The sequence below is a fragment of the Mytilus trossulus genome, chromosome 12 (assembly GCF_036588685.1).
Source record: "Mytilus trossulus isolate FHL-02 chromosome 12, PNRI_Mtr1.1.1.hap1, whole genome shotgun sequence".
Taxonomy (NCBI): Eukaryota; Metazoa; Mollusca; class Bivalvia; order Mytilida; family Mytilidae; genus Mytilus; species Mytilus trossulus.
In genome coordinates, this window is record NC_086384.1 from 34,124,826 (window position 1) to 34,196,914 (window position 72,089).

Genomic DNA, 72,089 nt, shown 5'->3' on the forward strand with positions numbered 1-72,089 from the left:
AGTGATATATGTACACATACATATATGTAATTATATACATGTAAGACTAAAGAACATATATAAGACTAAAACTGGCATTCAGCCTTTACTACATCTTCATTCCCAAATATAAAAAAGAAGATGAGGTATGATTGCCAATGAGACAACTATCCACAAAAGACCAAAATGACACAAACATTAACAATTATAGGTCACCCTACGGCCTTCAACAATGAGCAAAACCCAAACCACATATATAGTCAGCTATAAAAGGCCCCGATAAGACAATGTAAAACAATTCAAGCTAGAAAACTAACGGCCTTATATATGTAAAAAAAAATATGTAACACATAAACAAACGACAACCACTGAATTACAGGCTTCTTACTTGGGACAGGCACATACATAAATAATGTGGCGGGGTTAAACATGTTAGCGGGATCCCAACCGTCCCCCAAAGTCATTTTCAAATTGGACTTCATGATAAAATAAGATTCTATATCTACTTCCAATGAAAATGAAATATCCCTCTAATAGACTAGCATTTAAATCACTGTTTTCTAAACTGGTAGCTAGGTCACCATAGATCTTAAATATTTCAAATGCATGTACATTTAATAATAGAAATTCTCCAAAATTCACTATATTTTCCCTTTTTTGTCTTCTGTTTGATATACCATTTTTTGAGTCTATATATTGTCTATATATATATTGTCCTTTATATTGAGGTCATTTTTCGCAAAATGAACCCACTTAATCTGAACTTTAAATGCAAAAGACCCCTAAATGGCTAACAGATATTGCTATAAAGAATTATAGTCCATGATTTATATACATGTGATTTAAGAATTCATGAAATTTACACTGATGCACAATACTTTTTTATGAGACCTGTTTTAACTAATTAAGGACGACACCAAAAGTTCAATGAAGGATAAAAAACTTAATTCACATAGTTTTTTCACTGACCCCCTACCCCCTTCTTAACTTAATTTGGGAAAAACTGATTGACCCATATGGATATGTATAAAAATCAATGTCAGATAACCAAATTTTGCAGCAGTTCAACCCCCAAACTATTTGAATTAAGTTTTTTATCTTACACTGATCTTTTGATTTTTAATTTTCATATATGTTCTAAAAGAAATGCACTACAAATTAATTGTGTTCTCAAACCAAATAGCAATAAGGTGTTTAGGAAAACATGACCTAAAAAGTTAACATCCTTCATATAAGACAAAAAACGTGGGAACTCATACTGAATGGTCAAATGTGTTCAATATGAAAATTGCAGTTAAGATGGTAAAATCACAAATAGGCCATTAATGTAAATGGACTAAAAGTATGACTTTTGCGCAAATTTAAAGGGAAATGACGGGGAAGGGGCAAATTAGTGTTCAAGGGGAGCAAATGCTGTTTAAATTAGTATGTGGTTTTAAATACAGAGGGAAAGTGGAGTTATCTTTTTAGACTTAAGTTAAATATAACTTATGCAGACTTACCTTCTAATTCTATGAAGAAAAAAAAAACAACTCAGAACTATTACTAATTCACTTGGACGATACTGATATGCAGACCTAAAAACAAAAAGAAATATATCATAAAATAGTGATTGAAAGATTCATAACACTTTGAAAGGATAATTCAGACACGTGTTACACGGGGAGCATGTTTGTTTACAAATAATAATGTCACGTGATCGAGCACTGACCTCGCATGTTGCATCGCCCTTACAATTCACTAATACATAACCATTTTCATGCAAACATGCAACGTGAATGTGATTGGTTATCAAATAATACAAAAATAATGCATGAACCGTTGAAGAAGAAATTATTTCATCAAATAGATGCGATTTTCACTTTCGACACGAATAGGTCGAGTTGACATTTCTGTCATCGGAGATAGTATTGAGATAAATGGGATATACAGATCTTTGATATATGCAAAAGTCTGGTAATATGTTAATGAAAAAGTGTGTATAAATTTTCGTAAACGAAGTTACCTGTATACTTCACCAAGAATTACATTTGAGCGCTAAGATCTGTATGTGTGATTTGGCTTATGTAACATCGTCAGTCGGAACTACTCGGCTATTCACTTCGTGCAACCAGAAAGGCCGAGTAGTTCCGACTGGTAACAAAGTACAACATGATTAATGGATTTTTTTGCGTTGCTATTAAACCATTGAGGCCACGTGATTGAGGCCATATATTTTTATTGCGGGTTCCACATATTTAAATCGAAATTGTAGAAAAAATGGAATGTTGTGAGCAGAATCAAAACAGAAATGATGAACACTGCAACATTTCCAGCAAAATATAAATAGGATGGAGGATCTGTGTATTCACATTATTTGTAAAACTCTCCTTATTCTTGTGAAGCGTGTGCTTTACATCGAGGCTTATTATGCTAAGCAACGACGCCACAGTACTTCAACCAATCAAACAATGTTTATTTGGGGCAATCGATCTATTTTTACTCAGATTTTGTAATGTTTTAATCGAAATTATAGAAAAATTGAATATTGTTAGTACATATAAAATAGAAAAAGATAAATACTTTTGGCTAGAGATAATTTGGATGGGGGTTCTGTGTATTCACATTATTTGCACAACTCTCCTTACTGATGCCATATTTTGGAATTTCCGTGACCTAAATGGTTCGCGAAAATTAATATTTTTATATATAGTAATAGTAAAAAGTTCCGTTTACATATGATTTGCACACCCTATTGTATACTCTGCTGTTAATTGAATGCGGCTATTCAATTGATACATGTAAGTATATGGAGCTACCTAAAATTTCCAAGAGGGGAATGCTTATGTAAATAATGCTGTATACACTTGATGTATTAGCAGTACACGTCATATTACTCAGCAACTATGCTGAGGGTTATTTTATTAACCTTTTTAAGAGTAGAAGTATAAATCATATTACATTCGCGGATAATCCAGTATTTTTAGTCTTGAATCAAAAACTCACCTGTCTTCGAAAAAAAGATGTTTTTCTCTATATGCGATTAAATCAAGACCAATCTCTTCTTGTATCTTGATATTTATTTTTAATCTTACTTTCTATGAACTTGCGTTTATCTCCACAATAAAATCTGCTGTCCATTTTCAAAAGACAGAATGTTTGGCAGTGTAAGTTGAAGATGTTCATTTGTACACGGAAAGAAGACAACATAATGTTCAACTATAGTATATGCATTTAAATTTTTAATGCAACTAAGAAATTGACATAGTTGTATTATATGGGAATGTTTAAAAATGCTGCAATTGTTTGCACATGTCCTAAGTCAGGATTTTGATGTATAGTATACGTAGTCGTTTGTTGATGTGGTTCATAGGTTTTTCTCGTTTCTCGATTTTTATATGGATTTGACAGTTGGTTGTCCTGGTTGGATGATTTTACACGGCTAGTATTTTTGGGACCCTTTATAGCTTGCTGTTTGGTGCGAGCCAAGGCTTCGTGTTAAAGAGAGTACTTTGACCTATAATAGTTCACTTTTATAAATTGTGACCTGGATGGAGAATTGTCTCAATGGCACTCATACCACATTTTCTTATATTTGTGTATTATCTATATGTATAATCCCATTGTAATGACTGTCCTCACGATAAGGCAATGTTGGCATATGTTGTGCATGTGTTTCAACACACTAGCGAATTGTCTGCAGTTCTAATTGTTTCATATTTCTTTATAAGTGATGAATTGAATGAGTGTGGATTGGTATTGCGAATAATTTATTGAGATTATGTATGCACAGCATGACGCGATTAACCTGTCAACGCATCTGTACACTTTAGATTGAGTGCAACCATTTCCTTTTTTTCTTTTTTATTTGTCTACTTAAATTTAACATTGTTAAAATACTTGTATACTTTTTCTATCATTTTTTGTTCATGATAATAAATGAGTTTAAGGTTTCTAATGTTGAAAAAATCATAGTTTTACAAAATGTCCATTCTTTCACATCAATGATATTTTGAATTTGTATACATTAAAAACTGTGCATTGAGAAATGACAAACTAAAATTATGTCATGTTTAAAACCCTGACCTTTTATCGGTATGTACATGTAACATCATTAAATGTTTTGATATAAATGTTATTCAACGTATTTACCTGTTCAGAGCAGTATGTCTTTGTTTTTCTTACCTTTAACTATTTATTGTCGATTCGCCTTTCTTTTTTTCAAAAATGTTAAGACGTTCGATATTTTTGCTTTATGGTTACCTACATCATTTGCATAACTTAATTTTTAAATGAATTTTATTAATTTTGATAGAACGTTATCCCAATTACAAATGCACAAAATAGAAAGAAAGCAAGCAAGCTAATCAAAGTCTTGCTATACATGCATTAGGAAATAAGCTGTAAATAAGAATGTTAACCCATTATTTCACAAGAGATTCTTAGAAAATCACTTTTTTTTTAATTGTTCGTAGGAAGATTATAGACTTTGTTCATTAACATTCTACATCAAAAATAGCACATGCTTTTATCAAGAATTGACTCCACGTCTACACTTTAATTTTGCTGTCTATGAAATGCAGTTCTATGAGACTGCCATACACATGAGACATTTAGCTAGCTATAAAAAAACAATTTTTATCTACCATGTTCTACCAAAAAAATGCTTGTTCCAAGTGAAAATCTAATTGTTATTTTTCTTTACTTTACTTTATTTTACTTTTTATGGTTTCATTGAGTTAGAATATTCGACTGACGTTAAAAAAAAACATGTTTAATTTTAAATAAAAGCCTTCTTAAGGAAATGTGTGTATTTATTTCAGCTCTCTAGTAACAGGGTGAACTTTAAAAAAAACATAGTTTTGTTATATTTGGGGTGTTCTAGATACACAATGACTACGTGTTAAAGAAATAATCACATTGTGTCCGTTTTGCTTTATCAATAGAGTTCGAAACACTTTATATATAAGTCTATCCCTTTTAACATATTTATGCAGAGCCTACAATGATTAAAAGAAGTATCGTATTACATTTATTTTCTAAAAATCGTTTCCGAAAATAAAGATTTTCAGAAAATTGATGTGATACCATACTTCTTTTAATCCTTGTTGTTAGGTTTACATAATTTGAAATGGACGTTCTTAAATCATTGCTGTTATTAGACTCGCTTCAATATGGGTAAGATACTGTAGACATAAAACTGAATCTTATTATATATGAACTTAGAGAGGTTAAACTATGAAACCAGGTTTTATCCCCAATTGTCTACATAAGAAAATGCCTGTACCAAATCAGGAATATGACAGCTGTTATCCTTTTCTGTTGTGTGTTTGAGGTTTTGATTTAGCACTTTAATTACAAACTCTCCGTTTTTTTCCACTGAGTTCAATATTTTTGTTATTTGACTTTATATTGGTTTGCCTGTTTAACTATTAACAATCGTTCACTATACAGACTCGAATATACAGATTGTTTCTTTTTTTTGTGTTAATGTATGAACCATTTGTAAACGACCAAGAACATTTTATTGTAAGACTTTAGTGTACATGTTATAATTATCTTCCAGTTTATGTGATATGGTGCTTGTATAATTAATATGTAAAAAATTGTATATATATCCTATAAGCTGTACTTGCTTTTGGAATAAAGTATTATTATCATTATTTTGACAAAATATTTCTCAATTGAATATGGAAAAAGGAATAGTGCGGTATTTAGAAATATGTTGGATCGGACAGGATATAATAATAAATATGCAAAATACCTCAAACTACCCACCCTTCACTCTGCAAATATATACTTAATTATGTATGTATAAGTGGTGTTTTTTTTTTCTTTATCATTATTAGGTATTACTAGTATACAACAGTGACATTAGCTTCGGTTTCAACAGTCTAATTGAATTATAAATAAATAGTTTAAATTAAAGTTTATTCATTTGTTTGTTCATGAATAATAATTCGTTATTAGCAATCGAACAAGTTCAATATTACCAAAATAGCCCAAAAACTTGGCTGATACATTTTTTAAATGAAAGATACACCATTTTGACACACAAGCATACGATCTATAATGTGACCTCTATTCGGATGATAGTACATGTGCTCAGAATATTAATCAGATATCTGAAATGGAATATGTATCTGTTGATATTCACAATAATTAGAGTATCCCATTGCCATCTGAAATCTTTCGGATGTCATGTCAATATTTGGGTACAATGGTTGTGTGTAAAATAAAATTGCATGCATTGGTTTTTTTTCCAATAAAAACTATAAAATTGTGATATGCGTTTTTTTCATGTTTCAAGTCGAATTTGAGAGTTATAATCGTTGCAGTATATATGATACTAGCAAGTATCTTATGCTTAAGATAAGTTATTATAATGAAATCAACGAATATGAATTAATGTGTATTAAACATACTAATGGATCACTACACTTATTTTATGCAATGCATACCACAAAAAATAACTGCAGTTTCTTTTTCAGGAACAGGGATTTCTAAAACAAAACGCAAGGATGGATTTAGTGAGGCGCAAGGAACTGAACAATCGACGACAGATGATAATAATCATACCGCGAACCTAACTAATCCTATCAATCAGACGCCAAGTAAGCTTGTCTAGCAACTGATCTATTATCTTCCTCATTTTCGTTTTGATTTCATCAGATGCACATGTATCAACGTTGAATTTACGTCTAAGCAACAACGTTGATTCAAAGTAGGGTTAACTTCAGTCATTCTCGACTAAAAAAAATCATTGACTAAATTGGTGGGTACAGATGTATTTGATGAACAGATGGGACAAGGGAAGTCAACGTAACACATAGTGTACTCTGGAAAATTTGTTCATTCATATTGCATGATGTTAATGAAAACATTTCTGTTGTTCTGAAAACATTCATGCGTCATAAATTTTGGTAACGAGTTTAGTTCGTAATAAATAATGATCAGGGTAAATGTAAATCCGGTTCACTCCGGGATAAAAGTTGTTGAATATTCACAAATGTCTTCCAGATTTATTGCAGTGAAACAGAATCATTTACGCTTAGCATCTTTAAATTTGTGTATGGACAATTACTCATATGACATGATTGTTTCTTATATATCTCATTCATCATTATTCTAATCTCTATTCAAGCATGCTACTGTCACAATTAAAATCAAAAGTGCATACCCTGAAATGTCTCGCCTTCTTTACTAACCATTGATGTTATGCTGATTGTCTTTAATATAAAATTTGATTACAAGTAACACATAAACTTAACATGATAAAAAAAAAAAGGGTCAATGTCAGATAAACCAAACGAAAAATACATGTACACCTTACAATCATTCAATATACCAATCATGGATGACCTATAGTTTCTAAGAAACAGTCTTAACCGAAGAAGAAAAACTAAACATTGACAACTGAACGATGAATATGAGGTCAAGGTCAAATGATACCTGCCAGAAAGACATACACACCTTATAATCCTTACTTACAATTAACATGATTAATAAAGTTGTTCTAGTGATTATAGTTAAAGAAAAACAGACCAAAACATGAAAAGAGATCAAGGTCAAATTAACCTGCTACACTGACATGTACATCATAAACTATTTCCATACACCAAATATAGAAGACATATTGTATATAGTATTAGAAACAAACAGTAAAACTCAAAAACTTAACTTTGACCATTGGACCATGAAAATGAGGTCATCAGAGATGGCACTTTCCAGTTGGACATATACACCCTACAATCATTCCTTATACCAACTATAGTAGACATATTACTTATAGTATCTGATATATGGAATTGACAACTAAAACTTAACCTTAACCTTGGGAAAATGAAAACTGTCTGACGGACATGAGAACCTTGTGAGGTATGACCATACTAAAAATAATATCATATTACTCATAATAAGAAAAGAATAAACATTACAAAAAATCTTAAGTTTTTTTTTCAAGTAGTCAATGAACCATGAAAATGGGGCCACGGACAATGGACATATGACAGACGGAAACTTCGTAACGTAAGGCATTAATATACAAAGTATGAAGCAGCCAGGTCTTCTAGCTTTAAAAATATAAACCTTTTTCAGAAGTTAGCTCCATAGGCTCGACAAAAACCAATGTTATCAAATCACGGTAAAGTGTATTTTTTGCTTTTTACTTGCAGAAATCCAAACTTCAGTTGACGAAACAGAAAGCAGGCCCAAACAACAACGTAGAAAAAAGAAAAAAGGTGTTTTGAACGCCATAGCAAAAAAATCAAGTGGAACGGATACCTACAACATTGAAGGTGTCAACGCAAACGACATTTTTGACTTTGTTATCACAACCTTTGAAAATGGCTGCACATTCGAAGATTTTTTATTACAATGTAACCTTTTCCCCTCTTCTGCTGATATTCCAAGGTGGTTTGAAAAGCATTGGATGCATTTTCATATTTTCAAACATGGTGAAAAGATAGAATACATATTACCATATGTAAAGACCGCTGACATTTGTTATAGTTATAATAATCCTCATGTTCCTGGTAAATGTAATAATGTCAACTGTAACTTCTTACACGTTTGTCGTCGGTTTGTCAGAAACATATATTGCAATTTTAAAGGTTGCAGTCTAGCTCATGATTTTACAAATCAGCACAATAGTCGACTCATAGTACGATTTGGGTTAGAGAATTTTAGCGAAAACCAAATTAAAAGGGTCCTTAATAATCATTTTCCATCCATCTGTCGGGACTATAATTTTCATGAAAAATGCAAAGTTGGTAAGAAAAAATGTGTCAAATTACATTTGTGTGGTGCATATAAATTCGGAAAATGTGAAGAATCATGCAAATACAAACGAACTCATAAACTAAATAACGATCACAACAAATGGGTTCTCAGAGCATTTGAAATGATGAGCTGGCCAGACAAAAAGATATTGCAACACATCTACGTTCCACCTAAAAGAGTTCCTAGTTATCAGAATAATGATAAAGGTGACTTGGACCATAACAAAACCTTTGAAGACGACGACGTCGACGATGTATACAAAAGTAGCGATTTTATTGACATGGATGAGACTTTGGCTCCACCTAAGGCTGACAGTAGTGATGACAACTCGGATGTAGACGAGTCGGATAAACTTTCTATTTGATGACTATTTTGTGAATTTATTGATGTTATATCTTTGTAGACAGAAAAAATATTAGTTATTTCTTATAATTTAATTCTAAATTCTATTTTGAGCTGGAGTAAATCATGACATAAATAGTTATCAAAGGTACCAGGATTATAATTTAATACGCCAGACGCGCGTTTCGTCTACATAAAGACTCATCAGTGACGCTCAGATCAAAACAGTTAAAATGCCAAACAAATACAAAGTTGAAGAGCATTGAGGACCCAAAAATTCCTAAAAGTTGTGCCAAATACGGTTAAGGTGATCTACTCCTGGGCGTAAGAAAATCCTTAGTTTTTCGAAAAATTAAAAGTTTTGTAAACAGAAAATTTATAGAAATGACCATATAATTGATATTCATGTCAACACCGAAGTGCTGACTACTGGGCTGGTGATACCCTCGGGGACGAAACGTCCACCAGCAGTGGCATCGACCCAGTGGTGTAAATAGTTATCAAAGGTACCAGGATTATAATTTAATACGCCAGACGCGCGTTTCGTCTACATAAAGACTCATCAGTGACGCTCAGATCAAAACAGTTAAAGTGCCAAACAAATACAAAGTTGAAAAGCATTGAGGACCCAAAAATTCCTAAAAGTTGTGCCAAATACGGTTAAGGTAATCTACTCCTGGGCGTAAGAAAATCCTTAGTTTTTCGAAAAATTAAAAGTTTTGTAAACAGAAAATTGATAGAAATGACCATATATTTGATATTCATGTCAACACCGAAGTGCTGACTACTGGGCTGGTGATACCCTCGGGGACGAAACGTCCACCAGCAGTGGCATCGACCCAGTGGTGTAAATAGTTATCAAAGGTACCAGGATTATTATTTAATACGCCAGACGCGCGTTTCGTCTACATAAAGACTCATCAGTGACGCTCAGATCAAAACAGTTAAAATGCCAAACAAATACAAAGTTGAAGAGCATTGAGGACCCAAAAATTCCTAAAAGTTGTGCCAAATACGGTTAAGGTAATCTACTCCTGGGCGTAAGAAAATCCTTAGTTTTTCGAAAAATTAAAAGTTTTGTAAACAGAAAATTTATAGAAATGACCATATAATTGATATTCATGTCAACACCGAAGTGCTGACTACTGGGCTGGTGATACCCTCGGGGACGAAACGTCCACCAGCAGTGGCATCGACCCAGTGGTGTAAATAGTTATCAAAGGTACCAGGATTATAATTTAATACGCCAGACGCGCGTTTCGTCTACATAAAGACTCATCAGTGACGCTCAGATCAAAACAGTTAAAGTGCCAAACAAATACAAAGTTGAAGAGCATTGAGGACCCAAAAATTCCTAAAAGTTGTGCCAAATACGGTTAAGGTAATCTACTCCTGGGCGTAAGAAAATCCTTAGTTTTTCGAAAAATTAAAAGTTTTGTAAACAGAAAATTGATAGAAATGACCATATAATTGATATTCATGTCAACACCGAAGTGCTGACTACTGGGCTGGTGATACCCTCGGGGACGAAACGTCCACCAGCAGTGGCATCGACCCAGTGGTGTAAATAGTTATCAAAGGTACCAGGATTATAATTTAATACGCCAGACGCGCGTTTCGTCTACATAAAGACTCATCAGTGACGCTCAGATCAAAACAGTTAAAATGCCAAACAAATACAAAGTTGAAGAGCATTGAGGACCCAAAAATTCCTAAAAGTTGTGCCAAATACGGTTAAGGTAATCTACTCCTGGGCGTAAGAAAATCCTTAGTTTTTCGAAAAATTAAAAGTTTTGTAAACAGAAAATTTATAGAAATGACCATATAATTGATATTCATGTCAACACCGAAGTGCTGACTACTGGGCTGGTGATACCCTCGGGGACGAAACGTCCTAAAGTGTTGATGGTCACATAACACAAATATGTATATGAGTTGATAGACAAAACAGCATCAGCCAATCATAATACACCTAACATTCAAAATTAAATTATTGTGAAGATTTTTTGCTGTCATAGTATACAAATCCTTGCTGTCATCGAACACATTTGTTTGTTATGTTATCTATTTCAGCTCATTATTTTCTAGTAGTTCGTTGACTGTTGCAGTGCTTATGTATCATTGTTTCTTCAAATATTCACTTTTGAGCGTTCCTGATAAAGTTAGATCTAGAAAGTGGTTCGTACTTCTGATATTGATAACGTGTTATCATTGATTTTTCATATTGGGTTTATCATATAGATATCAGAAGATGCGGTATGAATGCAAACGAGACACCTCTCCATCCAAGTCACAAGTTGTAAAAGTAAACTAATATGGATAAAAGTACCACGTTGGATCTTGACCATCTTTTTATTCACTTTTTGATTTCCTTAGTTTTTGAACGTCATGATTTTATCAAATGGTTATAAATTCACTGTGTTTAAACCACACCGGCACAATTTGCACGGACTCGATGGTATCTAACATCCGGCACAATGACGGAACACCAATAGACAAAAGAAAGGTAGGTTTCTCCTTATTTTTTTTATTTTTTTTATGATATCGAAGAATATATATACATATACAACTATTTTCTATTGTGAGATGCAATATTTTCTACAACCGTTCTATATTAACGGAGAAATAAATCATAATGCATGTCAAAATGCCGAATTGAGTGAACCTTGCCTCGAAATTGTTTAATTTCTCGTTAAATTGTTCACATTGTACGGAAAGAAAGGTACAGGAAGATAGATATTGACACGGAGATTGCAAATTTAGTTATTTTGAGCATCTCAATAATTGTATCTCTGTGTATGGAACGAAAGAAATGGGTCATGTCAAATTAAAATAAACCGGTTTCGTCAATGTTATTACTACACAATCACCCGGTTTCGTCTATATATATCACCCGGGTTTTTTTTATTTTTTTAACAAACAATTTATGAAGAGCAACTTTGGCACGGATCTGAACATTGTCTTTCGAGAATTTAAATATATATTTATTGTAAAGTAAACTTCGCGTGTTAAAATCTATTTTAAACGGGCACTTTTGGACATAGTTAATTATGATAATACACATTTTCCTAATGAAAGGCGTATCCCTTATTTCACTTAACTTCAAACTAATTTTAAATGGAATATAAATACTTAATAGCAAACAATGGTATCTAATTATTTTGTAACATTATTATATTTTCTTTGTTTATAATAGTAGTATGTAAAGATGAAAAATAAAAGTATGTGTTTTGATTGTGCCATAATTTTAATTTACTATACTATATTATATACACTATGCATTCAATCATTGACGAACAGTCCCAAACCGACTATAGTCTATACTGTTCTGCACAAATTAATCATGTATGCAGTCCTGCCAGATTTTCTGGTACTATATATACTGTGTTACTTGCGCACAAAAGCGAGTTTTGACACTTAAGCATCCATAAAATAGCAGTGAGATTTGTAACTTTCTCCCCGTTTCTGGTAAGCACATATATTTTCCTAGGAATGTTTTTTACATTGTTTTTACAGTTCAAATTCATTTTTTTTACAGTTCGAATTCAATTGAAATTTCAAGATAACTTTCGAAAACAATATCTGACAGTTTTGTATTTTCAATGTGAATAAGAGTTGGTTTGCAAAACATGACCGTCATTTATATCTAGGTCTTATAGAAGAAGTGACGGTAACGACTTATCCCATACACATTGACAATGAGACAACTTTCTTTTAGACACAAAAATGATGTTGAAATAATCAAGTTTAGGTCAGCGTATGCCTTAAACAATGAGAAAAACACACAAACTGCATGAAAGCAAGCTATAACAGGGCCCTAAATTATAAATGTAAAACAATTCAAACAAGAAAACTACCTGCCTATTGTATGTTCAAAACGCATATGGTATAAAGCAACCAAAGACAACCATGGAATTACAAGCGTGTGACTCGGGAATGGACGGAGTCAAAGTGTTGTCGCTGACACAAACAGTACAACAAAAGTACAAATAAAAAAAAATGATGAATTAACCTTAACTCGTCTTATGACATAGCCTGTATAGTAAATTCGCGATGTGTGCCAAAACTTGTATCCTAGTTAAAATTATCCCTTAAATATAATAAATATACATGTCTTCGCAGTTTACTATGAAGTCCACTATCACTGAACATGTATACATATTTATTAAGAGGCCAGCTAAAGGACGCACCTGAAAAAAAAGTTTGAATCATCACCAAAAAGTATAGAGATCTTAATAAGATTAATATTAATAAGAAGTGAGTAAAATTTAAACAATAATCATAAAAAGGTTTTGAGATACTAGTACCGCGCTATAAATCCCCCACCCCCCCTTTTTTGTTTACCAAAAAAAATTCAATCACTCTAAACCAAAATGTTAAACATCACCAAAAGGTAAACAGAAGTTTATAATATTTATATAACTAAGAAGTGCATAAAGTTTGATGCAGTTATAATACTTCGTTTTTGAGATATGGCGCGACATGTTAAACAAAGCCCACATTCCTGTTTCACTTACATTTCTGTAACTCAAAAAGATTTAATTTGATTTTCACTTAAAGGTTTACCGATCGTTTGACCATTATAAGAAATAACTATGTTAAATTTTAAGAAAATAAGATAAGCTGTCCTGAAGTTACGGTGTGACATGTTTATGCTGGACAGACAGATAGATAGACGGACGGACGGACGGACCGAATGACTGATAGATGGAGGAACGGACGGATGGAAGGACGGACGGACAGACGGGTGTATACAAGAATACGTCCTGTCAAAATTGGGACGGGCGTGTAATGAGGCAAAGAAATGAAGAAAAAATCGTAATTAAAGGTCAATAAGTTTCATTATGATATCGGCCAAGTCGATTTTATGTATATTTGTCTGCCTTATCATTTTCCTGTATAACTTTTATATATATTTGAAAAAAATGTATAGAAATCGATAAAAAGAACTTGATATTCGGCATTAATTATAATAAACATAATCCAACTCGCATAATCCGATTTCCCGGGTGTCCATGTTTTCTCATTTCTTTCAATATTTTAATTCGGTATACACTTTATGAGATAAGTGGCGAATCTAGATGACGTATAGGTTGCACGCCCCGACCCCACCTTTGGTTGCCAAAACTATATTGATTTCTGTATTTAACGATTTTGTAAAGCAAAAAATAATCAAAATATTGTTCGACTCGCTACGCTCGACGGTTTGTAAAAGTTGTTCGAAATATGCCCACTTTGAAATAAACTGTATCCGTCTGTCCGTATATATTGTCAAAATATATTGACCTACGTCAGTGTACAGTGTACGATCATCATAACACAATGGCGACAGTACAGACTCGTTTTTTTTTAATAATGTTAACAAAATAATTATTATTGAATTTTATCGATGACCTGATACTATAATACTAATTTGTACATAGCAGTTTAGTTACAATTAGTGATAAATATAGTTTATTCTAATGCATGGTAGTTGTAATCCTACATTCATTTTCTATGTCGATTATGCATGCATATACATTTGTCTTATTTATATCAACGTTTATCCTTAAGAAGATTTATTTTTAACGATTGTAGAAAAGATATCATACATGGAATAATTAGATTACTTATAAAGGTGTTCATTCTTTTGTGCGAGAAAATCACATATCAATTGTGTGTTTCGATTTTTAAGACCGTAAACTTTAATTTCAAGTTTAAAGATGTTCAACATATTTTCCCATAACTCATATAGAAAACGCATATTTAGAGAGCTTTAATCTCAATATGCTGTTAAAAAATTTCGGAATGCAAAGTAAAATTAAAATATTTGTGTTCTATAAGAGTAGGAATTTGCTTATTATTTATTTGAATCTGGGACTCATATAAATAATAAGCCGCTGTCCGGTGAACGAACTTGTTTTCGAACGACCCACAAAACTCATTTTGAACGCTGAAGTTAAATAATCAATTATAATGTTATGCGATAATGATTTGTTTTATTTGACCAATCCGGGTTATGCATTATGAAATCTATGACGAAACCGGGTTGTATACATTGACGAAACCGGTCAGTTCAATTTTTACATGACCCATTTCTTTCGTTCCATACACAGAGTTACAATTATTGAGATGCTCATAATAACTAAATTTGCAATCTCCGTGTCAATATTTATCTTCCCGTACCTTTCTTTCCGTACAATGTGAACAATTTAACGAGCAATTAAACAATTTCGAGGCAAGGTTCACACAATTCGTCATTTTGACATGCATTATGACTTATTTCTCCGTTAATATAGAACGGTTGTAGAAAATATTGCATCTCACAATAGAAAATAGTTGTATATGTATATATATTCTTCGATATCATCAAAAAAATAAAAAAAATAAGGAGAAACCTACCTTTCTTTTGTCTATTAGTGTTCCGTCATTGTGCCGGATGTTAGATACCATCGAGTCCGAGCAAATTGTGCCGGTGTGGTTTAGACCCAGTGAAAGTGTTTGCTTTCAATTTATAAAATGGTCAATACAATAACTTGGTTGCAATAGGTGTGTCTTGTTAGATTAATATGGACAGTTTAAAATTATATAATACATGTTGATTTTTAATTTTATCATATGTTAAACAATAAACACCCATACACAAAGTTCCAATTCATGTAACTTGGAAATCCCGAATGTAATATTCGGAAATTCGTATATAGAAATTATGAATTAAAACCTGGAGTATTGGAACTATTTTCCGAATCATCATTCGTAAAATTGCACATTAACTTCCATGTATTTCAAGTAAACTTCCGAATGGTTTCCAACTTAACTTCAAAGTTGTTTCCAAATCAAATTCCAAGTGAATCAAAACAGATTCAAAATTGCTTCCGAAAAAACAATTGAAGATTATAACCTCCGAATTACTCCCAAATTGATCATTTCAAGTAATGAAGACGAGATTGACAGGTCGTACATACAAATATATCATAGTAAGTTTTCATCACGAACTACACCTTTTCTTAGAAAAATGTCTACATAGATTTTTTTCAAATCACTAAATAAAAGCATATTAGTAGACCAATTAGCTATATAGGGTTTCAATGTTAACTTTGAAATCCACTAAGGTTATTTACGATTGAAATCAAAGTACCAAAACATGTGATTAATAAAGTGGTTTGTGTGTTGAAAAAAATGTTCAAAGAACGAACAAAGTGGATCCCTTGAAACCTCATGACAGACGAAACAACACACGATAATAAAGTAATTTCACTTCTGCACTGTTGGGTTTCCATTTCATTTTCCAGGAGTCTGTAAATCAGTGGTTGTCGCTTGTTTATGTGTTACATATTTACTTCTCGTTCATTTTTTTATATGAGAAAATGCCATTAGTTTTCTCGTTTGAACTGTTTTACATTGTCTTATCGGGGCCTTTTATAGCTGACTATGCTGTATGGGCTTTGTTCATTGTTAAAGGCCGTACGGTGACCTATAGTTGTTAATGCTTGTGTCATTTTGGTATCGTGTGGACAGTTGTCTCATTGGCAATCATACCACATCTTCTTTTTTTTATATATATAAACCATATAATAGTAACCTGTTTTTAGGGAAAAGACAATGAAAGTGCACGCGCTGAAATGTCTCGCCGCTTTACTAACCATTGATTCTTTGTTAATAGCCCTGAATAGAAACTCTGCTTTAAGTATCACATAACTTAACATAAGCCAGCAAATGAAGTCAAGGTCAGATAGACCAATTGAAAATACATTTACACCTTATAATCATTCAATACAATAAATATAGTTGAAAAATTGAAAATGAGGTCAAGGTCAGATGAACCATCCCAGACAGATGTGTAAATCTAACAATCAATCGATGCATTACATATAGTTGACCTATTGCTTATAGTATTTAGAAAATAAACTTAACCATGAAAACTTAAAATTGACCAATGAACTGTGAAAATGAGGTCAAGGTCAGATAATACCTGATGACGGACAAATACACCTTGACATCTGCATGTACACCTTTAATACAATGATATCATACATAAAATACAGTAAATCTTTTACTTATAGTATCTGATATATGGACTTGACCACGAAAACTAAACCTTGTTCACTGATCCATAGAATGAGATTGAGGTCACTTGAAACCTGTCTGAAGGGCATGAGGACATTGCAAGGTACGCACATACTACATATTTTTATCATATTACTCATAATAGGATGAAATTAACATTATAAGAAAGGCGTAAATTTTTTTTCAAGTAGTCACGTCCAGGACCAAATGACATGACAGACGGAAACTTCATTAGATAAGGCATCTATAAACAGAGTATGAAGCACCTAGGTCTTCAACCTTCTAAAATATAAAACTTTTAAAGAAGTTACCTGCGCCACTGCCGCAGGATCACTATCCTTATGTCTAGCTTCCTGGGTCAGGCTTGACACAATTGTTATTTGGCCTAGGGTTTCCAAGTCATACTTGATATTTCATGGAAGACATTTTGAAATTTAAATCAGCATCAAAGTTGAATAATTTCAACAGTATTTTTGCATGATTATATTATCTGTTAAGTTTATGTCAGCCTAGCGATTAGAACACTAAGGCCCTTGAAAAAAAGAGAAACGAAATCCTTTTGTCCTCTCAAAACCATAATGGACTTCGTTCTTATATTGTACTGTTACATCACTCTCCCTGGTTAGGGGAGGGTTTTGATCCCGCGTACATGTTTAGCCCCGCCACATTCTGTATGTGTGTGCCTGTGTAAAGCAAAATTATATCTTGGTGAAATTTGATCCAGAGGAAAAAATGTCACAGTAGTTGTTGTTTTTTTTTATCAGGAGGAAAATATTTCCCTGGGATTTTTTTTCCTTTGCCATGAAATTCTATCTGGTAATTAACTTATTGAATAGTTATTAGAAAAAACTTAACCTTTACAAGTACTATGAAATAATAATAGTGTATTTAAATTAAAGCTAAATTGTTAAAAACAAATGTATTTTAATGGCAAATAATTTCACAAATTATCATTGAAAAATGTTCCTATATATTCAAGTAAATATCCTTCTTTTTAAAAGAAAATTATCAAGAAACATAAGAAAGAAACAATTAAGCAATTTCAATGATTGTAATTGTGAAATAATATCATGATCAAATAAGGTAAGTGAAGTGCATGTAAAAGTGAGTTGTTTTCAGATCTCAGTACAAATATAAATTAAAAAGTAATGGTAGAAATATAGTTGCATTACTACTGTTAACAGAAATAGAAAAATTTTAGTATGATGATATTTTTAAGTATATGAATAAATATTGGAACAAACGCAATTTCATCAGCTGGCTAGTATTTATTTCTGAAATATAATCTGTCTTATCAAATCATGTTGTATGTCACCTCTTTATATAAATGAATATATAACTAGAGGCTCTAAAGAGCCTGTGTCGCTCACCTTGGTCTATGTTAATATTAAACATTGGACACAGATGGATTCATGACAATTGTGTTTTGGTGAAAGTGATGTGTTTGTAGATCATACTTTACTAAACATTTTTGCTGCTTACAATAATCTCTATCTTTAACAGTAGTTTCTGTGGAAAATGTTAGTGAAAATCTACAAATTTTGTGAACATTGTTAAAAATTGACTATGAAGGGCAATAACTCCTTAGGGGGTCAATTGACTTTTTTGGTCATGTTGACTTATTTTTAGTTCTTACTTTGCTGTACATTGTTGCTGTTTACAGTTTATCTCTATCTATAACAATATTCAAGATAATAACAAAAAAATCAGCAAAATTTCCTCAAAATTACCAATTCAGGGGCAGCAACCTAACAACCGATGATCCAATTCATCTGAAAATTCCAGGGCAGATAGATCTTGACCTGATCAACAATTTTACTTCCTGTCAGATTTGCTCTTAATGCTTTGGTTTTTGAGTTATAAGCCAAAAACTACATTTTAACCCCATGTTCTATGAACATAACCAAACATAACTAAACCTAACAACGGAATGTCGGATTCATCTGAAAATTTAAGGGCAGATAAATCCTAACCTGATAAACAATTTTACCCAGTCAGATTCACCGGACCCAATTTTCAAACAAGATACCTCAAAGATGATTTTGGTCAAGTTTGGTCAAATTGGGCCCAGTAGTTTCAGAGGAAAAGATTTTTGTAAAAGTTAACGCAGGAAGACAACGGACGAGGACGACGGACGATGATGGACGCCGGACGCCATGTGATGAGAAAAGCTCACTTGGCCCTTTGGGCCGGGTGAGCTAAAAATAAGATTCAAGGAAATGTTTTACTGTGAAATAGATTCAGGAATATTTTATATTAACTAAAATATAAATTGCTCATTATTACCTCCCTTTCATTGATAAATTATGCGAATTTGTTTTACCTTTGTTAAACATTTTATAATTATAGTCACGTATATATTGATTGCCAGTAACTTACATTGTAGTTAATGGAACTCTATTGCACAAGGTTCTGTGAAATATGGTACGGCAAATATATACCTGTACATACTATCCGCATAACACAGATAGGTTTTCACTCCTCTGGAAAATTACCTGTGAAATACCATGTCTGGAAAAAAATTACTGTGACAAATTATCCCATGGATAAAATATCCCAGAGGAAGAAATAAAGTGTTTCATCTGTCCCATGTCAGGAGCCTGTATTTCAGTGGTTGGTGTTTGTTGATGTGTTACATATTTGTTTTTCATTAATTTTTTTGCACATAAATATATAAGGCTATTACTTTTCTTGTTTTAATTGTTTTACATTTGTCCTTTCCAAGCCTTAAATAGCTGACTGTGATGTATTGGTTTTGCTCATGTTGAAGGTCGTTTGGTGACCTATTATTGTTTATTTCTGTGTCATTTGTCTCTTGTGGAGAGTTGTGTCATTTGTCTCTTGTGGAGAGTTGTCTCATTTGCAATCATGCTATATCTTCTTTTTTGGTATTCACAAAAGTGATAACATAAATCTGGTAAGTGATTTGAATTTTCTAGCAAACATTTCTGTATGTATTATTTTCATTTCATTTGTTATTTTGATAGACAAAAAAGTAACTTGAATTGGAAAAGACTTCACAGAAAACTATCTTAGATATTTTCAAGACAATATGTTATTTCTGTAATAACATTAGTACTTTCTAAAATGTGCTCATAGTTTTTCATTCAAAATCTACGACAATATTGATGACTGACTCCTGGCCACCATGATGGTATTTAGTCATTTACTAAAGCCTAACTTAAACTAGCTTAAGCTGGTTTAAGAATATCTTTAATAACTTGGTCTTCTATATTTGAACCATATTTAATGCCAAATTATTAAGAGGTATATATAACAACGCCACTACTTATAAATATTTGCAGAGCTTTAATGATTCATCGAACATTTTTTTAATTTTTTTTATTTAAGTCTCGTTTAAATTATTTTACACATGTCTTTTATATCTTTCTGTCCAGTATGGGTTTTGCTCATTGTTGAAGGCTGTACAGTGAACTATAGTTACTGACTTCTAGCTAACTTGGTCTAGTTGAAGGTTGTCTCATTGGCAATCATACCACATCTTTTTACTTTTAAATCAGTGATTCATGTTGGTCATTTCAAATGTACAATATATTCATGATCAATGTTAGTTTATTGCTAATTCTGGATATACATTCATATCATGTGCTTTTTTACTTGTCCCAAAACATGACTTAAATGAAACACTTTCTGTTAGTTCAGACAATGTTAACTTTTCACTAGAAATATTATGAAAATTTGCACTCTTGCCCAAATAATTCACTTGATTCTGACTAAGGCAAGGTTCAAAGTTCATATGGTTCAAAAGCATCCATATCTGTAAAATTGCAGATCTGTTAAATCTCTCTCCACTCTTATCCCACAAATTAGATGGACCACTTTTTAAAAGAACATCGTGTTCATAGTCATACATGTAAACAAAATAATCATTTGGTGTCAACACTAAAGTAGGTATCAATGTACTCGTCAAGGCTATATTTGGATAACGTTTCTTCATATTTGAACGGGAATATGCAAATGTAATACACTGAGCTATAGCCTGACTTGTCATGGCAACTTCCTCCTCTTCAGTCTTTTCATCGATTTCTGAGCATTGTTCTTTTTCAAAATCTCTGCTTTGATAATTTGTTTTCCATCTTCTAGTACCATCACACAGTTTTGCTGTAATTCATTATCAGCTGATAAAAGAACATCAGGTCTTCCGTAGCAAATTTTTTCATATCCTTGGAAAAGAATAAAAATTATGTAAGCTTTAAATACTATTATATTAAAAAACATTTAAAAATTGATAAAAAATGTATGATGAAAACTATTCCAAATAAGGAGGGTAAGCCAAAAATGGAAAAAAAAAGTGTGTGTGGGGGGGGGGGGGGGGGGGGGTGAGAGAAGGGGGTGCTTTGGTAGTAAGTTTTATATTGAAATTTTGAAATATTAGTGAAATTTTGAAATTTTAGTGAAATTTTTCATCATATACATATTATATTTCTTCACAGTTTCCAGAATAAATTTTTCGAGATTCAAATAATTTAATATCTTGTTTTCATAAGACTAGTTATTCTAATCACATTAAGTAGACAATATACATGTTAGGCCGTGTTCACATTGAGCTAAACTCGGTGTTATGTTAGTGTAACTCACACATAAACTAAACATAATTATGTTCCCATTGATAAAACTCAATGTTTACATGTAGTTTAAATCATGTTTTGTCTACATGCAGTCGATAGTCGATGTAGGCATTGTGTAGGTTCAGTGTACACAAAACTAGACATTCTGAACTATAATTTTTCCATTTATATGTAAAAAAAGAAACGATTTTTATACAAAATTTATACTTATAACACTTATTAATTAAGTTCTTTACAGAAATATTTGTCTAAACTTGATATATTTATTTGTTATAAAAACACTTTACTTAGCCTTATTAATTAACCTTCTCAAACCTCATCAATCATCATTGCCGAACACATAATTCCTTAGAAATGTACATACTGACAGAAATATTTGCCACTGGTCTTTACTCAAACAACGATTCACTCATAAATGCATTACTGAAAAAGGGTGAGGTTAATTGTTTGTTTGTGTAGAATTTCATTTCCGTTAAAATACAATTAGAAATAAAAAAAAATATCACGATCTCCTTTGGCATATATATTCTAAACAGTCATAATTATATCATGAAAATGTGTGACAGCTTCATTTGCAGTATCTGTTTTGCTCATTGTTTAAGGCTGTACTGGGACCATATTTACTTTAATACACATACAATTTACTTTTATTCAGTACTTATTATATAATAAATAAAAATATCTTACAAATATATACCAACCTAAACCGGTATGTCCATATTCTATTGGTTTCTGACATTTGACAGCATTGAAGCATGGACAAAACAAAGGCTTGTCAGGCAAATCTCGACTAGTAGTGTGTTCTTTTCCTAGAACTAACCTACTAAGAAGGTGGTTTGTTAGAAGTGCAGTCACATAACTTTTGGGTTTATCCTCAAAAATATCTCTGCCTTTTCTTTTTAAACATCTTTCATGGTACTCTAAAAATAACAAGTTTTTTTTAGAACTACATGCATATATATGTAACGGTTTATTTCTTCCTCTGTGATATTTTATCCTGAGGATAATTTGTCACGGTAATTTATTTCCAGGCATGGTATTTCACAGGTAGAATTTTTCCAGAGGAGTGAAAATCTATATGTGTTATGCGGATAGTATGTACCAGTATATATTTGCTGTATCATATTTCACAGAACCTTGTGAAATATACTCCCATTAACTAGTATGGAAGTTACTCGCAATCAATATATACCTGACTTAAATTGTAAAATGTTTCACAAAGGTACAACAAATTTGCATAATTTATCAAAGGGAGGTAATTATATATGACCAATTTATATCTTAAAGATATTAATATAATATATTCCTGAATCTATTTCATAGTGAAATTTTTCCTTGAATCTTATTTTTTATATATTCATTTATATAACAAGATGACTTACAACATAAATATTTAATAAGACAGATATTATTTCACAGGTAAATACTATCCAGCTGTTAAAATTGCTTTTGTTCCAATATATTGTTATGCTATACTTTATCTGATTTCCATATAATCAAAATCAACATATTTGTCCCCAGACTATTTATATAGTTAAAAATATTATCATAATCAAATTTTTCCATTACTGTTATTAAATAGTAGAAATGCAACTATATTTCTACCTTTACGTTTTAATCTATATTTGAACTGAGATCTGAGAACAACTCACTTTTACATGTATTTCACTTACCTTATTTAATCATGATATTATTTCACAATTATGATCTTTGAAATTATTTCTGGTTTTCTTTCCTATGTTTAATGGTAATTTTCTTTTGAAAGAATGATATTTACTGATATTTTTTTAGGAATTTTTTTCAATGATAATTTGTGAAATAATTCCCATTAAAATACGTTTTTTTTTACAAAATAGGTTTAATTCAAATACATTTTTATTATTTCATAGTAATTGTAAAGGATAAGTTTTTTCTAATAACTATTCAATAAGTTAACTACCCAGATAGAATTTCACAGCAAAGGAAAAAATATCCCAGGGAAATATTTTCCTCCAGATAAAAAAATAACAACAACTACTGTGCCATTTTTTCCACCGGAACAAATTTCACCCGTATATAATTTTGCTTTACATATGTACATGATATATGTGTATATCATGTATAATATATATATAGAAGATTCATCATTGTAAAAGGGTAATGTCGTATAAAGCCAAGTGTTTACTTTTATCATGTTTATTGTTTTTAGTATCACAAATAAAACATGTAAAACAGGCATGTGAAACAACTTCTCATTAAAAAAAGATAGGTTCCTTAGATCATGAAGATACTGAAGGTTAACTTTGCAGGGTTGTCTAATCATGCTAGTATAACTCTAAATTGAAAATATTATCTGGGTACAACACTTTAGCCTGGTATTGTCCTGAACATGCATTTCTTTTTCATAAAGGGATCAGTTTTCAGACATGTGACTTCCATCACCATGTGACAAAAACATATGCATGGTCACTTCCAACACATACATGTTGTCAGAGCAACCTGGTGAACATGTTTGATTTTATACTGCACAATATATTAGGGATAGTAAAATTAAATAAGATTGTCACCCTCCCTCGGTTGTACAGGAATCAATATTACATACTCTGACACAGCACATAAATTATTTCTATACTACTCTAAACATACTAACATGACTAAAGAATGACGATAATGAAAGTACTTGAAACTTTTTAAAAAGCAGAGATGTGGGAGCATCTCCTTTCTGGTACAATGTAAATGAAGTCATAAAGGCAGTCAGGGGTACTACTTATACAAGTGTATTTTTTTTACTTCTACAAGTAAATTCCAATTAATGTGTTTACATAAATATTAATTATTTATACAAGTAATTTTTTTTTACTTATACAAGTAAAAAAAAATGAGTAAGAGTTGTTTCCCTTACCAAGAAAACATTTTTTTAACTTGTACAGGTAAAAAAAAAATGGCAATGTTAAGCCTGAATAATTGTTTTGAATTGTCTCCCCTAAAAAAAGTAAACACAGCCATTATTTTCATTTTTTTATTCAACTATAATCAACAAAATATGTGAACACAATATTGGCATAGGAAATTGTCACTCGCATTCAGATTTTTCATACATTCCTGACTAATAATAAAATCATGATATTGATGAAAAGTAAACAAAATGAGTCAAATCATATTGCATGCAGGCAATACTTTTATTTTACTATTTTTTTACGTGTTTTTCACAATATTATAACCAAAATCACACAAAAATATAAAATCATAAATAAATGACTAGAATAATGATTCCAAACATAATTTTTATTACAGTATAAGAAACAGATTACTAATAAAAAATTTATTGAATGATGCAATTGAAACAAGACAACTGACAGCCATAAAATTGCAGATGAAAGACTAAGACTATTTACAGACTAGATGATAATTAAATTGGACATGTGTAAAACTTAAAACAAGCACTGGTGTAACATGAACATGATGAATGACCATTTGAAAAAAAATCACAAATACTATTGTGAAAATTTCCCCCCCAAAAGCTATATTTTCTGGTCTTATTTCAATATTCTCTTTCAATATTAATTTTTGTTTCATTGTTAAAACACTAGTAAAAACTGATCCACTGCACTGTGATAGCCATAATTAATGTTAAAATATTTGTTTACAAAAAATGTATATTTGATTATATTAACCTTGAAGAAAAACTAAAATGGCCTTTAGAGCAAGCACTTTAAAAATAAATCTCAGCAAAACAATAAAATGATGTCTGAAAAAAGTTGGATATGAAAAAAAACCTTGTTCTAATGTACATTTTATACAACCATGAACATGTCATACATTTGATTAACTATATATCTTTATTTACCAAAGTCATAACAACTATAGGCATACAACATATAAACTACACAAGTATACATAGATAGCAGAAGGTAATGTGTTAAACATATTACATCATGTTAGATCTTAATTTTTGTGCACGAAATATAAATTTACCCAAATTACATAATTCTTTAAGATTATTAGAACTCATTAATTGTATATATTTATACATAGAAGGTTTTCTCCAATAATATGGTTTTATAAAATAAGATCTAAGACCTTGATAAGTAGGGCATTTTAAAATAAAATGCATCTCATCTTCAATGTCGTTTTTACAAAAACTACATATTCTATTACTTCTTGGAATTGCAGAATAGCGACCACATTCTATAGCTAAATCATGACTACTAAGTCTTATTTTGGTAATACATGTCTTATAAATAACTGGTATTGGTTTACATAAATAATTTTGTAAACAAAAATTTTGAACCATATATCTATAACTTGTACATTTAACTAAATTATTCATTTGGCTGTCAAAATCTTGCTTCAGACAATCAAACAGGCGTTGTTTAATTATCAAGTAAAAACTACTGGAGAGCTTACTATCTAAGCATAAACCTTGATTATACCAAATATCACCTAAACCTATGTTGAGCAACTCATTTTTAATAAAATACAACCAATTTGTCTTATTATTTGGACATTTTTGTAAATCGTCATATAAAAAAAAGTAACAGTTTTTCAAAATACAGTTTGTAGTACATAACAGCTTAAACCAGTATTTAAACATTCGACATTTTCTGGTGTGCAATAATGGTAATCTACCTAGCTCATAGTACACCATGACATTACTAGTAGAGCTTTTTACTTTCATAATATTTTTACAATAGCCCAGATGTATCCTTTCTATAGCTGGTGCCTTGTGAGCACCCCAAATTTCACAACCATAACAAAGTACACTGTTTATATAGGTATCAAAAAGTGAAAGTAAAGTTACAAAATTCAAATATATATCTTTTACATTTCTCCTTAAGGCAAACACAGCTTTTCTACCCTGTTCTGAGAGTTTCTGCTGTAGCACATTATATTTACCATTAAAATTTAACAAAATACCAAGATAACTAAACTTATCTACAACTTCTATTTCCTGGTTATTATAATACCATTTTTCATTGTCATGTATTTTACCGCCCTTTCTAAAAACAACAATTTTCGTTTTTGCTATATTCACACTAAGTGACCATTTGGAGGTATAATCATACAAAGTATCAAGTAATGTTTGTAACCCAGATACAGTTTCTGAAAAAATAACCATATCGTCAGCGTACATTAGTAAAAATAAATTTAGTTCCTTCATCTCATAAGGAATAGAGTCACTATTTATAAAAGCCATTTCACAATCATTGACATACATAGAAAAAAATATCGGTGATAAGACTTCACCTTGCATCAAACCTACTTCATTAGTAAAATAATCAGAATTGAACCCATCAACACTTACACAAGAAGTTACATTAGAATACATTGCTTTGATAACCATTAAAAATTTACCTTGTATTCCAATTTTTGATAGTTTATACCATAACATATATCTTTGAACAGTGTCAAAAGCTTTTGTGTAGTCTACAAAACAACAATAAAAACGATTTTTGGCTGATAAAGATTTGAAAATTAATGATGTAAGAGCAAAAATAGCATCTACTGTACCCAGACCGGGGCGAAAGCCGAACTGGGCATCGGTCACAATATCAAACGTTTCCGACCAGTCTATTAAACGTTGATTGAGAACGGACGTAAATAACTTTCCAAAATTACTGACTAAACTAATCCCTCTGTAGTTGTTCGGATCAAGCACATTACCCTTCTTGAATATAGGTATAAGAATGGCTTTAGCCCAGTCCGTAGGGAAAATTCCGGACTGTAAAATTCCATTAAAAATGTACAGTAATACAGGCATAAACACATCTTTGTATTTAATAAAATATTCGTTAAGAATTCCATCAACTCCATGACTTTTATCACGTTTAAGGTTACGAATAGCTTTCAAAATGTCATTTTCTGTAATTTCTCTATCAAGTTCCTCATAGACGCATTCACCATCAGTGTTATTAAATTGGCTGTCGTCCAGTACAGCATCTGTGTCTGATGAGCACAATGACTTAAAATGTTCATGGAACAACTTTAATGGTACAGCATGTTTAGGAGACGCTTTCCTTTTAAATTTCTTGTAAAACAATTTTGGGTTTGTAAGTCTCATTATGTCTAACATGTTTCCTTCAGTGCGCATATACTCTCGTTTCAGGCGACGTTCTAGTGTTTTATAGTCCTTTTTCGCTCGGATTAAATTACTATGGTTCAGTTGTGATTACTAACATACACACATCTAATGACCATTAATACTTCACAAACATTAAACATTATCACTTTTATGTTTACTCTGTAGTTAAAAAATTCACAATGACATATTCGTCAACAAGATCAATTTGATAAATCCATCAAGTATTAGCTTAAAATTTGAAAGGAAAAAAGCATTTTAGATTTAAAATATAATAATAATATGAAATCAAAAAGGTATATACTGTGACATTTTGGCTAAAGGGATATAACTCTAAGCCGGGAATGTCACAGTATATACTCTGTCTGAGACCTGAATAACATATAACATGTATAATATATATATAATACAAACACATATGTCAGTATGTTAAATAAAAAAAAAACATGTCAATGAAGCATGCGATTTCCTGAGAATATAATCAAAATAACTTTTTGTGGTAAATAGATATGACAGACAGATATCACAATAATTTTGAAATATGAATTTGACAATGGTTAAATATATACAAAAATGAATCAAGACACAACAAATCACAAGTTCTTGATTTAATAAAAGGTGAGCACAAAAATGCAGCATTCCATTTGCACCAAAAAAAACATTACTTCTGTAACTTTACAGATAATATATGACACAAAAGTTAAAGCATACATTTATTTAGAAATAACGGCATGAAAGCATTGTACAAGAAAAATACAATAAAATAAATTTTCTCCTTCTGCTAAAGTAATTCTATTCTGGAACATATCAAATATAACTGAGTCATTGACAATGATTGAGTTGCATTTATTGTACAGAGTATTATTTTTTGGTGAAAATGATTTGCTGATTGGAAAGCTATGCACCAAAAAGGCTTTTCCTGTATTAATTAGACGTAATAAAAAATAACAAAAACATGTAAAAATATCTAAAACAAAACAATAATGACAATAGTCTAATAGTATAAAATGTTATAACAGTATAAAAGTTATCAGATCCTATGTACATATATATATATATACAGGTAACATTCAATTTTTGACATTTTGAATTCTATTTAAACAATTACTACCATTGGAAACTACAACATTTCCAACTACCATCAATGTATTACACATGTCATACATGTAGAAAAAGCTTAAACAGAAATGTGTAGCCTTGTCTGGACCCATTTTACATAACAATAACATAATAAATTGAAGCAAGTCTTTGTCATATTATACATGTTGTAAAGTCACAAAATGAAAGTATTGAAGTGTACATTAATATAATTTTCTTCTAGTATTGATAAGGGACATTTATGATTGCCTTACAGACACTAGATATCAGCATTTACCAATTAAACTGTTTCCTAAGTGTTGTATTCTTTACCTTACATTGAAAAGTTTCACAATGTAAAACAATATTAACTTTTACAAAGAGATGTGAATTGCTTCAATTTATTATTTTAGTGTTAAAAATGATACCAAAAAAAGGTTTTTTATAAAGTTTGTATTGCTCACCATCTACTTAAGTTCATGAAGATTAATATTGATTTTACCATTTTTACTTACACATTGCTGCTTTTTTCAAATTACATGGTAACCAAAAAATTTACACAGTACACGTGTATTTTTAGAAGCAAGATATTTTTTCGAAAAATATTAAACAAGGGTGCTATTTTTGGCTTTAAATAACAGTTAGTACATAGTAAAAGTGCTTTGTATACAATTTGTATTAGCTGTGCCAAATGTATCACGAGTTTATTGTAGACGACTGATGCCAAGTGAAATGAATGTTTTTACTTTACATAGACTAAAAACCAGGAGTACTGAAGGCATATCATATAAAAGTCAATAAGTGGTATATACTACACTCCCTCCCCCCTCATCAAAATGTATTGACGCTTAAAAGTCCTCAAATTTGTAGGAAAATCGGGATCCACCTAAGGGAACCAAGTCGGGTGGTGTCAAAGATTTCAGTATGTCTTTTTGAACTATAAAGTATTTTATATCATCTAGGGCCCAGCCGGATGCACCTTTTCTTCTGAAAAACTGTCCCCAAACACCAGAATCATCCAGGTCAGTCACCTGAAAAAAATTAAAACAAAGTTCTTATATACTATGATTAACAAATATCCTAATCAATAAATTATCAGGTTCACTTACAGATAAATACATACATGACAAAGGCATCATAAAAGGGTAATATTAAACAAATAGAAATCCAGATATAATACAAACACAATAAATTATTTATTTTTATAATACAATGTAATATATGTTTCACTATCATGACTATATTCATAACTTAAAAATCTATAATACTTATACATGATATATTGTACATGTTGAATATGGTCAGGATGGTTAGTTAATACAAAAAAGAGAAAGTCATATAAAACTTAAGAAGAAAGTATGAATCAAGTACAACAACTACCCTTTAATTGACTTCATCATGTTATTTATTTCTGCTATTACTAAATAAATAGCTGCACCATGAGTGCATGATACACATGTATGTATTGGATGTACAATACTTTAAATTACTATTGCATTTTTGTTAGAAACAACCTACATTTATTATTCCAACTTACAATAGCAGGAAAATCTTCTTTTCCAAAAGTAACCTTTACATGTTCACCAACAGAAAACCCATAAAATATGTAAAATAATGAAAGATTAACATTAGGACATTTTTAGTTATCAAATCAATGTTTGTAGGATCATATTTGTAATTTCATTCTCTTCAATGGACAGTGCACTGTGACACAGTGGTGGCTGCTGTACCCCTATTTTGACAATTTTAGCACGCCACTTACAATCTGAGCAGTCACTTGTTGGTAATTACTTCTGGTTAAAGTTTATTCAGCTTTTTGATTGATACTGGTGTTTGAATATTTAATTTTCTGTGTACATATATATGTATGAATAATGTTTATTTCATTAATACATGTAATACAAAAATGTTTGTAAAGTTTATAGTCACATGATAATGCTGATACTGTAACTCTATGTAAAAGAAATTAACAGTCATATCATAACATAAAGAACTATAACTTGTCATTACCTGTTCTTCTTTTTACTTTTTTGCTTTTCCTCCAATTTCTCTTCAGTACTTAACTCTTCTTTCTCTTCACCACTTAACTCTTCTTTCTCTTCACCACTTAACTCTTCTTTCTCTTCACCACTTAACTCTTCTTTCTCTTCACCACTTAACTCTTCTGTCTCTTCACCACTTAACTCTTCTTTCTCTTCACCACTTAACTCTTCTTTCTCTTCACCACTTAACTCCGATTTCTCTTCCCTTCTTTGATTTTTCTCCTCCATTTTTTCTTCCACATCATTATCTTCCTGTAAGAAACTAAGTTATTAGTTGGTGTTATGCTATAAATTAATTTCTCTTATTTTATGTCTGAGAGGGATACAAAAACTTGTTCACCCAAGAAAAATCATATTTCATGAAAATAAAATAATCTTCAAAACTCCTTTGGCAAAATGAAATGAATTTTTTATTCAATCTTCTATTTTCATTTCTAATAAATAATCATGTCCATGAACCAATCTTTGCAAAACCTACTTATATAATTGCCTAAAGGATATTTTATTTCTAGTCTGTATGGAGTTTCTATGTTGATTTTCCATCAATCTCTGTGTATATCTTGTATGCAATGTTATATACATTTAAATGTTTGTGATTTTATACATATCATTATATACAATTACTTTGTTAAGAATGTTACCTGATCTTTTTCGAAGTTGAAACTAAGTTCTTCGATAAGAATTGATGCCTCACTGAAAAAAAAATGAAAATCAATTTATCACAATCATGAAAACAGTCAAACATTAATTTTGACATTTAAGTAAATGATCTCATATGAATTTCTTTTTTATCAAGTCTTATTTTATGTTTCTTTCTGGTTTTCATTGGTTTCATGTTTCAAAGTCCCTTTTAAGAATATTTCATTTTGGTATAGCCTCTTCTTAATGTTATAAGCTGCAGAAGAACCAATGGCTACTCTACAAATAGTTTCAGCATTTATTATGTGTAACATATGCTATCCCAATATTTATTTCAAAAAGTGTTTATTTTATTCCTTAATACATGTAATAAACTGAATAAGTAAGAGAGTTTTTTAAAAGTCTTATTTTTTTCCTGCTTTCATGTCAGGGGTACTACTTGTACAAGTCATTTTTATTTACTTGAAGAAGTAAAAAAAAGTATACACATATAAGTGAATTAATAATGTTTAAATAATCCCCCTTTAATTTTCTCAAAAATTTACTTGTATAAGTAAATTTTTCTTACAATCCTACAAATATTCTCAAGTGTTGAGATGTAAAATCAGGGCTTTCATAATTTTTCCCAGGTTGGCTCATATTTTTTAATTAGAGTTCAATGCTTCATCTCATTTATTCAACAAAGAAACTGATTGCGCAAAGATCTTAAGTATTTGCGCAGGGCCTTCAAAAATTGCTCCTTGGGGGCTTGTAAATGAGCAGTGTTCTGAAGATAAAAGACAAATGTGATTTTCATTGCCAATGAAATTACACTTAAATGTTTAGTGAAGACATTTACAAAGGGAAGATAACTTAAAATTACATTCGAGCAAAGAAATCCTAAGAATTCAATAAAAGAAGATAGGCTGACTTTTTTACTTATACAATTAAAAAAAAAATCTGAATGTCTAAGGGACATAACTCAGTCAATATTTTTTTTACCTATACAAGTAAATAAAATTCACTTGTATAAGTAAAATTGAGAATGGAAATTGGGAATGTGTCAAAGAGACAACAACCAGACCAAATAAAAAAACAACAGCAGAAGGTCACCAACAGGTCTTCAATGTAGCGAGAAATTCCCGCACCCAGAGGCGTCCTTCAGCTGGCCCCTAAACAAATATATACCAGTTCAGTGATAATGAACGCCATACTAATTTCCATATTGTACACAAGAAACTAAAATTAAAATAATACAAGACTAATCAAGGCCAGAGGCTCCTGACTTGGGACAGGCGCAAAAATGCGGCGGGGTTAAACATGTTTGTGAGATCTCAAACCTCCCCTATACCTCTAACCAATGTAGAAAAGTAAACGCATAACAATACGCACATTAAAATTCAGTTCAAGAGAAGTCAGAGTCTGATGTCAGAAGATATAACCAAAGTAGCCTACAAATTTACTTATATAAGTATATTTATATTACTTCTTCAAGTAATTAAAAATTCGAAATGGCTTACTTCATCAAAGACGAATCTAGCGGCAAGAAAGGACTAAGCCCAGTCATGTCAGTCTCCGTTTCATCAGTACTATCTTTGATTCTGTAAAAAAAAAATACATCGTCTTCTTTCATTATTAATTTTATATGGTGTTATGTTTATATTTCTAATTTCACATCTGATATGTTATTACATCTTATTTGGCAAAGAAACATCATGTTAAGATTTCTCTGATTCATATTATTTCGTTTTTTTAAATGTGTAGTATAATTCATGGCTCTGTTCTATCTGTACACTTTATATCTTCAACATGTTTAATTTCCAAAAAATAGCATTAATTAAACACTTTTCACTCATGTCAGTAGATAATATAAAATTTATACAGCTATAATTGACAATCATGACCTTGAAATCCACTTTTGTAATTAAAGAATTGCAGTTGAAATTGTATATTCTGAAGTCTAAAATAAATTTCATTGATACTTACATGTCCCTTCTGAAGAGCTTCTTTCTGGGGTTCTTATCTAATGGTCTGAATAAAAAAAAACATTTTAAATTTCATTTGCTTAGTTATATTACAATTCAAAAGTTATAAAATTTGGACAAGCAGCTTTATTAAACTAAATAGTTAATTCAATAGTTCCTCAATACTCTTTGAACAGGGTTAATTAAACATTATAAACCCCCAATATATGGTTAATAGTATTTTACTCAATGAAAGTGGTAGCCTGATTCATGAACTAGGCAATAATTTTATTTCCATAATTAATACATTTTAACCAATATTTATGAAGCTGTGTCATTACCTTATTTCTTCTTCACTGTCACTGGAGTCAGAACTGCTGAAAAAAAAGAAATACAAAAATGACAAAAGGGAACTATAAAAAAGGAAAAATAAATTAGTTAATATATTCGGCATACACTTTTTTCGCAATTTGTCCTTTCTATCCCTGTTTGCAACAATTTTAATTCAACATTATTAAATCTACTTGATCATAATCAAAGATCCAAGTTTTACATATTTGCTAATATGTGTATTCGTGTTATATTTCTACTCACAAAAGTTGTAAAAATAAAACAGGTGAAAAATAAGTTGGTTTACAGTGATATATATTTTTAATTAAAGGAAGCGTGGTTTGTACCTCTCCCTCTTTCTCTTCATACCATGACCTCTTCCTTTAGCTCTTCCTTTTCCTCTCCCCTTTCCTCTTCCAGTGGTTGACCTAACAAAGAAAAAAAAAAACATTCATAAAAAAGATCAATTCTAATAATTTTTTCACAATCAATAACATATTTACAATACCATTAAAGAATGATAGACAATGATAGAGGCATTAATATAACATACTTAAAAAGAGATTCCGTAGCATTATCTGTTGTCTGCTCTATGGTCTAATTGTTGTCTCTTTGACACATTCCCCATTTCTATTCTCAATTTTGTATTCATTTAAATCTCTGACTTAAAAATAATTCCATCTTTACCTTTCATATAACTTTTTAAGTCTTTCTTTTCTTGCATTTGATGGTCCTGGTTTTGACATGTTTGATGGTCCTGGTTTTGACATGTTTGATGGTCCTGGTTTTGACATGTTTGATGGTCCTGGATTCTCTCTGAAATATCATACAAACAAAGAACTGGTAAAAGAAAGTCATTATAAATTTGAATTGTGTTCTTTAACATTTATAAATAATACTTAGATGGTTGTCTTCACTGAGAGATATAAGTTGCACAGAAACATCAGGTTCCCACAGGTAATTGATGCCAAACTACAACATATAGCACATTGGGATAAAGCTTTTATCCAAATATGACAAGTATGCCCCTTAATCAATTCAAAAAGTATTCCTTTATTACCTTATCTAATGCATATGTTTAATATCAAAAGCGAGTTTTATTATAGTCTTTTTTGGCTGCTTACCTCATTAAAGTTGACTCAGGTGGCAGAAGAGGTCTGGTCTCATCTTCATCACTACTGCTTTCTTCAATTCTGAAAAAAATACATTATCTGCATTTATGGCATGTATGGAGTAATGTTTTTTTTTCAAATTAAAAACTGACATGTTTCTACATCAAATCTGCAATAAAATGCATCATATCTCTCATTCAAAATTGTTTGGAAATCTTGGGGTCCTAAAGTTGCTCACCCTTCTCTTATTGCATATTTAACCATAATATAAAGTGCAAAACATATTTTCATATTCTAGAATGTTTATATGTAAACTTGATGACCCAGTTAGTGGCCATTTTGAATTTAAGATTGGCATTTAACATGTCTTAAGTTCAATATGTAAAAACTCTACTGTAGCTGTATCATTACCTTATTCTATCTTCGTCATCATTTGAGTCAGAACTGCTGAAAAAAAATACAAACATGAGAAAGGGGAACTTTTCAGTTATATCTTTCCATCTATTATTTCATGAAAAAAATAAGTTACCTATGATGAACTTTTAAAGAATATTCATCGGCCCTGTTTTCACTTAACTACAAAACCTAAATAAACCACTCATTAAGTTCCTACCCTTGCAATATATATATACAGGTGTAAAGAAAATTTATGTAATATGGATAGAATATCCATAATTTGTTGGTGTGGTGTTCAATATTTTTTTTCAGTTATTTTTCAAATGAACGCTCCCTAATTAATTTATATTATATATATTTTTAATTAAGGTAGGCAGTGTTTGTACCTCTCCCTCTTTCTCTTTCTACCACGACCTCTTCCTTTTCCTCTGGTTCCTCCTCTCCCCCTTCCTCTTCCAATGGTTGATCTAACAACAACAACAAAAATCATAATTGAAAATTATCAGTTTTAATATTTTTCTATTTACTATAACACATTTAAAATACATTTACCATAATATACATGTATATAAACCATGTTTTTGCTCCTGTCCCAAGTCAGCAGCCTCTGGCCTTTGTTAGTCTTGTATCATTTTTAATTTTAGTTATTTGTATGAAATGGAAATAATTCATGTAAGTATTGTGTTCACTGAACTAGAATATAATATTTTTTATGGGCCAGCTAAAGGACGCCTCTGTGTGCGGGAATTTCTCGCTGCATTGAAGATCTATTGCTGACACATTCCCCATTTCCATTCTCAATTTTATATAACAACAATAAATGCTATAGATCATTTTGTTTAATTTTACATTGATTTTATCTTTACCTTTCATGTAATGTTGGGATTTTCCTGGTCTTTGATGGTCCTGGTTTCTCTCTGAAATATTATACAAAGACATTACTGTCATGACTGGTAAAAGAAACTCTGTATCAATACAATTTGTTTTCTATAACATTAGCTATCTTCAATGTTCTTTTAATTTGAACTTTATTTGGCCTTTAGATATATATTGGAAGATGTGGTATGAGTGCCAATGAGACATCTCTCCATTCAAGTAACAATTCATAAAAGTAAGCAATTATAGGTCCAGGTACTGCCTTCAACATGAGGCCTTGGCTCACAATGAACAGCAAGGTATAAAGGGCCTAAAAATTACTACTGAAAAACATTTAAACTGGAAAACCAACGATCTAATCGATATAAATACTAAAAACACTTATGAACTATGTAAACGGACTACAACCACTGTACATCAGATCTTATACATAGAAGAAACATGCCTTTTACTTACACATTTACTTCAGCTGGAATAATTTTCACAGGTAGATTGTCAAGAGAGTCTTTTTGGATTTCGGCAAGGGTCCTGCCACTGCCCCTACCGAAATTAAAAAGGTCCTTCTCAGGTGTAAAAAATTCTATCTTCTCATCTTTCTCTCCTTCTGGCATTACTTTTTGCTTCCGGTTCATATATGGCGGATAGTCTGTGAGAGGTTCACCTTTTATGAGCCTCTCACAGAGTTCACCATATCCAAAACATCTGTATAAGAGGCTGCCCTTTTACGTACAATGAATAATGTGTCCACAGGCTCATATACCTGTTCCTGCTCCAATTTTATTGCCATTTTTTTCAATTGAGTCATGATACGTGATTTTGAGGCATTCAAAGCACTACTTTTGCAGTTTAATTTCTCTAAATTGTTGTTGTATATTTTCAGTACTCCTGGTTTATGACGACTATGTACACTTTTAGACCGAGGCTCCTCAGTCTCTCTCACTGTTTCGGAAACTGAAATGTAGAAGATAAAGAAAAATAATTATGACATTAACATGAAGCAATCATAACATCACTTATACCATAAACACTGATGAATAAAATACATGTTTAACCTGCTGCATTTTAAATACACCTTGATTAAGGGAGGATTGTGCGGCTCAGTATATATGTCATTTGTCTATGGGGTTCATATGTTTTGTTTTTTTAATATATAGATTAGAATGTTGATTTTCCAGTTTTTAGTTTGCTGTTCAGTGTGAGCCAAGACAACATGTGGAAAGTTGTACTTTGACCTTTAATTGACATCTCAATTATATAAATCAATAGACAAACATGGTATTTTTCACATTTTGATATTCCATTTTTATAATGGTTGTGACAATCTATCTCCTACCATTATGTTTGATTGTCTGTTGCCTTTGTAGCAAACATTGTTATCATTAAAAGAGAACCAAATTGTAGATATGTCAATATTTCCGTTACCAACAATATTAACCTGATTCAGGACAGATTCACAGATTGATAAACATTGTCATAAATGAAAGTAAAATGTAAATTTATTATTTAAATTTGATTATTTTCAATCATTATCAATATCATGCTACATATTTCATTAGACTTTAAAAGGCATCAGCACCAAGTATTAAAATCTAAATTTGTAAAAAATGTGAATGCATTGCCTGATACTTGCCATACATGCCATATGCTGTTCATACATGCATCCCTATTGGAGTTCTAAATATGTATATCTATTGTGTTATCATTGTTTATTTAGTAAACTAAATAGCTTTCCCTTTCATATGAATGTGAGAGTGCTGTAATTTAAATGAATTTTGCCACTATGTATAAATATATATCAGCTGCAAGCATTTCTCTAAATATAAAATCATGCAAACCATAACAAAATCACTTCCCACATTCATTTAATGGAAAACTTTCAGATTGAAATACCTTGCTTGGAGATTTATTCGTAGCTTTCTCTGAATAACTAGCAAAAATACCAGCAACACAAAGAAGAAAGCTGACATACATGCCATTTGCAAAGAGTCGTCATTCCACATGCGATCTGAAAAAAATGTTATCGATAATGGTTTAGACAGGTTTCACACGAAGGAGTACAACATGCAGATATATTGCCAATATAATGCAAATAAGACATGAATGATACTCAAAAGGGTAAAAGGGTGCCATATAACATACATGACATATCAATTTAAGTTATTAAGAAGCATTCATAACAAAGTCAAAGATAGGTTAATGAGGAAAAGGGATAGAATCAGGCATAGCAGGCTTTTTCATGAAAAATGACAAATTGGTGGTTTGATTCTGAAATTCATACATATGTAAATCATCAACATGCAAAAATAATGCAATAAGAGTGGTACCTATTTATGACTTATTTATTGCTGGTTCATTTCATTGTCAAAATCAACTGTATTGTCGGTATGCAGAGCAGTTTTGACTTCTTGCAGAAAGTGAATGAGTCTGGCCTTCCCTTTTGTTTTCACTTCCTGCTGATACATTTTTTTATGGTAATCGGCTTGGAAAGGGTCTGTAATTTGATTTAAAAGTTTTGAAATTTCTTCCTGAATTTCATTCATAGTCATATTGCTGGTACTATACAACTTCTCTCTCTCAAAAGGTGTGACAGGAACCGGATGTCTAAATGTATAATGTTCAGGTTGTAAGGGTAAACCTAAAAATTCTGATTTTAAAATATGGATTCGTTTCCCTAATGCTGCCTGAGTAAATCCTATTAACCCTTCATCAAGAGACATGCCAGAAATAGAAGTGTGGTCTGTTGGTTTTGACAAATAGTTTGTTTTTCTTAAGAGAACTCTGTAGGCAAGGACAGCATCATCAATACACAAAGAGCGTGTACCACTTTTGGATGAAGATATTCCTAATACATTGAGTGAGTGATTTTTAATGTTCTCAAGTAAGGTGTTATTTCTGCATACAGTCTGCCATATGTCATCAGTAGGAACACCTTTTGGTATCCAAGATTTTAGCTGTTTATTCTTTTCCTCAAGAACAAAGTCAAAATCTTCTCCTAGTGAATAATTCCCGCTCGTTGATATGGAGGAGTAATCATCATACAGATGTTTTACTTCTTCTGGCATCAGTTTATATTGAATGACATCATACAGTTCAATTATTTGATATTTAGGGTGCTGCCTTCCGTGAAACAACTCTTTTGTCATATACTTTGAACTCCATAATAATGATGCATTATTTCTCCGCGTAGCCATGCGAAGATTTATTATTCCTTGAGAGTATTTACAACCTTGATCCATTAGGTATGTAAGGTTACTCCTTTGAACTGTACAATCTTGCATTAAAACCTAGAAATCCCTTTGCAGACGGTGTTAATTTCAGCTGTAAACAATGGCGTACATATGGTAAAACCAGTTCTTGCAGACTTCCAAGATGGAAAATGAGAAGGAGACGCCAACTCTTATGGTGGTCCTTGCATCTTTTTGCAAATAACTTAGATGCATCAGACTCAAACCCCATATCTTCACACATTGATTCAAGGAATGGTACCCAGTTTAGTTGAAAGAAAGACTTTACCAGATTCATTTCATTATGTCCAAGACCAATCTTCAGGTATAACCAGTCAAACTCAAAGACATATTTCCTCTGCTCTTCAGGGTGAGACTGCTCAGCATGCTTATTGTATTCATCAAGTGTTAAAAATCTCTTATTGCAATCAGAAAATACACAAATAACTGCTTCTTGCTTTAGCTTCTTTATTATCATATATGGAAGACCATCACAACAGATGAAAGTCCAATGTCTTTTGCTTCCTCCATATCGTAGTATGTCATTCTCTACTCCAATCTTTCTTAAGACTGTTGCAACTGTCAAACTGCTATTTGGGTTGCAAAATACTGGATCTGTCAAAAACAATTCATGCTTTCCTTGATGGTTTGATAATACATGGTCAAACTGAGAGAATTCAGAATGCACTGCAGTTGTATCTGAGGTTTTCTTATCATGCTCAAAAACAATCTTCTGAACCATTTCTTTCTTGGGTTGGGTTGTTTTGGTACTCTTTTTTATTGCTTTAGCTTCTTTTATACCGTCTCTTTCCCCACATCCAATACAAACTCTTTTCCGTTTTTCATTCAATGTTTTACAATTTTTGCAAGTTATGTATGTTTCTTCATTATAATTCTTCTTTACTAAATCGTCTATTGAATCTGTAAAATTTCCGCCATTCTTTGTTTGATCTTTTAAAACAATCTGTATTGCATGGTTTATATGGTGATACAACTGTTCATTGTGTTCTGTTTCCATTTTGAGAAAGTCTTCACCATCCTGGTCAATCATGTCTGAAATGATAGACTTCATTTTGTCATTCTCCTGTGTCTTTTCTACTGGTTCCCCTTCAGTATGGTCATTCTCCTGTGTCTTTTCTCCTGGTTCCTCCTCAGTATCTCTTAATGGCTTCATTATCATTTCTGGTTTTAAATCTTGTTTACATTAAATATTTTCTTTGGCAAGCAATTTGACATATCCTTTGTTTGTAATTACAGATATTGCAACCTTATTATGTGGCTTTATAGAATAAGTCTTGCCAATGACTTGTTCGTTATCAAAAACATTCATTAAATCGCAGGCTGGAATTACTGGCAGTTGACTTCCTTGGTACTTTAGCCAATTTGCAATTGTCTTGTAATGACCTGAGGGATTTGTGTTACCAATCATATCAACAACTACTTTGCTCCCTGTGAATGCATATGCTGATATACTCATTAAAAAAGAGACTGGTGCTATCAGTTTCTTATTACTTAAAGCGTACACTTGCTCCAATGCACGTGAAACTGAAAGGAGATCAGAAGAAAATAACCTTTCAAGATCAATAGGAACTCTTTCTGAAATTTCATTTCCAAGAATACCTAACAAATATGACAAAACGCTCTTATCTCGAAAAGTTAACCATTTTATTACGCTGAAGTTTGACATTGCAATCATGTCTTTATAAAGCAGTGAAAATGATTCAGCGTCTGCAGAAATATTCTTCTTTTGTTTTCTGCCTATGCAGTTGCATAATAAATTCATTGTTTCAGGTGGCATAATGTCCAACAATTTAAAAAGCAGACTTTCAATTTGACTATTTGGTGTATTCAAAATTAGGACTTTCAATTCTTCCATCAAACTATCAGCATCAATATGTGGTGATATATTTTCTGCGTCAAATATGTTGCTGCCAAACTTGTTCTCTTGTTCACCCGCCTCTGCCAGGTCTATTAAATAACTGTCAAAAGGTTCTGCATCATACTGATCTTTTGATTCAAAAGTGGATTGATCAAAGTGATCTTTCATTTCAGTTGCAATTTCCTGACTGTTTTGAACGACATAATTATCATTTGTTGTGGTTTTCTCATCATTTACAGAACCAATTAGGGATAAGTTATCCGCTCCAATTAAACCGCATGAAGTAATCTGCTCCGTTGGTAAATTTGATACTGGCAGTTCAAAGGTTTTCAAAGAACTCCATAAACTTACTTCTTGAGATACATCATCAGACATGTATAGATATATAGCTCTGGTTAGAAAAAATTGTATCATTTGACGGATTTAAAGTTTGTCCTGTTGCTGTGATGAGTAAGTCTGGACTCTTACTGCTAGAAGGTGTTAACCATGTTTCTTCTGGTATCAATGATAAGTTTTCCAAATTTTTAGGGACATCAGCATCTGTCCAATCACTTTCATTCTGAGATTTAGCATCCAGTACAATGGTATGATGAGCAAAATTAACATCATTTTTTATCTGGCAAGAGTGTTGTTCTACTGGACTATTTGTTTTGTCATCAGTTTTGTTGCATGTTGATTTTATCCTGGTTTCTACTGGATCGAATAAGGCATCCTGTGTCTTCCGCTTTTTAGGACGACCTCGGTTTGGAATTTTCCTTAATTCACATATTTCACATTCTTCATGTATGGTCAGCTTGTATCGGACTGTACGTGTATGGTCGAATCATACAAGTATACGTATATGGTCTGGCTGGACTGTACGCGTACAGTCCAAATACTCATATGGTCTGGAACATCAATACATTAATATGTTAATGATAAATGTGCCCAAGTTTCTTATAAGTATCATATAAATCATGATCAAAATACCAATAAGCCAATTATACTTTCTTTAAACAGGATTAAGAATTAAAACTATAAATATAAATGATAAATTGAGTAATTTATTGTGTCAGTCATTGTCAGTCTTTCAATTCTAAAACATGTACAAGTATCACAGCCACAGGAACTAGCATAACTATTTGAAATTAATCTGTTAATTCACCTGAATTTTGTAATACAATGACAAGAAAATTGTAAAATGTATAAATGCAAAATTCAAATTTTCTATGACTGTAATGTCATAGTTATCATGGTTATTTATTCTTGATAAGTCTGGCATTGATGTCTGCCTCATAATATCATGAACATGAGAAAAGTTCCTTTCAATATTTGATATTAAACATGTTTAAGGGCATGGTAAAATATTAATTTGTTAAAATAATCGATAGCCGATGATTCATTCTTCACCGTAACCAAAAGTTAAATTCAGTTAAAAAAAATAAGTTCTGTCTGTTGAGTTTTGTCAAATCAGAATGAATAAATTCCACGAATGAAAATATATCCCATATACTGGTATATTCACGAAATAGTTACAAGGCAACCAGAGTTATCCCCCGAAAATACATATAAATATTTTATTTACGTGTACACGTAAAAAAATTATGAAAGGGTGAGTGACTAAAAGTCGCGTGCGCAATGACAAAACCTCCCTGTGCAAATTTTACAAATGCATCGGAAACTGTTGATTCGATAACTTAACTATCGTAGAAAAATATTAATCTTGCCCTAAAAAATCCGGTTCCATTCGTAAAAATACAAACAAAACATCCCAAAATGACCCCATTTTAACCTTTAAAATCGATAAAAACTAAGTTCACTGACCTTTTGCCTGCTTCTTCTTCCTACACAAGATGGAGTCTGCGTGAATGGCGGTTTCTACACATTCGGGTACTACAGTTGATGACGATAAATGGTTAATGCGCGAAATTTAAAATTTACCAGATCGATCAAAATTTCCGTAATTTTTTTTTACGTGATAACGTTAATTTTTTTTTACTTATAGAAGTAAAAGAAATACACTTGTATAAGTATTACCCCTGACTGAAAGGCTGGTGAAATTGAAATTTCCAGTGAAAAATGTATTACAAAGTCTGGGCTACATGTAGTCCAGAGAGCTGGCTCACTTCTACTTGTTAAACCCTTACCTCTCTTCAGGAAGATTTGGAAGTACATGGTTGGTCTCATGGGGTCTAAGCGTGACGAGGGATTGGTGATTTTTTGTAAGCACGACATGTGAATGTCAAATTAATTAGTATCATGCCATGAAAACAGGAAATGAAGTCTAGCGGGACATGTGAATTACAACAATATTATAATTGTTTATGTATATAGTGTAATCAGAAAACGGAGAACCTGGCAAAACAATGAGCAGGGTTCCGGATCATAACCACCATCCCCCCTCCCCCCCCCAATATATGTTTATTTAAAGGAACCAGAAACAGGAATGTGGATGGTTGAACTGAAAGAGCATTGATACTCTAGTAATTGTGTACCTATTTTGCTGAAAAATTTGTATAAAGTTGGAAAAATGCTGATGTTCGAGTCAAATCGCCTGGATCTGAAATATCTACTTCTAACTTTCTGCAAATGTACATGTATTTGTTCAAAAAGTCAAATCCATCATTGTACATTCCTTTGAAAGAAACTGCAAGAATTATCTTTCCCTTTTCACTGGATTCCCGGATTGTGGCAGTAAATTTTTCACATTGTATGTTAGCATGACCAGAGACATATATGTGTATATATGTCTCTGGCATGACTAATTATAAAGCTCTTGCCAAATTCACATGTTCTTATTTTCAGTGGTGTCAACTTTAGAACTGTGTACTTATTCAACGCATCAGAAATATCGTTTTGTGTGTTTTTTCGTTTCATATGATATATTCACTTTAAACAAATAATTAACAGTGATGTGATCAATTCGTCTTAGTAAACTCTTCGTTATCAAATGTTTTGCCATTCTACATTGAAAAGCATGAAAAGAACTCATTATTTTTATCCTGACGTAAGGTGCATTGTTGTGATTGGGGAAAGAAACTTGTAGTGTAGATTGGTTTTAGTTTGTATGCTTAATGTATCTTCCTCTTTTGATGGAGCACCATCATCGGTGATGACACCAATGATGACGTTTAACACTTTTTATAAAAAGATTTGTTAAAAAAAGATTTGATTTAAACCGATTAGCTCGATATTGAAGGTACGCAATGAGATTCCGACCGGACCGTACCGGACTCCGGATCCACCCCCCTCCCCCGACTTTGATATGAAACTGGATGCCGTACCCGGAATGTGGGATTTTTGACAGGTTTGATTTTTAAAGATTACTGTCATGATAAACCGTATTTACTATTTGTCTGTTTGTCTCTTTCTTTTTTAGCCATGGTTTTGTCAGTTTATTTTGTAGACCTATGAGTTTGACTGTCGATTTTATTCTTTCGCACCTCTTTTGTGAGCTGTTTCTTTATCTCGGATGCATACGTGCCGAATTGATAAAATAATAACTAGTACCGGTTACAGAAAATTGGTACCGGCGTTAATGTTATCTTTTCTGATATCATTTACTAAATCACTCATACGTATATCCTCAAAATATAGAAGAAGAAAAATATAAACACTGCTCTATCGGATTAAAATATCCTCTTTATATCACATATATACAGGATAGCATATAATACTAGTATCTGAAATATGGACTTGACCACCAAAGCGAAATCTAACCTTGTTCTCTGATCCATGAAATGAGGTCGAGGTCAAATGAAATTGTGGCTGTCTGACGGGTATGAGGTACGCCCATACCAGATATATTTATCCTATTATACTCATATAATAAGAGAGAACTTGAATTCACGCAAGTTACAAAAATTCTTAACCTTTTTTCAAGTAGTTTATACTGAACCATAAAAATGAGGTCAATGGCAATCGACATATGACAGATGGAAACTTCGTATCATAAGGTCATCTCTCAACAAACTTAAGTATGAAGCATCCAGATTTTCAACCATCTAAACTGATAAAAAGCTTCGAAGAAGTTAGTTAACGCCGCCGTCGCCGCTTCCGGATCACTATAAAGATGTCGAGCTTTTTGAGACAATACAGTCACAGGCTCGACAAAAAAAAAACTATGTTGTTGCCTGACATTTGGGGTTGCTCAACAATATCATTGTTTTATATGTTCCTGATCGCTTGATTGATTGACCTAGCGCTATCTTCAACTTTCACGTGTTTCATCATCTATTAAACTTTTTCATTATAGATACATGTATTCAGATATTACAAAAAGCCATCTATAATTCAAGCATTCAACAATGAGCAAAGCCCATACCACATAGTCAGCTATAAAAGGCCCAGAAATAAAAAAATGTAAAACGATTCAAAAGAGAAAGCTAACGGCCTTGTGTATACGTATGTACAAAAACATTAATGAAAAACAAATTTTTACACATCAACAACCGACAACCACTGAGTTACAGCCTCCTGACTTTTGTCAGGAACATACATACATAATTTTGCGGATTGAACGTATTAGCGGGATCCCTTCCCTACCCCTTTAATTCGAGACAGTGGTACCACCTTTTAGAAAATCGTTTGAAAAAAGCAGGGATAAAACGGATGCTTGTTAAAAAAACGGAATTTCATCGAAACAGCGCTTATGTCAAATATTGTATGATCTTCCATGTCGTACACGACTGGAGCCATGATTTCTTAATAAGGTAAACTATGATTTTTGTTTATCTCTTTTATTAATAATAATTTCAGGCAGGTCGATTCTTCTGTCTCCTGCTTTTAATATCTGAAAAAAGAAATAATTGTAGTAAATTAAAATGGCTAATAATTTTGAGAAGTATCGTTTACTCTACCTTCTATATCGTTTTTGGTCAATAGAGGTCTTAAATATATTTGTTTAAAACACAATTGAAAATAAAATTAATTGGTTTATCAAGTTGGCTGACTTTGTATGATAAATGTCCAGTGGCAAGTAGTATATACATAATTAATTTTGGAAATACATACCGTAGTAATTCTTTATATTTTTAATCCTTAGATTTTTGTCTTTTTTGAAGTTTCTTGTCCTTTTTCTTGTCAAACAATCGATATCGTATTCTGTAAATCTACAATACAACAATAGTGGGAGATATTATGGACATAATTGTGCAAATCGTGATACAAGCATGAAATTTGGTATAAAGGTTAACTAAATGATACTTATAAAAAATCCGCTGCTGGCCAGAAAAAATAATCATCTTTTCAAGATGGCCACCACACTTTTTGAAAATGGCGTCATAACAAATTAGCCAATATTTGTTAATCCTTTGAAAGGTGTGTTATATGTAAAATCTATTGTTAGATTTGATAAAAAGAAAATGACAGTTCATAAATAACAACTAGATAATACATTAATGAAACGAAAGGTGACTTCCGGTTTCAAAATGTCGGCTAACGAGTCAAAAATTTCGATTTTTTTTACTTTCCAGCAATTTTACAAGGGATTTTAATCCTTGAAAGATGTGATATGTATAATTCAATGTAAGATATGATAAAACATTAAAAACAGCTCCTTAGTTCGACAAAAAAACACATAACTGAAGAAAAATAGTGGTTTCCGGTTCCAAATTAGATGCAAATACGTAAAAAATATTTTAATAATTTTCATCAACTTAAAAAGTAATAACACAAGCATGAAATACAAGCATGCAATTTGATATACAGGTGGACTAAACGATAATTAAAAGAAATCAGGTGCTGGCCATACCAAATTTCCATTTTTTCAAGATGGCTACCGATCATTTTGCAGACGGCGTCATATCAAGTTGTAAATCTTTGAAAGTTGTGTTATAGGTATAATCCAATGTAAGGTATTATTAAGCGTAAATTACAGTTCCTAAAGTACGGAAAAATAACACATAAATGACAAAAAAGAGTGATTTCCGGTTTCAAATGGCGGCAAATGTTTTGCAAATGTATTTTTTTATAATTTTCATCAACATAACAATTGATATCACATTCTTTGTTAAGATTAAATGCCTAGTTTTTGTTAGAAAGACAGGTTCGTTATCTTAAAATTATCGGACAGTAGCCAATAACAAAACTCGTACAAGGAAGGACAGAACGGTAGCATTTACAGTCACCAACACAACTGGATCTTTCGCCTCCTCATTTCAAAGGTTCCCGACAGGAGGATGCAACTTTAACAGTAGCCGAAGAAGTCCTCAATTCTTTTCTTTCATCCAACCCAAGTGTTCATGCATTGGTACATAAATCAGGCTGAGCCCAAACTTATCCTCCTTGATACGCTGCTCTTTGAATGTGCTCCAAAAAAAAAAACTCTTGTAGGCTGAACTACATCACAATGCCGCTGCTTCCTGGGTAAAAATTTACAGTGCCTCGTTAACAGCAAATAGTGATGTTGTTCTGTCATACATGATGCAAACAAATGCTTATTTTATGTCCTTGTATGTGTCTTTATACTTGAGCAAAGAAATAAGTACGTCCCTTACATGTTGAAATACATTCACACATTCTTAATACTACTACATCTGTGTCGGTGCTACCTTAAATTACCGTCCTACAACAATTTTCATAATCATTCCGAACATGAACGAACATTCGTATGTCTGCTTCTCCATGTTTACAAGGGGTAGCTGGAAGGTATCCTTATTAGTCTCTACAGACGCATTTCTGTCGGCAAGACACTTGCAAAATTTCGTTTCGTTGTCATCTTCATAGAGAAAACTACTCCAGAACCCAACTTTTGTCTTCTCACATCTAGCCTTTCAATGATTCATTTAGTAAATCTAACGCAAAATCTACTCTTGAATACTTATCGATTCAAAAATTTATTTAAGGCCGTAAAACACAATTGCAAAATCATCCAATATTGATTCCCTACAAGGTGGCCTGGAATTAACTATTGCTGCTCTATCAACGATAAATGAGTCAGAATTTGGATCTGCAAATTACAAAATATTTCAAGTTTATCCATTTGCACCGATTTAATACCACTGTTTAAAATGACATCCGAAGACAAAAACGGAGGAGCAGTTTGTCTTTATGGATTAAGAAATATTCAAAATCAATTTGTCCACTGCGACAAAAAATAAAGGTATAGAAAAGATATCTAAGAGCTATAGCTTTATTTTTTACAAAAACGTTTACAGTTTTATTTTACCGACATGATAGGAGTTGTTCTTTTTAATCTGGTTATAAGAAACCGGTTCTCTTTCGTGTTGTATTTGCTTCAAACTATCTTCAAATTATTTGCCTTTGATCTTTTTAAAGAAACCCTTGTGTGTTCATTAAGTCGTTCATCTATTATAGAATGCCTCAAAGCACTAGATCTTGCAAATATATCTGATAGTCTACTGACTTCTGGTCTAGCTACCATCAATACATCTGAATGAGGTCTTCGGTTAAAACTATGACAACACATCGCCCTTTACAATTGCATTATTCTGTTCTTGTCTGATCAATTGTGTTATAAGAAAAATATTTTCTGGTCTTACGTACAGTAAAATTATCATTTTCAAAATCAATTGCCACCCGTGGGTGACTTAAGAGAAGGGAAGCCATATCTCGGAGAAGGTCGGTCGCGATCGAGAATATGTTACACGATCAAGACCTAAATGAATACAGTATCATGCTTTATATGGACTGTTTGTACAAAATCTTACTCATGAAATAAGCATACTACCAAATTCACAAGAAGTTCTTATTTTATATTTGAACGCCAGGAATTGAACTGTGGTAGAGATGACTATATTTTCTTACGCCAATCTATCAAATCATTGAACGTCACAAAGCCATGACATGATTATAATTTCTGTGTTTAGCTTTCTTAAGCCGATATATACCTTTCAAGCTAAAACACATAGAGTTATCTGATGCGCGTGTCTAGTCCTAGGTACATTTGAACATACATACAAGAATATGCCGTTCTAGGTGTTGCAATGATGGTTTTAGTGAGAACACATGACACATGTGTCCATCTACCTTCACGTAATATATCACCCAGAATTTTATAACAAGTCATTTCAATGTGAAATCCACCTTACATGACGATAAACTTATCTTCTCTGTACAAATCCGGCAATTCCCACTGAATATTCATTAACAAAAGTGGCTGATCTGCCGTTTCTATTGATGTTTTCCTCGTTTTAACCACATTTCCGTCTTATCCATCAAATACCTGATCATTGCAACTGAAATGGCTTGTTTTTAAACAGTAGCATCATAGATTTTACACTTACTTGCTGTTTAGAGTAATGAGATGAACTACCATTTATATCAGTTTGCCCTGGTATTGCATACAAATCACTCAATATGTCTATAAATAAATTGCGCATGCGCAAAATTGTTAAATCATGTTTGTCATTACCTTGAAAATGTTATCAAACCAAATCATAATATCATTGAAAATCCCAAATCACTTATTTTATAGTAAATAGTTTAAATATTTTTTAATGAATTTTGTTACATTTTCGCGCATGCGCAAACTCTGTATGTGTCAAATATTCATGTCTAGTGAATTACTCACATGTAAAGAAAGTAGCTACCAAACCTGACAGCTGTTTTTTACTAAAAGAAGGTACACGAAAAGTTTTCCAGAAAAAATCAGTTTTTTCAAACTGAAAAAACAGCCATTTTAGAAAACGGCGGTGGACATCTTGAAAAATGATTTTTTTGAATGGCCAGCAGTTGTTTCTTTAAAAGTATATAATAATGATGCTTTGTGGTAATTTTCATGCTTGTATCATCATTTGCACAATTCCCTCGATTTTGCCTGCTAATATCTTCCACTACAAGACTTCAATTTAAAGTAAACAAAAACAGATTATCAGCTTTGCAAATATCAAGGTTTTTTTTTAGAGATGTAAACTTAACAGATCATACATGTATGTGTTGCGGTAATAGTAATTATATTTACAAGCAAGATTTCTAAGGTGTTCTTATATGACCATTCACAAACAAATATACGTAAAGCTGACATAACAGCTATATAGTCATTATCACAAACAAATAACAGGCTTAAAAAGTGGAAACTTCTGTATCTGTTATAATATTTTAATTTTTATATTTTTTTTTCATCTGTTATAAACTATTTCCTTTGAAACTGTACACAATAGTCAGTATTTTGTTTCTGTTTTGCCTTGTTAAGATATCATTAACAGTTAAAAAAAAATGGACTGTGATGCCAGTTTTTACACATAATTACCAGATGAACAAGAGGCCAACACAAGCACCCTTCTGGTTGAACCTGCTCCACTGTGGTCACATTCTCGTCATTAGCAATATTGTCGTCTGGCGTCCACTCCCTACAGACGACAGGAATCCAGACATTTTCACAGGAGGTTTGACAAATGAATCATTGGTTCTTTCTTGTCCTTCATTCAAGGCGACAGTGTCCGTTTCCGTCTTCTTCGGGTCCGTTTTTGTGTTACCAGAATCGATTGGTGATATGGAAGATTTATGTTCAATTGCAAATTGCTTTACAACAAACGCGCAATTTCTTCTACTCTTAATTTTATTTTCAGCGTCATCATGGATAAAATCTTCTATATAACGATTGTAGTTAGTATCATGTAGCTTGAATGAAAAGCTTAACCGTTTTGGTGTTACCTCAGTTGCAAATCTTTTGGCGCCTTCACTTTTTTTTGAGTCCTCTGTCTTCTTTTGTAATCTAGTCTCACTCTGAATAGTGTTTTCCATATTTTCACCTTCTTCTTTTCCCTCATCGATTTCGAAACATTCACTTCTACAATATGCGATTGGAAAACTCATAATTGCTGCAAAATGAACACCGTCGTACAACAAGTCGTTTGCAGACCATTTATATAGCCTAAGCAACAACAATCTTACAACGTCATCATTCTTTTTATGACGTTCGGTCATTATCACTCTAAACATAACACTTTACATCCGTATTGTTTTGTATCTTCGAAGTGTTTGCTGCCAAATAAATTTCACTTTCAATGTTGCAAAAAACTTATTGGGCTACTGTGCATTATATATGTATACACCACTCAAATTGAGTGATGGAGTTAAAGTCAATGCAAAACTGCAAAGTTATAACATTTGGCAAACATCTGACAGAAAATGATTTCAAAACAATTTCAATAACGTTTTTTGCATGATTTTTAGTACAAGCTCTCTCAAGTGTTTGCGAAATATATGTAACGCAAAAGGTTTGCAATAACGCAAACATTTGCGATGTAAGGCAAACATTTGTTTTATCTTATTTCTTATTGAAGATTTAAAGGAAACATCATGCAGTTATTGATGGAGGAAGCTGTTTATATTAAAATTATCAGACACCTTTGTAGTCACTGCAAAGTAAAATGCTTGAATATTAAAGAAAGAACATGTGAAAAGGTTCTAGGTATTTGTATTGATGCATCTCTATCTTGGTCTTCTCATATATCGATTATATGATAAACAAAAAGTTAACTCTTGCTTTATTAAAAAGAATTAAAAAATTTAAACCACAAAGCTATACAAATGTACTATAACGCTAATGTTTTACATCTTAAATTATTGTTGTTCAATATGGGGCAACGTATGTCATACGCTTATCCAGGAATTACTCTTAACCGGAAATTTACCTTTATCCAGGAACGTATATATATAAGTCCTTGCTATGTCCAATTACCCTTATAAACCAGGGAAGAAACATATTCTGTGATAATTTTTCAACAAAGCAAAATTTGTAAAGTTTTTCTTTTTAATTAAATTTACAGTTAGTTAATAAGTATTTAAATAATATTGGTAATAAAGTATTTCGATTATTTTGAATAATGCACTAAAATTTAAGTAATTCTTCTTTGCAAAGGGAGAATATATTAAAAATTTAATTTCATGGAATGGGAGACAACTGCAACTTATTACTCTTAAACGGAAACGCGTTTTGTTTTGAGAAATATTTAACTGTGTTACCATCTGATCTAAGAATGTATTTATGTAAATTCCGTTGCCTTAGTAATAAATTGCCCATTGAAACGGGGATATTTTTTAATATTGATAGATCTGAAAGACATTGTAATCTTTGTAATGTTAATGAACTTGGTGATGAGTTCCATTACTTATTCAAATGTACCTTTTTCAACAATGTTAGAGCTAATTTTTTACCTTTAGATATATGTAAAAACCCAAATGTTTTGTTTAAAGAATTGATGAATACCTCAGATTTATTCACACTTACTGGAATAGCAAAATTTTGTAAAAGTGTTATTAAAACCTTTTAATACATGTGCTTAATCATGTTACTACATTTTGTACTTCCTGTCAAATATCTGTATTAATTATATATACTATTATATGCACCTTTGTTAACCATGTTCTAATGTAAATATGTAAATATGTTCATACTTTTATAGTTTGTTAAAAAAATGTGATACTAACATACCCCATGTGGGGGCTTTAGTGAAATAAAATGTCTTATGTATTTTGTCTTATGTCTTATGTTTCCTCTTATTCAGAAAATGTATGACTTATTTTTAACACAGGAGGGCATTTCCAATATTTAATCAACTAAAAATAAATAGATATAAATGAACAGTCAAATTTAAAGTATTTTTATTTTCTAAATAGACTTGTAGCTGAATAGTCGATTTTTTTTTGTCATTCTCATCTATAATGAGACAATAATTTGAGTTCTCTTTTTTGGGGGGGAGGGGGGGGGGGTGCAAAAAGATTTAGAAATTTGTCTCTGTAACTGAATACTGTTTTACATATAAAAATGTGGATCTTTAATTTAAAGATCTGTTTTGTAATAATGTGCTAAATTCAAAAAGATAATTTTCCTTGTTGGAATGCTGTCTGTACGTGTTGTACAGTATGTTTCAGTTACAGAATGTTTATTCTAGATTTTGTAATGATTGTAATATACATACATGGTAAATGTTTATCATTAAACTAATAATGTGTACATGTGCATACATGCAAAATAATTGAAAGACCTGATTTAAACTAAAATGTACATATTGTAAAAATGTAATTTACTATTCAACAGAAAAATATAAAAATCTCTGAAACACTAATTTTCTTTCTTTCTTTTGTTTTGAATCAAAGACAAAATATGTGCTGGGCACTTTGAATGCCAAATTATATGTAAAATACTTGAACAAATGTCTGTGTAAAATGACAGTTCCAATATTCTATATAGTTACATAAAAATAATGTATATGATACATATCTCTATATTTAAGACTGATATGGGGGTTGAATATAGGGGTACATATAACCGGGGTGATAGCCATAAGGGCCTAGAGTACCAGATTGGAATGTATCAGCTCTTTCATTGTGTCTGGCATTGTTCTGATATTGTCTCTATATGTATCTCTATGTGTTGGTCGATAACCATTTATAGAACCTGAGTCAACCTTTCTTGTTACCTGCCTGAGGTCTAATTTTAGACACTTGCCAACAGATGATTTGATATTTGCACCAAAATTTTTTAAAACTTCATTTGACAAATGGATTCCATATTGTGAGAAAAATTTCCTGATTGGGTCCCCCCGAATACAAAAACCTTGATTCTCACATATTGACACTAAATTAACATTCATAAAAGAATATTGAATAAGGATAATGTAATGTTTGATCTTTTCATTTAGTGATCTATCTTTAACTGTTAAGAATGGTAGCGAAATAACAATTTCGGTATTTGCATGTTTGTCTTTAATGTTATCAACTAAATCCTTGCATAATTTGACGCATGATTCTGGGTCTAGATTCCTGAGATCCTTGGTGAAAGTGTGGATAAAGATACTATCAAACTGTTGTTCACATTCGCTTAACTTATCCTTGGCTACTTCAAAGAAATACACATTAAACTTGCTGACTTCACATCCATTTAGTAAATAGATAGTCCTTAAAAGTTTTTGATGTGTGAGTTTCCTACTACTGCTACTTGTTTTAGTGGTTTAGTAGCACTTGTAGGTTTATAGTTGTCCGAGTTTATAGATATTGTGTCTTCATCCAATAATAGCGGCTGAAATATATTCTGTATATCAATTAAATACGTGTTCTCCTGTGTATGTTTCCTGGTGTTATTTTCTAATCGGCTTGATGGTTGTCTGGGGCTGTTATTCTTGTGAGATACATGATTGTTTTTTTCGTCGTTCTTTTTAATCTCATTTGATTTTTGCACATATAAGCATGGCTTCACATGTAGTTTTTAAATGTATCCGTCATTTCAGTAGTTTTTAAATGTATCCGTCATTTCAGTAGTTTTTTTCAATGATCTTACCTATGGCATCAGTAGGCTGTCTTGTGTCTGAGTTATGTAATCAATTTTCTGTGTTAACGTTCACAGATTTTGTTTTCATTTTCTAATTTAGCTTTGAGTGTTGCATTCTCTTTTCTTAGGTTTAGAACTTTCTGGTCTATATTCTGGTGTTGGATTTTAATTATGTTTTCAATTTTGCTATCGAAATATGGTCTTTCAGTTTCACATTTACTGTCAATTTCATCTAGTTGTTTAGATAGCTGATTGCGTTTTGTTTTTTGATTTTACCATGTGGTTATGGACTTTCCAAATTGAAGTTCAGTTTTTTTGTGATTTTACTTTTTAGTTGTTTACCTCTTGCAAATTTATAGTCTTCGATCTGTGACTGAAGTAAGCTGATTTGGTCATATTTGCAGGATTCATGTGTGTTTGTAATGGCTTGAACGACACTCATCTCTATTCTAGATACTATTTCAAGGGTATCATCTTTATTCATGCACTTGGTGCAATTCTCTGTATTTACATTTTGTGCATTATTAGATTCAATGGGTTCCCATTTATCTTCAAATTGTTGTGGAATTTTTTGACAACTTTCACATGTGTACTTTCTTGAGGATGGTTTCAGTATAAAAAGTTGGTAGCTAGGGAGACAAGTGCATTTATAGTGAGTCCATTTGGTGCATTTGCTGCATAAAATCATAAATTCGTCGCATACTTGTTCACATATATATGGTACATTTTGGGATGATTTTATTTTGTATGTCATCTGTTAATGTCTGAGTATTTGTTTGTTCATTGAGCATAAGCGTTTTGGGGTTAGTTTCTTCTTCGTTATCCGATAGTGGTTCATGTAGGGCACAATTATTGTCCGAATCGTCACCTTCTTGTTCGTCAATGCTACATGTATCTTTGGTGCAATGGACGCCATTGCATTTATGACCAAAATGTTCTGGGGTTTTAGGGTTTTCAGTTTCTCCAAACACTGGTATTTGATTGCAGGCTGAGAATGTTAAACCGGCTGGTAAGAAATTTACATTTACATTTCTGGTTCGATTCCTGTTCCGGGATGCAAATTTCAGGGACTGAATTTTCGGCTCTCCCTTGACACACTTTGCGAATATAGTCTTGAGGAAACAATGATAGTCTGCCAGAAGGGGTCGATAAATGGCTGACCGTGTTAAGAGAGAGAGTCATACATCTTGCACGTAAAAGACACCCATGTAGATTTCGAAAAAGAGTAGACTAATGCCGCTACAAGGCAGCAATTGTACCCGAAAAGTAAAAGGGATTAATAAAAGTTGCAAAACTTGTTTCCCAGTCCACTATAAATAAATATGATTAAACTAACTTAACATGGAATGATTCCCACTTCTCTCTCCCTTACACTTTTTTGTCAGTGGGACATAGATTGTCCCCTGTTTCATTCCCTCTTCATATGCCTCCCGTCCTGTAATTGCCTTTCCTCCTCTTTGTTTTTTTTAAACAATTTTATTTATATTTCACTACCCTCGTCCCTTGGTTTCCGCCTGACTCCCAACTCCCTCTAACCTAACTCCCACTCATTCCAAGGCCTCGATTTAAGAATCATGTCCAACTCAGGGTCGGATTGCCGGGGGCGAGAGTTGGAACCCCCTTTCTTCTTAGTTTGGAACACCACTATACAAGGTATATTTACAATACATAACAGATCCTGTTAGTATGGTTCCCATCACTGTTATTGAGGGGTGAACATGTGTTTGTTCCCACTTCCGTCTCCCCTTTCTTTTTTGTGAAGCATGTATTTTTCGTATGTCACTACCCTTATCACCTGGTTCCCTCCGACTCCCAATCCTCCAGAACGTTACAATTCCAAACCTCCCAAACCTACAAAAAAATATTTAAATATCATTTCATCTCGGCCTCTAGTAAGTGTTCTACAATTTATCTGTCAGTGCTCTTAACTAGTTCATTAACTATTATTAAAGAGCTTATCATGAACTATTTTAACCTACAGAATTAGACTATTTACCGGATTTTAATCACAGAAGCAACACGACGGGTGCCACATGTGGAGCAAGATCTGCTTACCCTTCCGGAGCGCCCGAGATCACCCCTAGTTTTTGGTGGGGTTCGTGTTGTTTATTCTTTAGTTTTCTATGTTGTGTCACGTGTACTATTGTTTTTCTGATTGTCTTTTTTTCATTTTTAGCCTTGGTGTTGTCAGTTTTGTTTTAAATTTATGAGTTTGACTGTCCCTTTGGTATCTTTCGTCCCTCTTTTGTAATAAAAAATATGAACATAGTGGTATAAACCATTTTTGGAGTGTAAAAAATTCTTTGGATGTTTTAGATAAATTACGGGCTTTTGATGGTACTTTTGACTCTGTTAATAGTTTTGATTTTTCTACTCTGTACAATAAAAAACAGAAAATAGCCAAATAGCAGTGCATTGCTCAATGTAGATATATTTGCTGAAACTCATGCAATCAGGGCTAGCATTTTGAACATATATTTTAATGGAACCCAACTGTCAGAACATTATTATGATCAAGGGTATATTAATATTGTGTCTAACTGTCGCCCTGGTGAGATTAATTGTCTAAGGTAAAACTTTATGATACCATATGGCCTCGGTGTTGATTGACTTTTATTTTTATGACTTAAGCTCAGTGCCTAAGATATGGTTATGAAATAGCACCCGACTACCTTCTTAAATATATAGACGATCTGCTAATTTAACATCACAGCATGAATCTGTTCACTACACTCAAAGTCAGGTGACATATGAAACCGTTCCTTTTGTAATTAAGATTAATTAACATAACGGTCAAAATAGTCTGTTTTAATATGTCAGTTTTATCTTCAGCTTTAGAAGGATGTAACAAACTTTGTATTTATAAACGATATAAACTAGTAATTGGTTTTGAAAGATACTTAGATTTTCATTGTAATGTATCTATATTAACAAAATTGCGTAGCGGCACACTTAGGTTAAATGTTGAAGTTGGTCGTCATCTAAATACCCAAAGAGAAAATAAAATGTGTATATGTTGCAATATGAATGTTTTAGAGGACGAACATAATTTTGTTTTATCCTGTTCAACGTATAGATCTGTGCGTAATTCTATAGAATTTTATATTTATTCTACTGTTCTTGGCCAAATCGGCACTAGTTAGATAATGTATTCTAACTCAGTTAAAACTTAAATGACAGTAAAACTATGCAATTATTAAATGCAGCTTAGAAAATTAGATCACATGTATTGTCGTATATTGTATATATATTTCGTTTGCCATAGCATGTACCTGTGTCATGATATGCTTTTTGAAAATAAAGTATTCAATAATCTGATTACAGTTATAACGAGAGCCTCTAGTAAGTGTTCTACCATTTATCTGTCAGTGCTCTCAATTAGTTCATTAACTATTATTAAAGAGGTTATCATGAACTATTTTAACCTACAGAATTATACTATTTACCGGATTGTAATCACAGAAGCAACACGACGGGTGCCACATGTGGAGCAAGATCTGCTTACCCTTCCGGAGCACCTGAGATCACCCCTAGTTTTTGGTGGGGTTCGTGTTGTTTATTCTTTAGTTTTCTATGTTGTGTCATGTGTACTATTGTTTTTCTGATTGTCTTTTTTTCATTTTTAGCCTTGGTGTTGTCAGTTTTGTTTTAGATTTATGAGTTTGACTGTCCCTTTGGTATCTTTCGTCCCTCTTTTGTAATAAAAAATATGAACATAGTGGTATAAACCATTTTTGGAGTGTAAAAAATTCTTTGGATGTTTTAGATAAATAACGGGCTTTTGATGGTACTTTTGACTCTGTTAATAGTTTAGATTTTTCTACTCTGTACAATAAAAAACAGAAAATAGCCAAATAGCAGTGCATTGCTCAATGTAGATATATTTGCTGAAACTCATGCAATCAGGGCTAGCATTTTGAACATATATTTTAATGGAACCCAACTGTCAGAACATTATTATGATCAAGGGTATATTAATATTGTGTCTAACTGTCGCCCTGGTGAGATTAATTGTCTAAGGTAAAACTTTATGATACCATATGGCCTCGGTGTTGATTGACTTTTATTTTTATGACTTAAGCTCAGTGCCTAAGATATGGTTATGAAATAGCACCCGACTACCTTCTTAAATATATAGACGATCTGCTAATTTAACATCACAGCATGAATCTGTTCACTACACTCAAAGTCAGGTGACATATGAAACCGTTCCTTTTGTAATTAAGATTAATTAACATAACGGTCAAAATAGTCTGTTTTAATATGTCAGTTTTATCTTCAGCTTTAGAAGGATGTAACAAACTTTGTATTTATAAACGATATAAACTAGTATTTGGTTTTGAAAGATACTTAGATTTTCATTGTAATGTATCTATATTAACAAAATTGCGTAGCGGCACACTTAGGTTAAATGTTGAAGTTGGTCGTTATCTAAATACCCAAAGAGAAAATAAAATGTGTATATGTTGCAATATGAATGTTTTAGAGGACGAACATAATTTTGTTTTATCCTGTTCAACGTATAGATCTGTGCGTAATTCTATAGAATTTTAAATTTATTCTACTGTTCTTGGCCAAATCGGCACTAGTTAGATAATGTATTCTAACTCAGTTAAAACTTAAATTACAGTAAAACTATGCAATTATTAAATGCAGCTTAGAAAATTAGATCACATGTATTGTCGTATATTGTATATATATTTCGTTTGCCATAGCATGTACCTGTGTCATGATATGCTTTTTGAAAATAAAGTATTCAATAATCTGATTACAGTTATAACGAGAGCCTCTAGTAAGTGTTCTACCATTTATCTGTCAGTGCTCTCAATTAGTTCATTAACTATTATTAAAGAGGTTATCATGAACTATTTTAACCTACAGAATTATACTATTTACCGGATTGTAATCACAGAAGCAACACGACGGGTGCCACATGTGGAGCAAGATCTACTTACCCTTCCGGAGCACCTGAGATCACCCCTAGTTTTTGGTGGGGTTCGTGTTGTTTATTCTTTAGTTTTCTATGTTGTGTCATGTGTACTATTGTTTTTCTGATTGTCTTTTTTTCATTTTTAGCCTTGGTGTTGTCAGTTTTGTTTTAGATTTATGAGTTTGACTGTCCCTTTGGTATCTTTCGTCCCTCTTTTGTAATAAAAAATATGAACATAGTGGTATAAACCATTTTTGGAGTGTAAAATTTCTTTGGATGTTTTAGATAAATTACGGGCTTTTGATGGTACTTTTGACTCTGTCAATAGTTTTGATTTTTCTACTCTGTACAATAAAAACAGAAAATAGCCAAATAGCAGTGCATTGCTCAATGTAGATATATTTGCTGCAACTCATTTAAAGCCTTCTTCTCTAATGAGAAAGGTACATATGCTAGATATACTTACTGGAGGTGTGATGAGATGATTGAAGCTGTTAATTTTCTCCTTGATAATATTTACGTACGTTTCGGCAACAAAATTTAGCGACAGGTTGTAGGTATCCCCATGTGCTCCTTATATAGCAGACTTGTTATTGTACTGTTACGAGTCACAGTTTATGACTTAACTCAGTTAAGACCCGTCGAAATTGCATTTAATTGATAAATTCAACAACACTTATCTTGATGATATTTTTTCGTTAAATAATCAATAATTTTCTCAATATACTGCTGAAATTTACCAAAAGAAACTTACTTTAAATAAATCAAATGTATTCAGTAATAACTGTCCTTTCCTGGATTTAAATACTTCGGTTTTAAACGGGAAACTACACACTAAAATTTACAACAAAAGGGACGATTTTCGGTCCCTATTGTTAATTTTCCATTTTAAGATGGTGATGTGCCTTTTGGCACCATCTTACGGTCTTTATATTTCACAACTTGTTCGCCATGCCCGTGTCTGTTATGACGTTTTTGATTTAAACGAACGCAACCTATGTATTACTGGTAAATTATTAAACCAGGGATATCGTTACCATAAATTACCTTAAACCTTTACTAAATTTTTCCATAGATATAAAGATTTGGTTTTGAAATTTGGTTGTACCTGTAGAAAACTTATTTCAAACGGGATAGCACATCCTCATTTTTACGGACATGTTGTTAACCGTGCCCGGAAATTCAGAAATGATCCATGTAAACTTGTTGCTGCTTTAAATAAACTTATTCTAAAAGGTTACCTATTCAACACTGTAATATGATCTTTGAATATTGTATTTATTGGTATAAATATTGATTTGTTATCAGTAGATTAAAAGCTAACTGAATATTTCTAGTATGTTACATATATATACGTTTTCATGAATCTACAATCTGTCGATACCTGTAACTTGGCATTGCACAAGGTCATGTACTTCTCTGGCTGTTTATGACGTCTTTACACTAAATCCATTGTATGCTGGATGTGTACGGATCGAGTGTTTAGTCTTAGGGGCATGATTTTTTGTATTAGTTGTTTGTGGCTTTGAACTACAAATGTACCTGTCAGATAACTGCGAGTACTCTCAGATCTGTTCATTGTGTCTTTTTGTGTCTGGATGTATAAGTACCCGGCCACGTCCACTTGTATGTTTTGTCTATCTGATGTTTTAAGCCTTTTTCAACTGATTTTTATAGTTCGTTTTTATCTTGTTCTGTTATACCACTGTCACAGGTTAGGAGAGGGTTGGGACCCCGCTAACATATTTAACCCCGCCACATTATTTATGTTTGTGTCTGTCCCAAGTCAGGAGCTTGTAATTCAGTGATTGTCGTTTGTTTATGTGTTACATACTAGTATTTGTTTTTCGTTCATTTTTTTACTTAAATAAGGCCGTTAGTTTTCTCGTTTCAATTGTTTTACATTGTCTTATCGGGGCCTGACTATGCGGTATGGGCTTTGCTCATTGTTGAAGGCCGTATGGTGACCAATAATTGTTAATGTTTGTGTCATTTTGGTCTTTTGTGGATAGTTGTCTCATTGGCAATCATACCACATCTTCTTTATTATATTAGTAACAACTTCTATAAATTGGTCCGATAATGCCATTGCTGGCAGACAATTTGTTTACCCGATGGTAATTCATGCATGTTACAAAATTTTAACATGATTAGCTTGTCATATATAATATTAATATATGTTCTTTTATTTAGATTGTAACTATTTGATACAATGTTGACCCAAGATAATTTAGGTTGGTTTGTTAAAGATATGTTGGTGTTGTTACTTTCAAACATTTTAGGAGTTGTGATTGTGAAACTTTTGCCACGAACTTACCCGACGAGAGGATGTCATGACCAATTGAATTTTAGCCGTGTATCTTATAATGTGATAAATTCATTATATCAATAGCAGGCAATTTTGAATTTCCGGTTGTAAAATCATGAATCATTTTTGACGATGATATTTCCTAGTAAACGGACGATTCATGGAATTAGATTTGACATAATACAACAACTGATTTCGCTTCCTTAGATCTGTGTCCATACGATTCCAGCTGTTGAAAGTTCACGTTTAGCTGTTTATACCATATATTTTGTAGACTCCTGCTATTGAAAATGGCAGAAGTATTTGTATTAAATACTATATGCATAATACGCTTAAATCGAAAAGTCTATAATAACAAATAGTGTCACAACTTACTCAAAACATTAAGAATAATTGGTATTGGTATTTTCCGCAGTAGTTGGAGTAAACCTGCATTTTAAAGAATTTTTGACTTGCTCATTTCCAATATATTAGAATATTAAACAAGAATATGTGTCCAACTCACACTCCAAAAGGTCAAGATTATTTGTGAGTCACAAAGAGCAAGACATGGAATTTTAAGGTTAGATTTTTGTTTAAAAAGGTGAATGGTTAGAATGTTTTGTGTTCTTTATGAAAATAACTCTTTGATATTCCAAATTTTATTCGATAATTAAATTACAACAAATCAATGATAACTGGATACTACTATTACAATATTATATGTTTATAGAAGAGCTTCGAAATTGTTATCAATTTTAAATAATTTTGGTTTTGGTAAACATATTTTGCAGAATAATACTTACTACAGGGTTTATATTAACATAATGAGCAACACATATGTAGCAGGATCTGCATACCCGTTTAGAACAGCTGAGACCACCCCATTTTTGGTGGGTTCGTGTTGCTCAGTCTTTAGTTTTCTATGTTGAGTTATATTTCCTGTTGTTTGTTTGTCTGTTTCATTTTTATCCATATAATTGTCAGTATATTTCAAAACATGAGTTTGAGCTACCCTTTGGTATCTTTCACTTTTTTTTTAAACAAACCTCGCCATGCCATTTACCGTTAGCTATTTTAACTCTTTATATGGTTCATTTTATCGTTTTTTTTTAAATGAATAAAGATATTTCAATTCCTTTATGAATCGACTGTCATTATAAAAATAAATAAAACTATTTACAACATGATTCAGATATCCCAGCTCATGAATGAATAGGAAAATACAAGTTTCAGTAGGTGACAATTCACCGAATCTTTCTTGGTTAGTCATGAATGATATCAGCGTAACAAAGAATATTACCGATATTACAATTAAACCTGTTGTAACTCTCGCAACGTTGATTGTAATTTCATCTTTCTTCTTAGTTTCAGTTATTTTATTACATGATCTTAAAGTGTGCCGTGGTATATTCGACTTCATTCCAGCAACTGATGACGCAACACTCAGTAAACCATTCAAATTTGGTAGAAGACTGCTAGGATTGAGAATATCGGTATAACATAAATCTTTACTTTTTGGAGATTCACCAAATGATCTATGTTTCTTTGTGTAACGTGTCGAGACTGAATTAGGGGCCGAATCTTCTGTCAATTTGGAAGTGTGTATTTTATTAAAATTATCAGATAGTTCCAACATCGACTTAATACCCGTGTTTATACATGTTATTTCTACATTTGAACTCTTCTTGTATATATTTATATTCATCATCTGTTTTCTTATATTATTGCTTTTTATTATTGTACGCCGAACAGGAATATACAAGAAGATAATTGTAAAGCCTACCAATACACCTTCAGCTAGCACAAATACAAAGTATGAAGCTGGAAACAATGAATTCTCCAGACTGTCATTTATGAAACATTCAAAACCGTTGGTTGCATTTGATAAAGAAAATGAATTGGTTCCAGATATGTACCCCATTGGTGCAGCATTAATGGCGGCAAGTACAAAAAGAAAAATACACAGCTTCCTAGCACCATAGCACGACATTTGGTAATTCAAAGGGAAGCAAATATGTCTGTATCGTTCTATTGCAATCGATAGAATTTACAAAACTGTCCAGCATCCCCATGTATAACAGTTTACTAGGGATAGACGGCAGATAAAGTCATAATCAAAAGAAACAGGATTCATTGCCATCACTATTTCTACCGGAAGATACGTAGAACACACTACAAGGTCTGACACAGCTAAGGCGGACACGAATACGTGATAAGTACTTTGCTGTTTCGAGTTCCGGGAAATTATAATTAGTATGTGTATGTTTCCAATGATACCAACTAACGATAATACCGCGATAAACACGGCAACCGGAACTCTTTTATCTGTTTCATCCTCTCCAATTTCTGGCAAGATGTCTAATAGCTGGGGGCTGGTTGTATTTGTCATTCTACAAAAAGTATTAATAAAATGTTAATGATGAATTCAAGACTTTCAAAACTGCTGACAACATTCTTAGATATAAGCCGTTCATATTTCTTATTTCAACTGTGACTTATATTCTTATTTGGCACATATTGCTCCATTTGTTTAACTATAGTCATCAGTAACAGAGTATTATATTGATAGTATTACCTTTTTTAATAAAAGATACTGCAACCAATTGCCTCAATTGGGAAAGTATTTATCCTTATAAACAAATTAAACATGGAACTTACAAATGTACTCAAAAGTTTATACCCAAATATTCATGTTCAGGAGCAACAGTAAACAGAAATCCTTATGCTGGTTTAAAATATACCAGTAAATTAAGACAACAGGAGCATACTATACCACTGTTCAAAGGCTATAAATTGATTGAGAGAAAACAAATCCGGGTTACAAATATAAATAAAAAAAACAAATTCAAATAGCAAAAGAACATGAAAAAGTATACACAAAATAAACAATAAACAAACAATAATATGCGAGCACATTTTAACATGTACATTCTTTTTTTAACATTTTTTTCTTCAACCCCCCCCCCCCCCCCCCCCCCCCCAACACACACACACTTTTTCTTTCAAACAAAATTGCATAACACATTTATTTTAGAAAAAACATAAAATACCAGGTTTGGCATCAACCCATTGGTGTAAATAGTTATCAAAGGTACCAGGATTAGATAATTTAATACTCCCCTACATAAGAATCACGAGTAAAGCTCAGATCAAAATAGTTCTTAAAGTCATAAGAAACAAGTGACTGGTGAAAACTTATGTTTATCCTATTCTTCAACCAATGCATGTATATACCATAAACTTATTGGATTTTGCGGATGATATAGCCCTTGTATCCAGTTCAAAACAAAACAAAAACGCAGGAAAAACAACCCTACTCTCTTCAACATCTATAAAGCTTGGACTTAAACAATAAAAAGAAAAGACAAACGTATGTATAGTAGGTAGATGCGTTTACTTATCAAGGAAACATTGTCAACACAGAAGGAGGTACCGACGCTGATGTTAAAGCAAGAATCAACAAGCCAGAGTCATCTTTAACATTCTAGGAAATATATGGAGTGCAATGAACATCTCAAGAAGCACAGAAGTGAAATTTTTTAATTCCAACGTAAAATCAGTGCTCTTGTATGGATCAAAGAGAGATGGAGAACAACTAAAACAGTGTTTTCGAGACTCCAAAGGTTCATTAACTACTGCCTTTTTAGAAACATGAACATCATATGGTTCGACAAAGTAAGAATGAAGACCTATGGAAATGAACTGAACAAGAACCTATTGACATCCAAAGCAAGAAAAGCAAATGGGTATGGAAAGGCCACATACTTCAAAAACCAACAAGCAGTATTACAAGGCAGGTACTTAAATGAAACCTTCAAGGAAAAAAAATAGAAGACGATCAAGCAACACCTGGCAAAGGCACATATAATCTGAAATAAAGCAGCAATCACTCCACTGGATCATTTTAGAAAACTGTGGCAAGATCGGGTTAGATGGAGCGAGTGTGTCAATGGCATTTTCTACCTGGAAGAGCCAATGGCCTAAATAAGTAAGTTAGTTAATTTTCTGTGCACCTTTTTATCATTTTTTTACGCATATCGTAGCATTGTCAATTTTTTATTCTCTATGTCTGTTATGATGTGAAAATTCTGAAATTATTGCGAGGTTTTTATCATTGCGAAAAATGCGTAAGGGTTATAGTCGCAAAAATTTGAACTCACATTTTGAAATTTTGTATATGAATCAAACAGGACTTTGCACCATATCACAATAATTAGATTCGCATTGAAGTCCAAAATGACAAAATCGCAATAATAAATGCACGCAATAATTTCTGAATTTACAGTACTTTATTGTCGTGTTGCGGAGCCGTAGTTTACCGTTCGGCACCTCATAGTAAACAACCAACAAAGAAGCATGGAAAATGAGTACGTGTATTACATGAACAATCAGATAAAAGTTTAATTTAAATGAAAGATCCGTGCGTATTGCGATCTCCGCATTTTTACGAGCAGGGTCACACTGAGGTCATTTGCATACAGAAAATATGTTGAGGTTTCATATGACTTTTATCCAAAGTTCACAGTCATATTATCGTGGTAATCCAACATTGATGAAGTTACTGTGTACGTACACAAACTAGTATTAATTATGAAACCTTTTGAAGAGAAATTCAAGCATGTTGATTGGACGAGGATTTGTAAAATAGTTAATACGGTAGATGATTATGTCTAAAGTGAGTATGCCACCTAATGTCTGTATTATAAAAAAGCTGTTAATTTTCTCCTTGATTATATTTACGTACGTTTCGGCAACAAACTTTATCGACAGGTTGTACGTATCCCCATGCACACTTATTGTGCTCCTTTAATAGCAGACTTGTTTTTGTACTGTTACGAGTCACAGTTTATGACTAAAATCAGTAAAGACCCGTCGAAAACGCATTAAGTTGATAAATTCAACAACACTTACCGTTATCTAAATGATATTTTTTCGTTAAATAATCAATAATTTTCTCAATATACATGTACTGCTATTTACCCCAAGGAACTTACTTTAAATAAATCAAATGTATTCCGTAATAACTGTTCTTTTCTGGATTTAGATGTTTCGGTTTTAAACGGGAAACCACACACTAAAATTTACGACAAAAGAGACGATTTTTCGTTCCCTATTGTTTATTTTCCATTTTTAGATGGTGATGTTCCTTTGGCACCATCTCACGGTCTTTATATTTCACAGCTTGTTCGCTATGCCCGTGTCTGTTGTGACATTTTTTATTTTAACGAACGCAACCTATGTATTACTGGTAAATTATTAAACCAGGGATATCGTTACCATACATTACTTAAAACCTTTACTAAATTTTTCCATAGATATAAAGATTTGGTTTTGAAGTTTGGTTGTACCTGTAGAAAACTTATTTCAAACGGGATAGCACATCCTCATTTTGACGGAAATGTTGTTTACCGTGCCCGGAAATTTAGAAATGATCCATGTAAACTTGTTGCTCCTTTAAATAAACTTATTCTAAAAGGTTACCTATTCAACACTGTTATAAGATCATTGAATATTGTTTTTATTGGTATAAATATTGATTTTGTTATCAGTAGATTAAAAACTAACTGAATATTTCTAGTATGTTATATATATATACATTTTCAAGGAACTACAATCTGTCGATACCTGTAACTTGGCATTGCACAAGGTCATGGTCTTCTCTGGCTGTTTATGACGTCTTTACACTAAATCCATTGTATGTTGGATATGTACGGATTCAGTGTTTAGTCTTAGAGGCATGATTTTTTTATTAGTTGTTAGTGGCTTTGAATTAGCTGTCAGATAACTGCGAGTACTCTCCGATCTGTTCATTGTGTGTTTTTGTGTCGGGATGTATAAGTACCCGGTCACGTCCACTTATATTTTTTGTCTCTATCTGATAAGTTAAGCCTTTTTCAACTGATTTTTATAGTTTGTTCTTATGTTGTACTGTTATACCACTGTCCAAGGTTAGGGGGGATCCCGCTAACATGTTTAACCCCGCCACATTATTTATGTATGTGCCTGTCCCAAGTCAGGAGCCTGTAATTCAGTGGTTGTCGTTTGTTTATGTGTTACATATTTGCCTTTGTTCATTTATTTTACTTAAATAAGGCCGTTAGTTTTCTCGTTTGAATTGTTTTACATTGTCTTAACGGGGCCTGACTATGCGGTATGGGCTTTGCTCATTGTTGAAGGCCGTACGGTGACCTATAGTTGTTAATATTTGTGTCATTTAGGTCTTTTGTGGATAGTTGTATCATTGGCAATCATACCACATCTTCTCTATTATATTAAATAGCTAAACTTTGTTACTGAAAACAAATTATGAAAATAATGTATACTTGAGAAATAATTCATGGGGGTTTGGATATATTCAAGTCCCCATGAATTATTTCAATTATAATAGGACAAATATGGTAATTCTTTTGGATCGAAGCGCTCTATGTGAAGGCAAATATTTGCCGTTCCCATAAATTAACGTACTTTTGGATTGGCGTAAAAGAATAGAGTAAACAGAAATAGTGACATGCTCAAACTATTAACAATAACGTATTAAGATAGATTTGGATGAATTTTAATGATAATTCACTTACATATGTCTTTTATGTATAAAAAAATGGGCTTATACCATATTTAAGCATTGTAGTTTACGTTGCCTAGTTGTGATTTTCGGTATGAGAATAGTGTATTGTCCCGAAAAATGCTCAAATTATTACGTCACCATTCTATGGCGTCGGGTACTTCATTTGAAAACAAAAAAATATGATGTGGGAGGACTATCGGAACAGCCAATGCATAATATTCATATTTTACCACGGGTCTGTACTCAAAGCGTTTGAAGGACGTCATGTTAGAATTAAAATTGTTTTATTGGTATCTGTCTTTTCAATAACTATCTCATAGATATTTTTTCATATTTTAATGTTGATTGATACCTCAATTATAAACATATATTTATGAACAAATTATCAATAGATTAGAACAAAATTTATATCACAAACACATTTTATATACATGTATTTGATTGCGTTTTGCATTTTAGAAACACTCAAGTTTATTTTTTAAATAAATCCCGTTAACCAAAAGTACTGCTTCGCTTTGCATTTATTTTACACGATAGAAAATGCACAATTACATCCTTCCAAAGTCTCTCAGATTCGAATACAATCAAGATATCGTGGGTCTCATTGGGGTCTAAGCGTGACGCGGGATTGCCAATTTTTGTAAGCGTGACTCGTGAAAGTCAAATTATTGTGTCGTGAAAACGGGAAATGAGGTCTTGCGGGACACGGAAAATGACAAAAAAATGAGAATTGCTTACTTATCTAGTGTAAGAGGGATATGGGAATCTGACAAAACTGGATCCGGGATCAGAACCCCCAAATGAGAACCCCGATATCGTCAATATAAATCTAATGAAGCATTTTATATCAGTTTACATTGCCGCTGGTTTTCAAGATAATGAGTATCAGTATAAATTAGCAATGTTAATTTGTTTCTTTCAATATCTTTGATCTTTTCAAATTATCATTTTATATGCAATATTGCACTACAGATAACTAGTGATTAAAGGAACGCATGAATATCCTGCAATGATAAACTCAGAAACACAACTTTTTGATTTCACGTTTATATCATAAGAAATATGTTATTAGATATAGGAAGATGTGGTGTGAGTGCCAATGAGACAACTCTCCATCCAAGTAACAATTTAAAAAGTAAACCATTATAGGTTAAAGTACGGCCTTCAACACGGAGCCTTTGCTCACACCGTACAACAAGCTATAAAAGGCCCCAAAATTACTAGTGTAAAACCATTCAAACGGGAAAACCATCGGTCTAATCTATATACTGTGGATTCACTTATTTTCGTGGGTATCAATTTTCGTGGATTGCTGAAAACATGCATATTCGTGGATACTTGATTTTGTGGTTTTGCCAATGTCTGTATACAAAACCTATTGAAAATATGTTATTCGTTGAACATTTGAATTCGTGGTTCACATATACCCATTAAAACCACGAAAATTGGTATCTAACGAACAATTATGAATCCACAGTAAACAAAACGAGAAACGAGAAACACGTATATATTACATAAACAAACGACAACTACTGTACATCAGATTCCTGACTTAGGACAGGTGCAAACATTTGCAGCGGGATTAACCGTTTTAATGGATCCAAACCTTCTCCCTTTTTCTGAAACAATAGCATAACATCACAACATAGAAAAACAACATAGTTATGCAAAGAAATTTGCACCAAAAACTATTTCATTATAAATAAAAAAAATTATCAAATATTAAATCGATTGACGTATTTTATATTTCCATTTCCCACTATGTCATTACAATAATTTCTGGACCGATGGCCGGTCCAACTATGAAAATACGGATTGTCAAACAGAAAACAGCCCATAAAACATGTAAAAAATAATCTTGATGTTCTTATAAACCATCTTTTTTTCTACACGAAGTTTTTGATGCAATTTTACAAAAAATGAGATGAAAGATATATGATTTTCATCAAATTTGCTGAATGATATATGTCCACAGTTTTAGAAAAGGTTTTAATTCAAGCGATTAAAATTCTACTTTTCGCCAAATTTTTGGGGAAAATGTGACATCTTTTCCCCCTTTTTTGCAATATTTTATAACAAATAAATGTAGATTGTTGCCTTGGATACATCAAAATAATTTATATTTTACCATTTAATATACTGGATATAAAATCTGTTGATGATTCTGATTACATACATATGCCCATATATGACACAAACAGTAAGCTTGATATTGCAAGAAAGTTATGAAAAGGGGATTGTAAAATTTATAAGGGCAAATTTTAATACTTTTTCCCAACTGTTTATTGCTACCTTATAGCATACTTACCAAGCTCAGAATTGTATAATTTAAGACTTTTCATGCCACAAATCTATTGATATTTAGATTTTAAATCAACTTCTGCGGAAATTAAATGTTTAAGAATGACAATACATGTTAATTTTATTGTTTACAGTCCTTAGCAACCAAAATTAGACATTTTGACATAAGGCTTATATTTGAAATCTATCGGCTAAACCCTTGCTTCTGATGGATTTGGCTGCATGTAGTAGCCTAAGTATTAAATGCGTAGGTTTTTTGCTTGCGTATAGATCAAGTTATTGTTTTAATCTAGATTTCATGTTACATTTGGGCATATTTTAAATGTATAGTTAAATAAGATGTAAGAAATTTATTCCCTATCACCACGTTTTTTAATCAAGTCTATGGTATGCAATAAGCATAAAGATTATCATTTTTATGCTTGAAATTGCTAACTTTTGTACTATTTTGCATCATCAGAGATCTTATCAAGATTTTCAACATTAAAAAACTGACAAAAGAGGTATATTTTTGAAGACTTTGCTAAAAATTGAGGTGGAGACAAGATTTTACACTTTGACTTGGCACCTTTCTTTAAAATCAGTTTTTTATCGCGTTTCAGTGTCAACTGCTAACCTTCATAAAATATTTATTACTCAACCAATTTTCAAAAATAAAGAGCCATTTTGCTCAATTTAGCTAACAAAACACAGAAAATAAGTTAAAAGGGACAATTTGAAAAAAGTATTTACTATTAAGGTAGCAATACACAGTTAGGAGTTAAGTTTTGCATTTTGGCCCCTGTAGATTTTTCAAATAGGAAAGTTATCGTGTAATAAAATTCAATTTTAGACATCTGATTGCTAATTTAGCCTTCAAAGATGGTTTATAAGAGAATCAAAATTATTTTTACATGTTTTATGGGCTGTTCTCTGTTTGATTATCCGTATTTTCATAGTTGGAACGGCCATCTGCCCAGAAATAAATGTAATGTTTACAAACACTTTTTTTTCAACACCAAGTTTTTGGCGCAATTTTACAAAAATGAGATGAAAGACATATAATGTTCATTGAATTTGCTGAATGATATATGTCCACAGTTTTAGAAAAGGTTTTACTTCAAGCGATTTAAATTCTACTTTTCGCCAAATTTTGTGAAAATATGTGACATCTTTTCCCCCTTTTTTGCAATATTTTATAACAAATAAATGCAGATTGTTGCCTTGAATACACACAAAAGAATTTATATTTTATCATTTTATATACTGGATATAAAATTTATGAAAGATTCTGATTACATACATATGCCCATATATGACACAATCAGTAAGCTTGATATTGCAAGAAAGCAACGAAAAGGGCAAATTCTAATACTTTTTCCTTACTGTTTATTGCTACCTTATATTAAGAGTCGTTTCACAATGACAAATGCCGGATTCGGATTCAACACCTAAGTGTTGACAGAAGTTTGAATTTTCATATAAATGATTTAATGAATAAAAAAAATCCAAACATAAC

At 32.0% G+C, this 72,089-nt stretch overlaps 2 protein-coding genes and 3 long non-coding RNA genes across 5 annotated transcripts in view; 1 reads left to right on the plus strand and 4 right to left on the minus strand.

Moving 5' to 3' along the window:
* Positions 1 to 9,211, plus strand: part of LOC134693216 (uncharacterized) — a 19,719-nt gene extending 10,508 nt beyond the window's left edge. Inside the window, exons 2-3 of the mRNA XM_063553955.1 lie at positions 6,450 to 6,572; positions 8,133 to 9,211. Of these exons, the coding sequence (XP_063410025.1) occupies positions 6,450 to 6,572; positions 8,133 to 9,103 (1,094 nt within the window). The 3' untranslated portion in view covers positions 9,104 to 9,211. The remainder of the gene's footprint in view (positions 1 to 6,449; positions 6,573 to 8,132) is intronic.
* An 11,742-nt stretch (positions 9,212 to 20,953) lies between these two features.
* Positions 20,954 to 44,291, minus strand: LOC134693412 (uncharacterized). Its single transcript, XR_010102396.1, has 3 exons — positions 44,162 to 44,291; positions 22,418 to 22,636; positions 20,954 to 21,311 (listed from the first exon to the last, which is right to left on the minus strand). It is a non-coding gene; the product is annotated as an uncharacterized LOC134693412 (long non-coding RNA).
* On the minus strand, positions 30,858 to 33,083 carry LOC134693491 (cyclic nucleotide-gated cation channel beta-1-like). Its single transcript, XM_063554325.1, has 3 exons — positions 33,032 to 33,083; positions 31,535 to 31,586; positions 30,858 to 31,145 (listed from the first exon to the last, which is right to left on the minus strand). Exons 1-3 carry the CDS (start codon positions 33,076 to 33,078, stop codon positions 30,858 to 30,860), a joined length of 387 nt encoding a protein of 128 aa, XP_063410395.1. The 5' UTR covers positions 33,079 to 33,083.
* LOC134693339 (uncharacterized) lies at positions 33,817 to 34,617 on the minus strand. The gene is made up of 3 exons (XR_010102388.1): positions 34,493 to 34,617; positions 34,153 to 34,233; positions 33,817 to 33,852 (listed from the first exon to the last, which is right to left on the minus strand). It is a non-coding gene; the product is annotated as an uncharacterized LOC134693339 (long non-coding RNA).
* On the minus strand, positions 34,961 to 36,756 carry LOC134693017 (uncharacterized). Its single transcript, XR_010102314.1, has 5 exons — positions 36,646 to 36,756; positions 36,180 to 36,230; positions 35,700 to 35,780; positions 35,329 to 35,364; positions 34,961 to 34,998 (listed from the first exon to the last, which is right to left on the minus strand). It is a non-coding gene; the product is annotated as an uncharacterized LOC134693017 (long non-coding RNA).
* Positions 44,292 to 72,089: the final 27,798 nt, after the last annotated feature.

What these genes read in the sequence shown, in the direction of transcription:
- LOC134693491 (XM_063554325.1), bottom strand. Translation starts at nt 33,078, where the DNA reads ATGACTGGGCTTAGTCCTTTCTTGCCGCTAGATTCGTCTTTGATGAA. An exon ending in CTAGATTCGTCTTTGATGAA is followed by an intron (nt 31,587 to 33,031) that starts GTAAGCCATTTC and finishes TTTTTTTTTCAG; the next exon opens with TGAGGCATCAATTCTTATCG. An exon ending in TCAACTTCGAAAAAGATCAG is followed by an intron (nt 31,146 to 31,534) that starts GTAACATTCTTA and finishes AGTTTCTTACAG; the next exon opens with GAAGATAATGATGTGGAAGA.